We start from the raw sequence: 72,089 nt of genomic DNA on the forward strand, positions 1-72,089 counted from the left end.
TCTGTTCTTTTCTTATTAATTATGTTTATTTTTTTATTTTAGTTAAATTAATTCATATTATATATGTCATTATGTTTAGATTAGTTCACACACAAAGGAAACACAACAGGTAAATAAATCTCCAAACTGTGGACAATGATTAAAGTCCACTACTACGTGATAAGTAAGCCAGGAAGTTAGAAGCATGAAGAAGAGGAGGAAAAAAATGCAAGAAGAAGATGACGATTGGGTACCTCCTCAAAAAATGTAAAAAAAATCATCCAAATCTATTTAAAAAAAAGGTGCATCTTTGAAATCTATAAAAGAAACAAAGGAAGTAAAAGGTGCATCTTTGAAATCTATAAAAGAAACAAAGGAAGTAAAAGAGCTAGAAGAGGGTATTAAGAAAGAAGGCAAGAATGAAGAGCAGTTCATGGTTACACATGCAACTTGTCTTTAGCTTGAACTTCTACAAGATAGCCTAAATAGATTAAACGTATGTATTATCCACATTAAAATTAATCTTCAAAAGTTCTTGTTTTTAGTAGCAAGCACAAACTCTTTATGTACATTACAAGTGAAAAGAAAACTCATCAATTCAGGTAGACTTTCATAGTGGTGCCTACAAAAAACAAGTTCTATTTCTTGCTTGAATTTAAAGTTTGTGAAGTAAAATTTACGTGGCCCAAAACCTTAAACATAATTTTTATGCAAGGGTGTTAAATAGCTTATGTCTACGTACACCCTTAATTCCTTTGTGAAAGCATGAGCCATGACCTTCTACAAACCAAAAGATGGTGGAACAATTGGGATAATTTTCCATCATGAGAGCACAACTTATTAGAGACTTTTTTTAAGCTTATATGATAATTGGGGAATATGGCCAAAAGGTTGCCTTCCTCAAGTTTGAGGGACACCTGTTATAAATATCTTTTGAAGATATTTGTACAAGCTTAAATGAAATTCATGCCATCCATTGCTAGAAAGAAAAATGTGTACTTGAGTTTATTTCATTTGGTCTACTTTGAATTACAGACTCTAGAAGATGCAATAGAAATTTTATCATATTCTCTTTGTGAACATGTGAGTTCTCATGGAACTCCATTAACACAAGTGCGTGATCACAATTATTTCTTTGAAAGGTTGTACAAACCTTAACTCCTATTTAGTTTAGAGACCTTCTTTATGACCTTAAGAGATCACATATGACCTATCCCTCCCAAGTAATGTCTTTTGACATTAACTCATTTTTGACTTGAACTTTGTTATTTTAATTCATAAGAGAGAGTTAAAATGAAATAGTTAAATTCATGTTTTCATTTTTATCAATCAAGATTGTTAGAATTGATACTAGTCATTCATTATATTCATGTTTAAATTTTGCTTAAATTTTGAATATATTGAAAGCCTCTAGAAGATGCGATAGAAATTTTATCATATTCTCTTTGTGAACATGTGAGTTCTCATGGAACGTTAACACAAGTGCGTGATCACAATTATTTCTTTGAAAGGTTGTACAAACCTTAACTCCTATTTAGTTTAGAGACCTTCTTTATGACCTTAAGAGATCACATATGACCTATCCCCCAAGTAATGTCTTTTGACATTAACTCATTTATGACTTGAACTTTGTTATTTTAATTCATAAGAGAGAGTTAAAATGAAATAGTTAAATTCATGTTTTCATTTTTATCAATCAAGATTGTTAGAATTGATACTAGTCATTCATTATATTCATGTTTAAATTTTGCTTAAATTTTGAATATATTGAAAGCCAATTCTCAACTCAAGGTAAGTTTCTCCAACTTTGATACCAATAATAATTTTATTTTTTATTTTTATGATGTCAAGTTTCTCATGAATTGTGTTAAAGTACTATTACAATAGCAAGCCTTTAAATTCTAACTTTATTTGTTATTTCTCTCCTTCTTTAATATTTTATTTTAAATGAAAAACTTTATATTTCATATGCATAGAAAGAATAAAGATTCACATGTTTTTGGAGTGTTAAATTGTTATTTTATGAGATAATTTCAACTACACTATCAACCATGGAGGTATGTGTTGACTTTATTTCGTAGAGATGGTTCACATTTGTTTTTGCATTTATTTTATCATTTCTACTATCTACAGACCTAAACAGTAAAAACTAGCAAACCCTACTAAAGAAATATTTAAAAACCATCTTTACTTTTACAATAAGATTTTTAGAATAAATTCTTTAGATTATCATTCATTTCTCAAGTAAGAATAGATTTTAGCATGTATACTTCAAATATTTTCCACACTTTAGCTAATAATTAAAAAAATTAAGATAAAGAAAATTTGTGTCAAAATTTAAGTTTCAAAGGGAACTGGCTACTCCGTCTCAAACTTCTATTCTAAAAGAGTGATATGTGGAGTTAATTTGGTGGTATGGGACATCAGATTCATTTCATGTACTTACACCAGACACATTTATGTCTTCTATCTCTTACCATCTTGTGTGTGTATGTGGAATGCACCTTTGTGGTATAGGACACTTATACTCAATTCACATATACTCCTTTGATTGGTTCGTTGCATATATGCATTATTTTGTTGATCAATTTTTTTATGGGATGTTTCACGTTCACGCTTCACAAATTAAGCATTTCACGCTCACGGCTTAAGCGTTTCACATTCAAGAATTAAGCATTTCATGCTCACAGCTTAAGCATTTCACATTCATGGCTTAAGCGTTTCACGTTCACACCACGGCTTAAGGGAATTTCATATGTTAAGCATGTTTCATGGATTAAGCCTATTTCACAGATTACGGGTGTTTCAAGGGGTAAGGTTGTCAAGCTACGCCTGCATCTCCTAAACCGTGAAGCCAATGAACGCGTTCCAATGCTCATCGAAAGTCTTGCATTGAGCTCTTCAAATTTGGTCTTGAGCGTTCGAGGGCAAAATCACTCAAAAAAGACCACGTACCATATTTGAGCTACTTTTTTAGTGTATAAACGACAAAAACACGAAAAAATTAGAGAGACAAAGTTGTAGTACTCCCAAAATACTATAGCTCTCTCATACATTGTTTTTCTAAATTCCTTTTAAACACATTAAAAAACGAGCTACGAAACAAGAAAAATCTTTCCAGGAAAAAAAATCATCTTGAGACAGTGTGATGGAAAATAGATTTTGAAACCTCTTCCATCTGGGATGCTACCGACATGCACTTTTCAGGAAAAGTCCATCCTAAGAGTGTATTCACATGCACTTTTGAGATCTCGGCTTCCATCTGGGATACCAGTGTCACACACTTTTTTCGAAAAAATATCTATAAGAGGTCGTTCACGTGCGCTTAGTGTCTAAGCAAATTAAGGCAAACGGATCCTCGTTTGACCCAGCGAAGGGTGTGCCACGCCTCCTAAGGCTGTAAACGGGCTGTAAGAAAATCTAAAAAGCAAAAGAAAAACACATGTGCTTACTTATTAAGGAACAATTGACAACGTCAAGATATGGCAGCAATAAAGGGATCACCCAAACTAAACCCAATGGCTGAAATCTTTGAGCCATTGAGATCCATGCCCCAAATGCACCTCCCAATACATTTGCCATGCTGACAACAAGTGTCGTCGGGTTTTACATCAATCCCTCCATCATTTGGTCGTTGGCTTAGCACTACCCCAAGTCCTAAACCTTTAGAAGGGCTAGGTGCCAACCCTTTGCAACCCCTAAATGCCCAAACCTTGGATATATTGAATAATCTAGGAAGGGGGATTTCCCAAGGACTAAATGAAGTCCTAACCACAAGAGCACCCACACATGGCCTCAGTGACCCATCCAAAAACACGGCCATACAAATTTCCAAAATCATGGGCAAGTACGATGGAACAATTCATGCAAATGTTTGAACAGAGATGTGAGGCCCTTGGAAATCCAAACCGCCCCACCAAGGTACATGCGTTGAATCTTTGCCTAGTGGAAAAGGCTAGTCAATGGTTCATCACATTGCTACCTGCGATTAAGATGAACTTAAGGACCCTGAAAACAACCTTTATCCACAACTTTTCAAGACAAGGTAATCGGTGGAGTGCAACAAGAGAACTCTATTCGATTGAGCAAAAACAAAATGAAACTATTAGAGATTTTATCCTTCGGATAAATATCTTGGACTCACGATGTGAGCCATGGAAGAAACTAAACGATGCTCAATTGAAGAGATGTTTCATAATGGGCATAAAGAAAAACAGCTTACACAACTTGATCATTATATCCAATCTGGAAACATTCGATCAATGTTGTAAAGAAGCAATACGTTTAGATGACAACATGATCATTGTATCCAATCTGGAAACATTCGATCAATGTTGTAAAGAAGCAATACGTTTAGATGACAACATGATGGGGAGGATGATCACGATATGAAATGTTCTTGATCTAAACCAAGTGAAGCACGGGCTAAAGAAACATTGATCTCAAAATTTTCATTCCTTGAATTCTATACAGCCTTGCTTCAAAGCCTTGAGCCAAACTGTCATAGAGAGAATGATCTCTCTCAAAACCAAGCATCCTTAATGCCTTTCCAAGTGATGGGTGAAATGCCTTGTGTTCATTGCCATACGTCCATCCAAATCCCCAATCTGCATACCCCCTAGGCCTATCTATTTGTACTGCATACATAGCAAAATCTTTGGTCACAACACACCCCAATGTCCCTATTCACCTACAATTACCTCAAAACCTCAACCTCTTGTGCCCCAAACATAAACAATCCAAAGGGTCGAAACTACTCAAGAAGCAGTTCAACGAACACTACAGTGTTTCTATTGTCGTGGACCACACAAAGTGTTAGACTGCACACTTTAGAATACTTCCATGCACCCACAGTCACTGACACTTTGCAACCAATATGTGAACGATGTGGCATCGATCACATATTTTAAGATTGCCAAAGGCGAGTTACTTCAATGCAACTTGTCTCGCAGAATACAACTCTTAACATCTTGAGTGTGCAAAATGGGCAATTATCCATGGTACCCTTGAATGTGCTTACACACTTGCAAGCCAAGGAACAAGAAACAATAAAAAAGAATGCAAAAGAAAACACTTCAAAATGGGTAGAAGAGCATGTTTTAAAATAGAAACCAAAAGAGGATGCAAAGCCTTCTAAGCCCAAGAAAAACAAGGGCCAACAAACTGTAGAAACCAAGGTTGAAATAGAGGACAAGAGAAAGGAGCACGTGGAGGATATAACCCCAAAGAGCCAAAAGCTACACATGATGCAAATGCATCCACCTCAAAGGCTAGCCCTAAAAACACAAAACCCACATGTGCGACACATGATAAAAAAATCCCAAAAGAAAGTTCGTTCTCGTTGCATAGGCGCAAACGTAATGAAAACCTGACGATCTAAAGAAAGAAGATGAAACAAGTTCTACTACGTCACTTAGTGAGGACGAAACAAGTTCTGACTCGTCACTTAGTGCACCTCCCAATCCAATCAAGAAACTAGACCTTGCCCAACCACCCCATATTGAAAATCATGATCCCATGACATATGAGGAACATAAAAAGCAAGCTCAGGAGAGCATGCTTAGCATTGTTGAGTGTCATACAGGATCACTGATTGTGATTGAACCTCATAATGTCAAACCTAAAAAAGCAACCAAAATACAAAAACCGGTGGAGTATCGCTTCCCCTTTCAAGAGGAGATCGTACTCTCTATAGAAATGAACCCATCAAGCCAAGAAGAGTCATTAGAGGGTAGATTGCATGAATGACGCAGTTGAAAAAGCACGTGAGGAATTTGATGAATCCTTTACGAAATTAAAGGAGTCTCTCAAATCCTCATTTGGAGGAGTGCTCTTCTCTCAAATCCTCATTTGGAGGAGTGCTCTTCTCTCGTGTGGTGAAGCCAGCATAGCTTCAGCCCTTGCACCTTTAAAGGCTAACCATGAGTTATACCAAGATATCCAGAGCTACATAGAACAAGACTGTAAGGATTCACAAGTTTCCAAATAGACCTCACTTAAAGTGGTTAGTGGACCCAAGGTACCATTGTACACATTGGGAACTCTTGAAAAAGCTAAGAGCCAAGAAGAGGATAAAAGTGAATGGAAAAATGAAACTAAAATGGGAATTAAAACTGAATCGGATACGAGAACATCCAAGGTTCCACTTGAAGATTATATCATGGTATGGTTAGATTTCCCTATGGGCAATGATGTTAAGCGTAAACGCACATTGATTAGTCCTTGAGCTAGTCATAGCATCATGCCAATATACACTTGGGTGTCATTAGGACAACCTAAAATCATCCCTAAAGACAATGGTCTTGCAAGAGGTGCCAATGGATAAAACATTGAAGTTCCAGGTTGCTTTAGGTATGCCACTCAAACAATTAGTGGAAATGTGGAATTTAGATTCCATGTTACCCTAGATCCCCTTGAGTATGATGTCATCTTGGGTGGCACTTGGGTACATGACTCGTGGTATTCAATTGGCGAATCCATGCAAATAATCACCTTGAACACTCCTACAAGCATTGTAAAATTGCTCTTATAGGAGAAAGAGACCTTGGAGGAGCTAAACCTCCAACATATCTTACTCAGAATATCCCAAGAGTTATGGTTAGATTTGAACTTTACAATAAAATCATCACACTACTCCAAACACAGCTTTATCCACAACGAGAACACAATCTCATGACCCTTTAGTTATGGGATTTGTTAAATCAACCAACACTAATCGCTCATCCAAAGAAAATTCCATTCACAAAAGACATCAACATGCCATGTTTGGGGTACTTTGAACAAACAATGGATATAGAATCTAACCCCCTTACTTTGCAAGTTTTTTGTGGGTTGGAAGCATATTTGACCTTGGGGCATAAATGGACTATTGTTGCCTAAGCACCACTGTGCTTTGCTAGCGATAGGGTCATCATGATGATCAACGACACAAAGTTGAGAGTACCATACTTCAAGGAAGAGGATCCAGCCCTAATGGATTTCTATGATGCACAAAAAGCTACAAGCCTCTTCCTCACCCACAATCCCCTCTACACAAAGACCTGCCATCTACATCAATGACCGACTCGAACAAAGCATCTACCCCTTCAACTCCATCCTCACCACAACAAAGTCCAATGCCAACACCTCGAATCAACAGCTATTCCTGGAGAAGTCCCCCAAGTATAACCATCAATCTCTAAACAGGAACTCAAAGGAAAAGCCCGAATCCAATGCCTCTTTATCAACCAACCTCACCAAAAGAGCGGGCTGCCTCAACCCCTTAGCACCAACCAATGTGAAGGAGGGCCCCAAACCTTCATCTTTATCTAAAAAGAAAACTCCACCATGAGATAGCCAAAATGGTATCAAAATGTGGGTGGCGAAGCAGCTACTTGTAGCTCAAGGCTACTACGAAGGTGCCAATCCAATTTGGGTGCCTCGATCAATCAAAGCCTCTTCCTCAATGCAAAACTAAAAGGCCAAGAATGAATAAAAGTACTCCACAACATCGTTCACAAGTGCCTATCCGAGTTCCTCAAAGAACTCCAACGACTCAACAAGTGTGGGTACCAAAAAGATTACTGCAAGCTCAAGGGTACTACCAAGGCAATGAAGGAACAACAAAGCTATAGCTAGACTAGAAAGCAGGAGCAACTAAACTAAGACAAAGCTATGGAGGAAAGAACTCAAAGACAAACATAATGAAGGAGCTAACTACTCAGCATATACTCAAGTTCAGTTAGGTTACAAGATTGAGACTTGTACTCATGAAAAGACTTGAGAGCTTGCTGGTTGATCTATTCATGATAGAGACCTCACTTATATAGAAGTGAGGTACACAAGGTACAACGTCAGCCCTCTATATGGGACAATATGAAATGATGGCAACACCCTCAAACTCCTACAATACTAGCACTCCTAGGTGCATACATAAAAGAGGCGATTCCTTGATATTCCCAGCAAACCCCCCCTCAAGAAAATGCCTCATACTATATCAAGGATAAATCATAGGCTCATGGTTTCTCATGCCAGTTTTTATGGACAAGGATAAATCCAAGGCCCTAGTTTTTCATGTCAGTTATGGGCTTCCCTAGGGTAGAGACAAAATGTGGGATATACCAAGACAAACACATGAGAGATAACCATGTGGCCTAAGATATTGGTTATCTCTCCTACATGTACAAGGATAAATCGTAGGCCATATATCCCACATGGTTTGATGTGAAAACAATCCTTTGATTGTTTTTGCCACAATGTTTGCAAGCCTTAAAAGTAATCCTTTTGAACTTGGTTGCTAAAGCTTGTTCTTCTACCATATTGTCATCCTTTCTTTTCTCCTTCTTCCTTTCTTCTTCCTGCAATGCACTGATGATGCTTTCAAATGTTGGATCTGAACTATATTTAAGAGTAGTGAACAAGTTGTCATATTCCTCTAGCATGCTTTTGAGAATCACAGCCATAGCATCATCTTCTATCATGGGTGAGTGAATTGAAACCAATTGATTCATTAGGCTTCTCATCTTATTGATGTGAACAGCAAGAGATTCTCCAGATTTTAATTCCAACTCAAAGATTTGAATTTTCAATGATAACTTTGATTTTTTGCTACTTGCACCAAATAAATGGTCGAGTTTGGCACATGCTTCAGCAGGACATTTGAGATCCGAGATATGATGGAGATAATTATCTCCAAGACCTAGTGCAATGATTGCATAAGCCTGCTCAAGTCGATGAGGTTCTGGAGCAACCGTCTTTGATGTTGAGAAAGAGGTATCACTTTGCTTGACCAAGCTCCATAGGTTGTGTTTCATTAAATGAAACTTGATTTTCATTTGCCAGGTGTGGAAACCTTGGCCATTGAATTTGTCGATGACCGTTTGGGTATTTATGGTTGGAGAAGGTCTTACCACTTGATGTTTTTTTTTAAATTCAAGGGCAGTGTCTATTCTCGTACAACAATATCGTGAATGATCAAGGCTATAAATATCATCAAAGATAACCCCAATCATCAACAATAGTACACAGATTTGTGAAGGTAATTTCCAGCCATACAATCGATGCAAGCAGTAGCAAAAAAACGTGGGTACTGCTGGGCGAACTTCCATGAGAAAATAGTGTGGGCAGAAAGTGGCGCACAGATTCAGCATAACATGGCGCAAATTTTTAGCACGTAATGGCGGCCAGATTTGGACCAAAAGAGCGGAAGATCTAAGTCAGAATGTCGGGCAAAACTAGGAGCAGAATGGTGGGGTAAAACTGTAGCAATGGCGGGCAGATTCAGAGGAGAATGATGAGCAGAGCTTGCAGAAAATGACGGGTAGCAAGAGGGGATAAATGGCGAACAATAGCACAAAAAGATGATGGAAGGTAAGGGAAGGGCATTACTAGCTATCTCTGATACCACATGAAGGAACAACATAGCTACAGCTAGACTAGAAAGCAGGAGCAACTAAACTAAGACAAAGCTATGGAGGAAAGGACTCAAAGACAAACATAATGAAGGAGCTAACTACTCAGCATAGACTCAAGTCAGTTAGGTTACAAGATTGAGACTTGTACTCATGAAAAAGACTTGAGAACTTGCTGGTTGATCTATTCATGATAGAGACCTCACTTATATAGAAGTGAGGTACACAAGGTACAACATCAGCCCTCTATATGGGAAAATATGAAATGCCACATGGCAACACCCTCAAACTCCTACAATACTAACACTCCTAGGTGCATACATAAAAGAGGCAATTCCTTGATATTCCCAAAACAGGCAATACCAAAGCTTGGATTCCCAAGCGCATCAAGAAGTGCCCCAAGCGTGCTCAAAGAAAGCAGCCTCAAAGAAGGTAACTCCTAATGTTCATCAAAGATGGGTGCCTACGAACATGCTTCAACAACAAGGGTATTATGATGGAAATCCCATCATATGGTTGCTAAGATCGAACAAAGTGAAGAAATCCTCACCCCCACCAACTTCAATTCCAAAAACTTTACCTAAAGTTTGACAAAAATGGAGACCCAAGTAACACCAAGCAAGCCACTCAACCCATCTCGTGCATTCAACACATATATAAGAGCTTGCATGTTCAATCACAACACCAATGGAAACGAGCCAAAAGCTGTACCTACTCCCTTGATAACACTTGAGCCACAAATTCAAGAATCAACTCCCATGTCTGCAAAACAGAGACTTATGAGTGCATCAAGGACAAACTCACAATGCTCTTTTCACCCCTATGGATGAAAAGCATGAGTGCAGAAGCTATACGGTAGAAATAGGAACCTATTCTCTCAAAAAGGAGAGTAGCCACAAGAACCTGTTGCTTACAAGGTGGTAGAAAGAAAAAAAAAGAGAGAAAAGAACAAGATAAAAAACACAAGGCACACAAATAGCTAATACATTTTTGTTAAACTTATAGCTTACTATTCTTTTGGCTAAGGTAATGTAGTCACTACTTCATGAGTACATATCCATACTTCATGGCTAAGGTAATGTAGCTTACTATTCTTTTGGCTAAGGTAATGTAGTCACTACTTCATGAGTACATATCCATACTTCATGGCTAAGGTAATGTAGTCATGAGTACATATCCATACTCATGCACTAGAGAACATTTGCACCAGAGCCTCACTATCGACAACTTTCCAGGTACATCTCTGGATAGGAGGGCTATGATGAACGAAAACCTGGTCAATGGTACAACCCATCACCTGGAATTTTTCTTCAAATTAGAAACCTCTCCAAACGAAAACTTAAATCTTTACAACACATTGATCTCTAATCCTTAGTGAAGATGACTATATTAGCCTTGCAAGTCGATGTAATTCTTTCATGCCTCACTAACAAATGGCAACTTCAACAAGCAGCAGCTCCATAAGAGGCCATTTGACTCATTTAATGTACTTTATGTATATCTGCTTCTTCATAGAGTACTTAAATATACACAAAACAATAAAAAGAACATGTGAAGAAGCATGCAGGAATAGGTCCTACTCAACAACAAGAATCCTGCCAAAAAAGGGACATCATCAAAGGCCAAATTCTTCAAAGGATGAATGTCACTTTAATGAATCAGATGAGGAACTAAAAATCACAATCTCGTTCTGATGATTTTGTCTACGTTTCTCCATATCCTTCCTTCTCTTCTCCCCCATTATTAACATCTCTTAGATTCCCCACTAACACCATATAGCATGTAACTATGCTTATGATTGCCAAAAACAAAGTGAACAAAAAATATACGCAAAAAAAGCTCACAAAAATATAAAAATGCAATCACTCGTAAAAAAAACCCTACCACCCCCACCCCGTTAGGAATTCCCACTAATATCTAACCTTTTCATTTACTAACTCGCCTTTCTTATTCCTTCCGGAGAAACAAGGACCATTGAACATCACTCAACATCAAAAGCCATCAACAAAGCTTGTCAATTCTCCCCTTACCAACACGATCATGAGGAAGCAGTCGACATTAGGAAAGGGGGAATGTTAACCCATTCCTAGGGTTAACAAGAGCTATTACCATCATCTTATATCAAAGAGCCAAGGTAGACACACCAAAACATCATACACTCAAGATATAAAGCAATAGTGTCCAAATCTACAACTTGGACGCGCTCCCATAATGGTCCGACGGAATACTTATGGCAATTTCCACCTCAAGAGCGTGTGGTAGCAAGTTAGGATGAAGTCTCAAGTGATGTACTTCATGACTATATCATGAGAGTAGTCATTGTAATAGAATTAGGCCACTTATGCCTAAAGTGCCGGCCGACCACAATTAAGTGAGTGTGAACACTTATGGCCATGTATATAAGTGAATATCTCTCATAATATAAAAGACTCTCCCATTGTGCAATAGAGTTTTGCTCTTGCTAAATCTCTCTCTGTAATCCATGCTAGTGAGTGTATAATTGAAGTGAGGTGAGAGGAGGGATGAGAGAAGAGAAGAGGGAAATAGAAGAAGAATGAGAGAGAGAGAGAAGAGAAGAGAAGAGGGAAGAAGAAGAAGAAGAAGAAGAAGAAGAAGTATATTTAAAAAAAAAACAAACAAATATATATATATATATATCTTTTGAAGGGGTATATTTTTCCAATCCTTGTTTTCCTCTACATCCCCGATTTCTACCAAGCATCTACAGTCATGGATTCTGATGATGGCACTCAACCACCAACCATTTCAAATGTGTCACCTCTTCCCGCTCCTACTTTGGAGGAGCGCATTCTTCTACTCGAGATGCAAGTTGAAGAACAACGCAAACACTAGCACGTTCACAAAGAATCTCTTAATGTCATGCCTCCTGAAGATGATCGCTTAAGAAGGATTCTCAAATCCGTTTTCGACTCGCCAACGGACTCATAAAGGACTCCAAGATCAGTCGTCGCGCATTCACGTTCTCCAAATTTGACGGTAAAAAAGATGGTCGTTTAGTTCTTTCTTGGTTGACTCAATTTGATGGTTATTTTGCTGGTGAACTATTCTCCGAGGAAGATAAAATAAAGTGTGTTGCTAATCATTTGAGTGATCGAGCTTCCTTGTGGTGGAACACACTTCGCATGGGTCCTACCAAGTCTCTCACATGAGATCAATTCCAAGATAAATTCAAGTCTGCTTTTCTTCCTCCACAATTCCATCTCAACACTCGTCAAGCATGGAATCTTCTCTGCATGGCAAATCATGATACTATTTCTCAATACACGAAGAGATTTTGGTGGCAATCTCTTCTTATGCTTCCTATGCTCGAGGATGTTCCTGAAGAGTCACTCCAACAAAAGTATAAAGATGGTCATGAGACAACTATTCAAGTGGATGTGAACATGTTCAAGCCAACTTCTCTTGATGACACAATCTTTCTTGCCATGATTCTGAGCGCAAGAAAGGTTTGCCTTATTAATTACCTCACAGTGGTCAGTATGCTTCTCCACCCAATCAACAATCTTCTTTTGTGGGGAATCAAGGTTTCAAATCTTCTTTTAGACGCCCTCAATTTTATCAATCTTTTCATCACAACAACAACATCCATGGAATGGTAATAATGGTAATGGTAGTAGCAATGCACACACTTTTTCCAATTCAAATGTAAAAAACAATTTTAATACTACCAACCTAAGCAATATACACCCCAAACCAATTCTAGTTACAATAGTCATGCACCCACTCCTTGCCCTACCCAACCTCGTCAAGGCAATAATGTGCCTATATGCTTCAACTGTCATCGAGTGTGGAACATCAAGCCGACAAGAGTACCTTTTGTCCTACTCAAGTGGCACAACTTCACAATATCGAAGACGACACATACTATGATGGTGATGGTGATACAGCTCCGGATTGAATGGAAGAAAACTCAACAATGAAGAAGTGGGTACACAAAGCAAATCGACGTACTTCAATCACTCCTCACTCTTTGCTTCATATGAAAGGATCTATTAATGGAAATGATATCACTATTTTGCATGATGATGGTAGTATGCATGATTTCATTTCTGAAAAGGCAATTCATAGGTTGCATTTGGAGACTCCTCCTTCGTGTTATAAGGTTAAATCTGCATTTTACTTAAGGCACACGCTACAAAGGAACTCGTGAAGTACGTGACCTTGAGATACAAATTGGACCTTATAAACAAAAATAAAACTTTGTCATTACACCTTTGCATTCTAGTGATGTCATACTTGGTATGCCATTTAGACATGAATTCAATCCACATATTGATTATTCCATGCATACTATGGATTTCACACATAATGGTACTCATGCAATTAGTTGGTGAATGTTCTCTTGAGATGTATCCATTATTATCCCATACCCAAGCTAAACGTGCACTTCGGAAGCAATCACGTGCATACATGATTTTAGTTAATGAAGTGCAAGCATATGAAAATAATCTCACTCCTTCTCAGCAACAAGCATTCATGGCTAACTTTCAGGATTGTTTTGTAGATGATTTACCTCTTACCCTACCTCTTTCACGTCTTGAAGGCCATACTATAAAGATTATTCTGGGTAGCCAACCACCTCATAAAGCTCTTTATCGTACAAATCCTCTTTAACAAAAAGAAATAGAATGCCAAATTAGAGAATTATTAGACAAGAAACTTATTCGACCTAATAGTTATCCTTTTGGTGCACCTGTTCTTCTTGTTAAAAAGAAAAATAAGACTTACTGAAGAATCATGCAAAACATGAAGAGCATCTTGCATTAGTGTTTAATCTTCTTAAAGAAAATAAACTTTATGCTAATCCAGATAAGTCTCTTTTTCCAAGATGAAATTGAGTACTTAGGCCACATTGTGGTGAAGGTATCAAAGTTGATCTCCAAAAAAGGTAAAAGTCATTGAGACTTGGCCTACTCCAACATGTGTTAAAGAAGTTAGATCTTTTCTTGGTTTGGCTGGTTTTTATAGGAAGTTTGTTTGTAATTTCTCATCGATAGCACTTCCTTTGACAATGTTGCTTAAGAAAGGTCTAGTTTTTTGATGGGGTAAAAACCAACAAAAATCATTTGACAGAGTAAAATATTTGTTGACTCATGCCCCTATCCTCCAACTTCCAGACTTTACTCGACGGTTCTTCCTCGTAGTCACTGATACTAGTGGCTCAGGAATCGGTGCAGTCCTCATGCAGGATGGACATCATGGATTACCTAAAGTCATTATTTCAGATCGTGATTCTCGTTTTTGTAATCATTTTTGGATGGCATTGTTTTCCAACTTAGGCATAAAGATTGATTTTAGTTCTGCATATCATCTAGAAAATAATGGACAAACTGAGGCCACAAACAACACTATTTTAGATCTTTTAAGGTCTTGCACTATCTCATCTCTTGCAAATTGGGATCAATATTTGTATCTTTTGCAATTTGCATATAATAACACACCTCGTACAACCATTGGCAAACCTGTTGAGATATCGAGCTCGTCTAGTGAGGCGGTGGACACTGATGACCCGCCTGGGGATAGGCCCCACACTTACACCACTGGCATGGTTGGTGAGATCTTGGGTGATATGCGGCCAGTGGGATGACAGGCTGTGTGATAGCCATTCTAGAGACTGGCATAGTTATAGCGCCAGCTCATTTAGTTGGGTTCACACTATAGAGAACCCGTGTATGTATTTGGTTGAGTACCTTTCATATTATGTGTACTCTTATCTTTGTATATGGTGTTGTTGTTGAGTGAAGTAGAAGAAGATTTTCAGCCTCTCACCTTGTGTGTTCTCTATTAGGGTTTTGTGAGTGTGTGTGTGTGCTTGCAAGAGCTCAAGCTCTCTTCCCCCCTGTATCTTTTCATGGTATCAGAGCCTGGTTCATGCTAAGGGCTGAGTTGCAAGCAAGAGAACCACAGGAAGCGGTACAAGGGTAAGAGCTTCAACTACTCTTCCCTATTTGTGTTGGTGACTACACCCTTATATCGGGAGCTCTACGGGAGGCACCGGCAAAAGATCTCTGATTTTGAGGAGCTTTCTTCGCGGAAGTAAAGCTATAGGGCAACTATAATGTCCTATCGGACAAATTTTTTTGGGCCGAAAACGCGTTTCGGGCACGTCTGGACCTCCGTTTTCCAGAAAGCAGGCGATTTCGAACACTGCGGGTAAGTCATCGATTCTCTACAGAACTCTGTTTTAAGAACTGCAGGAAGTCGGATTGGCTGTGCAGACACTGTGGGTGCTGCAAAGAGGTCAACAGTTGCCATTGGGTGTATGTATGCATATTGAGGTCACTGGTTGTGACATTTGAGAGTACTACAGTACCGCTGTGCAGAAATATAGCAGTTTGTGCAGGACAAACCAGAGTGCTGTTTCTGGTAAAATTGTGTGTCTGGCAAGATATCAAATGATGGCATAACCCAGATTGTGGCTGAGAAGCTTGATAAGAATAACTTCCATGCTTGGAGGTTCAGGTTGACGAATTTCCTGATGGATAAGGACTATTGGGACTACAGAGAAGGTGAGCATGAAGAGGCACCGGAGATACCAGACATAAATCCGACTGCTGTGCAGATGTGAAAGAGTTTAAAGACTGAAACCAAGGAGCCAGGAAAGTTATGTATTGGCTCTCCATTAGTATACAGGACACCATGATTGGGCACATTCAGGATGCCAAGTCCCCCAAGGAGGCGTAGGACACCTTGGTAAAACTCTATGAAACAAATACCAAGGCACGTAAAATACAGTTGAAGAATGAACTTCATACTGTGGAGAAAAGAGCATGTCTGTGAATGACTATGCATTGAAGATAAAGGGTATTGTGGAATCCCTTGCATCTATTGGTGTGTCAGTAGATGATGATGATAAGGTGGAAGTTTGTCTACGTGGTCTCGGGCCACAATACAAGGCGTTCAAGACGTCTATTCAGACTCGGGAAAGCATTCCCAACTTTACAGATTTGGTGTCTATGCTGATTATAGAAGAGAAGAGCTTGGGTGAAGACCAACAGTCTTCACAAAACAAAAACAGTTCAGAGCAACAGGCCTTCTACACAAGTTCAGATAGAGGACGAGGTAGAGGAGGCCGTGGACGTGGTCAAGGAGGTGGCCGAACAGGTAATCAGAATTATGGCCAGCAGCAGCAGCAACAACAGTCCCATAATACACAACAACAACATCAACAACAACACAGGTGGAAGAGGCAAATTTAGAGGCAGGGGGAGTCAAAAAGGACGTGGAAATTGGCAAAGGCAATATAATGATGCACGTGAATGCTTTTATTGTGGTAAGCCTGGACATGTGCAGGCAAAATGTTATAAGAAGCAGGCTGACATGCAAAATGGGAAAGTGCAGCAGAACAACTATGCATCCGCAAGCAGAAACAATGAGGATAATGAAAGGTTGTTTGTTATGCAGCATGTCGTGAATGCCATGTCTGAAAATGTTGAAGCAGCACAAAAAGATGATGTATGGTATGTGGATTCAGGTGCTTCGAACCACATGACAAGTCATGGGGAGTGGTTCAAGGAAATGAAAAACCTTGAATGACCAGGTTTTGTGGAAACAGGGGATGACACTGCTCATCCAATTGCCCATGTTGGAGATGTGCCATTGTCTGCAGGATGGCAAAGTGAAGTACCTTGCAAATGTACTTCATGTTTCGAACATAACAAAGAATCTGGTTTCAGTTGGCCAGATGATTGAGCAGGGTTTGCAGGTTCGGTTTAACCCTGATGGTTGTTATGTTGATAAAGACTTTAAAGACAAGTGCAGGTTGGTTGCAAAAGGCAACAGAGTGGGCAGAATGTTTACGTTGAATGTAGACATGCCTGAAATGAGTGCTGCGATGTTTGCAAATGGTTCAGGAATTGTTGCAGACATAGACATTTGGCATAAAAGAATTGGACATGTGAATGTGCAGAGAATGAAGTCTATGCAGACTAAAGAAATTGCGACAGGGCTGCCAAAGTTTAAAGTGGAAGGTATGCAGAGAATATGTGAAGCATGCCAATTTGGAAAGCAAACAAAGCATGTATTTCCACGTAACAGATATGTGAGCAGAAATGCACTAGATGTTGTGCATTCAGATGTATGGGGTCCTACGAAGACCATGTCTATGGGAGGCTGCAGGTATTATGTGACATTCATTGATGACCACACAAGGAAAGTGTGGGTATATTTCATGAAGGAGAAGAGTGAGGTGTTCACTCACTTTCAAAATTTTAGAGTTTTGGTTGAAAAGCAAACAGGGAAATATGTAAAGTGCCTAAGGTCAGATGGAGGGGGAGAGTACTTCTCCAATGAGTTCTCTGAATTTTTGAAGAAGAATGGTACTCGGAGACAGTTTACATGCAGATACACTCCGTAGCAAAATGGAGTTGTTGAGCGGAAAAACAGACACATTGCTGAGATTGTGCGAGCATTGATGGAAGAGGAGAATATGCCGCATAGCTATTGGGCTGAGGCTGTTTCTACAGCAGTATACATCATGAACAGGACTCCAATTGCAGCCATACATGATGTAACTCCAGAGGAGAGGTTTACTGGCAGAAAACCTGATTTGTCTCATCTGAAAGTCTTTGGATGCATTGCATATGTGCATGTGCCAGATGAGTTGAGAACTAAGCTGGATCCAAAGCTGAAAAATGTGTGTTTATTGGATATTCCCTTGAGCAAAAGGGATACAGGTGTTATAACCCTGCTACACGTGAGTTGAGGGTAAGCAGGGATGTTGTTTTTGATGAGATAAGCAGCTGGTATGCTGCTGAAAAAGAAGCTGTTGGGGCTGATGTGAGTGGAAGTGTGGTTGCACAGAATGCAGGTCAGCAATCATAGTCTTTGAGTGGACCAGGAGAGTCCTCATCTAGTGGGTCTGTTGATAGACCATGGAATGGCAGGCTGCGTCATAATACCAGTCCTGCAAATGTGATTAGTACATCACGTAAAGGAAAAGAGAAAGTGGTTGAGCCCCTTGGTATGCCTGACATTTCTACAGGGCATTCTCATGTTGAGTCTAGTGGCTCAGATATGAGCCTTGATGAGGAGCTTGGGATCCCAGCTATGAGAACACCTGGTGTAAAGAAGGCTATGGAAGCCATGAATGAAAAGCTACGACCCTGTGCAAAGGTTTACCTATGATGGTTATGTGGCACATCACTATGCATATATGGCAAAGGTTGTGCAGGTTGTAGAGTCCACATGCATTGATGAGGCTGTTGGAAATGTGTGTTGGGAGAAAGCTATGGATGAGGAGATGGATGCACTATATGGAAATGAAACTTGGGATTTAGTGCAATTGCCTGAAGGCAAGAAAGCCATTGGATGCAAGTGGGTGTACAAAGTAAAACATAACAGTGATGGAAGCATAAACAGGTATAAGGCTAGATTGTAGCCAAAGGGTATGCGCAGACATATGGCATTGATTATGAGAAAACTTTCAGCCCAGTTGCCAAGATGGCAACAGTGAGAGTTGTGATAGCAGTGGCTGCGTCAAAGCAATGGTCTTTACATCAGATGGATGTAAAGAATGCATTCTTGCATGGGGATTTGCAAGAAGAGGTGTATGTGTTGCAACCACCTAGTTATGAGGATGTGAGTCACCCCGAGCATGTTTGCAGGTTGAAGAAAGCCTTGTATGGCTTAAAACAAGCACCAAGAGCATGGTCTGACAAGATTTCTGAATATCTTGTCACTATTGGCTTTCATGTAGCCAATGCAGATTTCTCGCTGTATGTGAGACACGGTGATAGAGGGGTTGTGCTTGTTGTCATCTATGTAGATGACTTGATCATTATGGGGGACCATGATGCAGAGATCTTTGATGTAAAGATCTTGCTTAGACAGAAGTTCGAGATGAAGTATCTGGGGGAGCTCAGATATTTCTTGGGCATTGAGGTGATTAGGTCACCTCATGGTATTGGATTACTGCAGAGACAGTAAGGCCTGGACATGTTGTCCAAGTATGGTATGACAGGCTGTAAGCCTATTTCCGTGCCATTGGATCAGAATGGCAAGTTGAGTGTAGATTCAAGAGAGATCTTGGAGGATCCTACTATGTATAGGTGCATAGTAGGAAGCTTGATCTACATGACGATCACCAGACCAGATTTGAGCTATGCTGTTAGGTTGGTGAGTCAGTTTATGCAGGTTCCACGAAAACCGCATTTGGATGCATTGAGACGCATACTGAGGTATGTGAGGTCTACTTTGCATTGTGGACTATTCTATGAGACTGGGACAAAGATATGTGTACATGGGTACACAGATGCTGATTGGGCTGGTAGTATCTCAGATAGAAGATCTACCAGTGGCTTCATGTTTTCTTTGGGGAGTGCTGCTGTGACTTGGAGCAGCAAGAAGTAGCCTACGGTTGTTCTATCCAGTACAGAGGCCGAGTACAGAGGAGCTGCTATGGCAGTATGTGAGGTAGCTTGGTTGAGAAAGCTACTTGCAGATTTGGGTCTATCAGTGGATAGACAAGTTGTCATTTTCTGTGACAACATTAGCAGTATACAGTTGGCCAGGAACCCAGTTTTTCATGCTCGCATGAAGCATATAGAGGTCCACTATCATTTTGTCAGAGAGAAGTTCTTGGCAGGAGACCTTGACCTTGTTTATGTCAGCACACAGGATCAGGTAGCTGACATCTTCACCAAAGCATTGGGTACAGAGAAGCTCCACAGATTCAGAGCTTCACTTGGTGTACATGAGATGGAGTTGAGCTCGAGGGGGAGTGTTGAGATATCGAGCTCGTCTAGTGAGGCGGTGGACACTGATGACCCGCCTGGGGATAGGCCCCACACTTACACCACTGGCATGGTTGGTGAGATCTTGGGTGATATGCGGCCAGTGGGATGACAGGCTGTGTGGCAGCCATTCTAGAGACTGGCATAGTTATAGCGCCAGCTCATTTAGTTGGGTTCACACTATAGAGAACCCTTGTATGTATTTGGTTGAGTACCTCTCATATTATGTGTACTCTTATCTTTGTATACGGTGTGTTGAGTGTTGAGTGAAGTAGAAGAAGATTTTCAGCCTCTCACCTTGTGTGTTCTCTATTAGGGTTTTATGAGTGTGTGTGTGTGCTTGCAAGAGCTCAAGCTCTCTTCCCCCCTGCATCTTTTCAAAACCTCCTTTTGAGATTATCTATGGTAAGAAACTTCCAACTCCAATTACTAGACTTTCTCATGAAGTTCTAGCGGCCAATGATTTTGCCGCCCGTGACTGTCTATTCGTAAGGCTCAACAAGTTTACACTAGACGGGCTAACAAGCATAGAAGACCAATGACTTTTGAAGAAAATGATTTAATTTGGCTTCGCATAGAAAAGCGCAAACTAAAGTCTATTGAGAAATATCCAGCCATTAAATTATCTCCACGATTTTATGGGTTTTTTAGAATAACTGCTAAGATTGATGATAATGCTTATCGTTTGTCCCTTCTTGACCATTGGAATATTCATAATTCTTTTCATATTAGTCTACTTCAACCCTTTAAAGGTACACCACCTTCTACCCCTGTTTATGATGACCCACCTCTCCTAGAAGTTGATCTAGAAATTTTAGTTTTTGAAGTAATTCTTGATCGTGAACAAACTACAACTCGCAATGGCAATGTTTATGTCAGATATTTGGTTAAGTACAAGAATCATCTTATAGAAGAATCTCAGTGGATTCCAGACCATGCCCTTGCTACACACTCTGCCGCCCTGATCAACTCCTTTCACAGAGAGTTGCTGTGAATTTTACACTTGGTATTGAGACCGGTGTAATTGTGTGAAGGTCACCGATTTGAGGTATCACATGATTGGCAGTTTATTTTGGTATTTGATATTGATGATATGTGTGAATGTCACCGATTTGAGGTATCACACAATTGGAAATTTATTTTGGTATTTGGCATTGGTATGTGTGAAGGTCACCAATTTGAGGTATCACACATGGTTATTTTTTCCATCCAAAGGTCATCGAATTGAGGTATTACACGAGGTTTTAATATTGTGGATTTCTGTGATGGATATTTTGAACTTGGTATTTTCTTTCGTGCAAAGGTCACCTAATTGAGGTATTGCACATAGTTGTTTGAATATGTAAAGGTACTGACTTTGAGGTATTGCATGTTTAGCAACTGAAAACAGTTGCTTTTCACCAGGGAGGAATGTTGGAATTATTTAAATTATTTAGAATTTATGGATTTATTTGATGGATATTTATTCTATGTGCAAGCGAGACTGATCACCTCTAACTTGTCACATATTTTGAGCTTATATTGTGAATGTCAATGCACATCAGTGTGGCAGGGTTAGTGTGCAGGATGTGCATGGATCCATTGGGCTTGCTTTGACGGAAATTTATAGAGCATGGTGCGTGGTGATTATTTATTTGGCAGTGGTAGTGATATTTTATGTGCACGTTAGTGTGCAACATTTTGATATACATTAGTTCTATTTCATGAGTGAACCTTAGACTGTTCACATTTTTGTATTTAGGCTTATGCAAGCCCAATGTGGAGATTCATATTTTTGGCTACATGTATTTTTGGCTCTTGCTTTTTGTACAAGGAAATATATTTAAATACACCATGAGGAGGACGTGAGCCACTCTCATGGTGGGGGAGATTTAACCCATTCTTGCGTCGCGTGCATAAGTTTTTATCTATTTTTTATCTTGAGTATTTCTTTCAAGTTGATTTTTATAGAGGGCCAACCGTGAGCTTCCAATAAGGAGAGTTATTTATGGGACTTTTGATCTATTGCAATTTGTAGTCCTCTTATTGTGTCTTTAACCCACAACAAACCAAGTCTCCACTCATACAAATGTCTAAGGGACTCTGGGCTTCGCTAATCTTAATAGTAAGTTAAAGATATTACAAGAGAATGGCTACAGATTGCAACAAGTCATGTGTCTAAGAGAAAAATCCCATGATTACCTCTCCTCCCTCATTTTGTAGTTCATGTAAAGTAACATGCTTTTGACATGTAATGCAATTTTCATGTTATGCATTTTGTATGATGTTAAATGGGTGTAAAACCTGTTAATAATTCTCTACACAATCCTTGTTGAGGATTAATGAACCATTAATCCTTGTTGAGGATTAATAATTCTCTACATTAATCCTTGTTGAGGATTAATGAACCATTATCTATTAGCCCAAAGAAAGTGTGACCTTCCAGCTTCTTCTAGAACTCCAAAGTCTCCTCCATAAGAAAACACTTTGGAGACATGATGGTTCTCCCAATGAGGCCACGGATATCTAAACTATATGATGTGACCTCTATTTTGACATCAATGTCAAAAAGTGGAATGATTTGTAGGGTCCTATCCATCCCCACTCTCTTTTGTGTCTCATTGAAAATATCTAAGAGGGCACTCACCAAAAACAACTAAAGTCTTTAATGCAGACTAGTGACAATGTGGAGCAATTTTCCTAGCCAATTTGATCCACTCCTTCTCAAATTGAAAATAAAAAAGTGGAAGCCAATAATATATGGAGGTGCTTCAATCCTCGAGAATACTCTGAGTTAAGGTAAGGGAGTATCATATGTGGAGCCAGGAAGGCTCATGTGTATGGCCAATATAATCTTTAGAATGCTCTTGTGAGCACCTGTAATGCTCATGTGTATGGACAATATAATCTTTAGATTGCTCTTGTGAGCACCTCTAAGGCTCACGTGTATGGTCATCTGTATGGACAATACAATCTTTAGATTGCTCTTGTTGTGAGCACCTCCCTCTAAGGCATAAAATGCCTTTACTGGCATTACTAACCCAGGAACGACAAAACATTTCTAGCTAGTTATCAAAGTTCAATCTACTTTATCCAATGAGATATTGAATCAATGAAACAAATTTTTGAGTCTTACATCAATCCTTCTCTCCATGGATTGAAGAGAAAATTGTAATGTTGTAGACTTAATTTCTTCACACTTTAATGGAAATTTTATATTCTTACATGAATCCATGGTGAACTTTTCACCATGGATTAAAGATAAAATTGTAATATTGAAGACTCAATTTCAAAATATAACTAAATCTTGAAAATTTTATCTGAGTGAAATTGAACAGTCTAGGCATTTGCACTACCCCTCTTAAACCCTTGTGGTAATGTCATTTGCCTCGGCAGGAGAAGCAGTAAACCTTTGCTGACTATGGCCTCCTTTGCTCGGCTAGTAGGTCGTGATTGTCGCCATGGCTCCCGATGAAGTAGTAGCTCCCTTAGAAGAATGCAGCAGCCCCAGCGCAGTCTCCTTCTCCTGGTTCGCATAGCCCGAAATCGCAGCAGAGCCTTTTCCATCCTTAAGTTCCATCCTTACCCTAATTTTACCTTCTCTGGCTGCAATGTGCAGATTGAACCTTCTCCGCCCTCCTGGTCTTTTACCCGCTTTAGCAGCAGCAGTAGCCTTCAAAGCAGACCAAGGCCAGGTTTTGGCTATGGACGGAGACTCGATGGCATGAAGATCTGCACAGACTGGTGGATAAGTTGCTTCAAGAACAAAAGCAAGTGTTTTGAGAGCTTGTCGTCTCTGCTTAAGAAGCAGGAGCTGTGGTTTGCAGCATATCAGAAGGTATGCATGGAGGTTGTAGGGTCATATTCACATGAAAGTGCTCACGACAGGACACTGCTGTTCAACCTGCAGACACTGAGCGAGGCTGTGATAGAGAAAGAGTTTGTATGGGGTGGCTATGGCAAGATTTACATCATATCTCCAACAGAGAAGGATTTGTTGGATGAGATGGGGTCAACCAGAAGGAAGAAATACCTGTCTCGCATCCATGCTTCACCCATCTTCCAAGACAGAATTGTTCAAGAGGTACTCCTCATGATCCTGGACCCCATCTATGAAGCTCGTTTTTCACCTAAATCACATGCATTTCGACCTGGGCGCGACCCACATACCGCCCTACGTGTCATCCGGCGCTCATTTGCAGGCTATGTATGGTATTTCAAAGGAGATGTGAGTGAATCATTGGATACAGTCAAGCCTGGCCTCCTTATGCAAGCCATGTTTCATGCTATTAAGGATAAGAAGATCTTAAGTGTGATTAAGTCGGGGGTTATGACTGACCCCCCGCCACCAATCCCAAAGCCGCCTAAACCAAAGAGCAAAAAAGAATGGAAAAAAAGGATTGATGATGGGGGGCCTAAGCCTGATCCCTACTGGATGGAGAGTTTCTTTGGATTTGCACCCAAAGAGGTACAAAGGATACCAAGCTGGGGTGCCTGTGGTGTCCTGAGCTCCCTTCTCTTGAATATATATTTTGACCAGCTAGATAGATGGGTGGACAAAAGGATCAAAGAGTATCTGAAACCGTCTGCTGCAGATTCCATATGGAACAATGAGGAAGAGGTAATGGCAGAAGGGGATGCTTTTGTGCAGTTTGTTCCGGCCGCACCGGGTGTTGTGAAAACCCGCCGAATGGACTATATCAGGTATGGCACACAGTTCCTTGTTGGGTTTAGAGGACCGAGGGCAGATGCCGTTGCAATGCGCAAACAGATCATAGATTTCTGTCAAAACGACCTTAAGTTGACACTCAATGAGGAGGCTTCTAAGCTTGTCCATGTCAAGAAGGGGATTGTGTTTCTGGATCATGTGATTTCTCGCAGAATTAAGCAGACTTTGATTCGCCGCACTACACCGGAAGGGAAGTTCATAAGGACAAAGGTGTTGGGAAGTGTGCTTTCGATGACCGTGAGCTTGGAGTCTTGCATGGCACATCTTCGCAAGATTGGGTTTCTAAAGGGCAAGATGGATGCCCAACCTTGCTTCCGCCTTTTCCATGCTCCACAGTCTATAACCAATGCTCAGATCAACAACATTCTAGAGCACTTAGCTGAATGGTTTCGGTATGCTGACAATAGGAAAAAGGCCACAAATTTCTGTCAATATATCCTACGGTCATCTGTGGCCAAATTGTATGCTGCAAAGTACAAGCTACGCTCAAGGGCCCAGGTGTACAAGGTTGGTAGTGGGGATTTGAGTTTACCAATCAAGGATAAGAAAGGTCTTTCAGAACATTTCAAAAGGATGTTAAAGAAAGGATTTGTGGAGGGAGAAATACCAGGGATTGAGTATCACAAAATCTCTCAGTCTCCGGATGTAGACTTAACGCCGCTACCCCGGAATTGGATGCCAGAACATGAGGTTCTCTTGAGAGAGCTAGCATTTATGTTGCAACCAGGGTGCGAGGAGGACTTAACAAAGCAGCTTGAAGAGAGTCCCACTATTACTCCACAAGAGAACATGTCACGAATATTGTGGTCCTTTTTCAAGGGTTCTTATTACATCAAAGGTGACATGTTTGGTGTTGGATGTGCAGAGGACAATAATGTAAAAAATCTTCTGATTGAAGCTATGGATGTGCATAACCCGGAAAAGGAGGAGCTTGCAGCTGAAAAGGAAGGTCTTGCTGAGGTTGCTGGCGTGTAAGCTCCAGAGTGCAGAAATCTCTTGGGGGCTCAAGCTCAAGGGTATGCCGGCAAAGTTTCGAAGCTCTTCTACCAACACCAGGTTATTGGTTATGGGTGAGTTCTGAGCATCTTACTGTCTGGAAGTTTTGCTAGTTATGGCCAGCTACAACTTGAACTTCTTTGCTTCCAGTATACCATATCGCCATGTGAGTTTTGGTACTGAAGGAGATATTATCATGGAAACATGCTCTATAACCTTGTTGTTTCGTCACAGGTTCCTGGAAGCTTTGCATGTGTGCCCTTTTTTGAATATGCGGGTTTGTTAGTCAGACAAGAAAAATGGATAAGTTTCAAAAAAAATGATACTTGAACAAAAAAATGGTACTTGAACATAAGAAAATGTGTTGTCTTTGCCCAAAGATACTGCAGTGGGCAGCTGAGAGTGTGGGAGATAAGCATAGGAGAGAGACTGGAAGAAAAAAGACATTGCATTAGGGGTAAAGTAGTATATGCCCTTTGAAGGAGGAGGTGCATTCGTACCGGTTCAGCCGCCAGCCTTTATCTTGCAGACAGAGGTTTTAGGAATGACTTGTGTTGTCTTAGGAGCAGTTGTATGGTAATTTTCTTTTAGCGCATCCTTGGCCACCTTTGGCAGTCTTGTACGCCTTAAGGCATTTACATAGAGCTATTGCTCTGAGTTTGATGCATTGCAATAACAATAGTAGATTAGGTATCTGTGTGAGTAAGTGGTTTCTTGTAGGTCTTCTGTTGCTTTCTTTTCTCAGTTAATCACCCGCACTGTAGACAGATAATCCTTACAGGGTAGCCTTCTATTGCTGATGTGGAAGGGTCTGGCACATTGCGAAGAGAGGGGATTTGTGTTGGATAGTTATGTTCAAGATGTGTCCTAAACCTTATGTATTGTTTAGGACATATTGTACCAAACTGGACAAATGCTACACATTTTGAACTTTGAACTTCCTGAAAGATGGAAACCTACTGAAGAATGGCCATATTGAAGAACGGGTGAGAATCCCCTTTCCATTCTTGCCCTGTCCCTGAACACTGTCTTTGGTCTTTTTTTTTGAGTATTGAGTCTGGCACTCTCACTCCACCCTTGGAGGATCATCCTCCCTTGGAACCATTGCCTGAAAGTCTTTCCTTGTGTGTCCCAAGTGGTGCCCAACTCACTCGACTGACATTCCCCTTGGGTCTTGAGGAACACCACCAATCAACCTCTTGGGAATTTCTTCCATGTCTTGTGTTCCTTTCCTTGGGCCTCGTACCTGTGGATTTTCCTGTACCAATGTTACATGTGGAAGCTCTGGGAGTCTTCTTTCAGCCCTAAACACCATCTTCAAACATGCTGATGCGAAATGCATACAGAAGAGAGAGAGAGAGAGAGAGAGCTGAGTATTCTTCTAATGTACAAAAAGGTAGTACAAATCTTGGAGCCCTTGGTTGCCTTCTTGAAACGGTGTAAAACCTAATCTAAATCCTAGTTTTTGATCCAATCCAAGGTTGGACTGAATGGTCCAAACGATGAGCAACTAATGCTTTTTATAGGCCTTGGGAAGTCCTAGTGGATTGGTCGACTGCTGGTCAGCTAGGTCCTGGACAACATATTGCTCAAATGCTGCAGTCGACTGGTCTTGTCCTCTTTCATGCGTTGGTTGACAGCATCCCATTGTCCTCCACCAATCCTTACTTGCCCATATCAGAAACATATGCTCCAAAATTAGATTCTGATTTGTGTCTTTATCTTGTTGCCTCTTTAGGATTAGCCTTGGGATTAGCTAGTGCATGTCTTGCACTTGACATTCTTTTACTAGGGTTAGATTCCAAGGATTCTCACTTTTACAGAGGGTTTTACATTGTTTGAGTTACACTAAGGTTTTGGGCTTTATATCTTTGGCTCTTAGGCTCCTCCTAAGGTGGATATTACTTGATTATCCTATCTATCTCCCCCTCAAGTGATATCCATCCCTCTAGCATGGATTTAATCTATTTTACTTTTACATAGATTTTCACCATTTTCCTTCGGGTGATGTTTTTACAAGATCGAGTGGAGTATGCCTTTTAGCCTTTGATGATTAGAATGCCCATTCATCATGGGCCAAGTTAGCCTCTTCTCCTTGAGTTGGAGGCTTCCTCACATTCTTCTTTGTCATCTGCAAAGTTGGCTTGTACTTTCTTCTTGAAATAGCTGTCTTTCTTTACAAGGGTTGTTCAGAGTTGCACTTCATTTTACTTTCTGCTTTAGGTGGTGCTATGTAGAACCTTGTGTTGATGGAGTTTCGTTTGGAGTAGTAAGCCATATTGTAGTCTCCTCCTTCTTGCTTTGCTTTGAACTTCCTTTCTTCTTCTTGAAGTGAAGTGATTGCTCCCTCCAAGGTTGGACCGGGAAGATTTATGAGAGTAACAAAATGGCCATTCTCTTCATTTGGCATGCTCTTCAACAGAACTGCCATTGAGATTGGTGCTCCAATAGTTGCGAGTTGAATCATGAGACTCTTCATGTGATTGACATGGATGGCAAATAAGTCATGAGACTTTATTTAAGCTCGAAGAACTCTTTATCTTTAGTGCAATTTTGGATTTTTTCTCTTTAGCCCCAAATATTTGCTCAAGTTTTCCCATGCCTCTATAGACGATTCTAGGTGAGAGATATGATGAATGTAATTATCACTACGTGCCAATGCAATAATTGAAAGTGCTTTATCATCTTTAGTGATCCATGCAAGCTCTCCCTCTCTTGTGGCTTCTTCTCTTTTCCATTAATCACACTCCAAATGCTATCTTTCATTAGATGATATTTAATCTTCATTTGCCAAATATGTAAGCCTTGACCATCAAATTTATTTAAGTCAAAAGAGTTGGATGTCATTATGATGGGAAGGAAGGTCTTACCACTCGAGTGTGTCAAGGGCAGTGCCTAATCGTTTTACAAGTATGCTTAGATCCCTTCACCGTAAAGATGCATGTGTGTGCTTAATAATTTAGAGAAACCCAAAGCTTTGACATATGAGTAATAGTGAGGTTAGCTTTGATGGGAAGGAAGGTCTTACCACTTGAGTGTATCAAGAATCCTTTTACAAGTATGCTTGGTGTCATGTGCATAGAGTGTATCTACCGTGTGCAGCATGCACCCAAGACTAGCTTCGAGGCTTGGGGTAGCTTGGAGCTAGGCAGGTAGATTGGCGAGCTGGGTTGGGGATGGACTGACGGGCGGGCATCCATGTGTGGATGCCCGGTGACTGGCCCAAGAGCTTGTAAAAGGGTGGCCAAGGTCAGTCAGCCAGTCAGAGTCTCGTGAGGCTATGCGAGAGCTTTGCGGTCAGGAGCTTGGATCTAGTGCAGATGTGCACTTGCTTCATGCAGCCGAGGCCGGTAGCCACTCATCCAAAAGCTTGTAATGTGGGCATAACACAATCATTTAATTTTTAAAGCAGAGGACATAGGGAATGCATTGGCTATGTTCATTAAATTTTGAGAGGAGGCTAGCCTCATGGGCCTCGAGACTGTTGCCGGCCTCAGCTACATGAAGCAGGTGCATGTCTGCACTAGATCCAGGCTTCTGACCGCAGAGCTCTCGCATAGCCTCGTGAGACTTTGACTGATTGATTGACCCTGGCCACCCTTTTATAGGCTCTTGGCCAGTCATTGGACGTCCACACATGGGTGCCCGCCCGTTAGTCCATCCCCAACCCAGCTCCCCAATCTGCTTGCCTAGCTCCAAGCTACCCCAAGCCTCGAAGGTAGTCTTGTGTGCGTGCTGCACACGGCAGATACACTATGTGCACATGACACTTGGATCACTTCACCATAAAGATGCATGTGTGTGCTAAGAATTCAAAGAAACCCAAAGCTTTGGCATATGAGCAATAGTGAGGTTTAGGCCTAGCTATGATGGGAAGGAAGGTCTTACCACTTGATTGTATCAAGGGTAGTGTCTAATCCTTTTACAGTATGCTTAGATCCCTTCACCATAAAGATGCATGTGTGTACTTTGAGAATTTAGAGAAACCCAAAGCTTTGACATATGAGTAATAGTGAGGTTTAGGCTTAGCTTTGATGGTTTTCTTCTTAAGTTTAAGCTTAACCTTCTCTTGAGTATGTGCTTTAGGAGAAGAAGAACTTAGGAGAAGTCTAAAAGCCAAAGATGTAAAGCCCAAAACCTTAGTGTAAATCAAGCAATGTAAAAGCCTCTGTAAAAGTGAATACAACCTTGGTAAAAGAACCTCTACAAATGCAAGTGGGAAGAGAAGATGCCTAGCATTTATGTAGCCCATGATCCATCATTGTTGACTCTAAACCCATTAGAAGCCAAGCTAGCCTCCATTCAAGCTAGAGAATAGTGGGTCAATGTAGAGAATGTAAGATATGATCTAGGGGGAATCACTTAGCTCCTAGTGCTTTGTATCTTGCCTCTATATAAGAGGCATCAGATCATCAATAAAATTGCTCTTATCAAAACTCGTGTGCATTAGTGTGTGATTATCCTCTAATCATCATCATTATCATTAATCTCTACACTTAATCATACCTACACTACGCTTTGATCCCCCCTAATCACTCCATCAGCATCAACATTCTCTGTCTCTCATTGAACCTCACAATTGGTATCAGAGTGTTGATAATCTCTAGCCATCTAGCTTGCATTATGCATCCCATTTAGTGTAGGTAATTAGAGCTTAATCCTCTTCTTAATTAATTTTTTGCTCCCTTAACAAGATCAGCTCAAATATGCAAACCTAGAGCTTTCTACTTTGAACCAATCATATGGGAGTCTTCCCCAGCATGTGAAGGTTCGAATCAACACAACAAAACACTGGATTTGTGGAGAAAGGTGACAAAATCAGCTCTACAAACAGGTGCTGTTGGGAGTGACAGAACACAGTGGTTTTTTGCTCATTTTGATGCTTTTGAGAGCTTAGCACAAGTACGAACTTCATGCTTATCACTTCAATTGCTTCTTAAAGCCTCTGGAATCTCCATTTCATCAAGTTCTGTGTTTTTTGTTCACTATCATTAAGACAATGATTAGCACTAATCCAAGTGCTGACATTGGACAATTAGGAGTTCAAAGCCTCGATTGGGGAGTTATTCCATTAGCATCAACATTATCTCTAGCATTGAACCTCACAAGCATCCATATGAACTCAAGCGTGTGCGTGGCCAAGAAGCAGGAGACTGATGTAGCCAAGGACGCAGATGTAGAATAGGAGTGTTGAGGCATGTCGTATGCTCAAAATGTGGGAAAATGCTTTGCTTTGATTACATTTTTATTGGACATCAATTAAAGTGGTGTCATCTTCCAGGCGCATGGACCACCTCTTCACAGGCACTCGACAATGATTGGCCAAGAGCAAATGGGCACAACCAATAGTCTTGTAGAATGCAGTAGAATGGTCGGTCGATTGGAGCATATGGAGAGTATATATTGTTATAAATATTGCATCTCATATGGGAATATTTATTTTGTCTTTTTGACATTTTATTTGTTTGCCCTCCAAACTTTGTGGAGTCAGGCAATTCCCATTGGTGTGTATATAAGTGACCTCTGTCCACCATTGTAACCCCACCTATTCATTGCTAATAGAGTCAAGCATTGTTCATCTATCTCTCTCTCTCACTCTTGTCTCTCTTCCATCGTGTACTTTGTGCTTCCGCTCATGCAAATCTGACATGGTATCAGAGCTTTTGGCTCAATGATCTTCAAGCGCACGTAGGAGAAGTTGAGAGCAAGAGTTGGAGAAGGTGACATCCATGCAAGGTGGCGAGGCGGCCTGTGTGACATGACCCCAAGACACAAAAACGGGAGATGAAGCTTGCGTTTCTGCTTGCGGCTGTATTGGTGGCTGGAACATCAAGGCAAAGCACAAGTGGCAAAGCAGCACAAAGCTTTGCAGCCATTGTGGGGGCCTTGTAGGCAGCAGAACTGAGAGTCGGCGGCCACAAAAAGGTGTGTAGCAGGCAGTACAGCAGTAAGAGCAAGAGCGCAAGAGCCAAGCGCAAAGCAGTACAGGTAAGAGCAAGGAGGCGACAACCTAGCAAAGCAGGCAAAAGCAGGTGGTGTGGGCATATTGCTGAGCAAGGAGGAACAAAGAGGGCAGGAAAGTGAGCTTGATTGGCTTGTGTTTTTTTACAGCAGCGCGTGCTTGAAGGAGAGCCAGGCAGCCAATGTGGGCAGCAAAGAAAGCGGGCAACCAACAGTGCAGGTGGCCAATACGTCGTCCACGGGCAGCACAGAATGCTGTGAGGGCGATTTTGTAGGTGGTGGCAGCGAGGAGAAGGCTTGCGTTTTTCCCTTTACAGAGAAAACAATTGATTTTCTTCATTTTTTGAAAGTCAAAGGTTTATTTCAAGAGACCCCGTTCCCACGAAGGTAGCTTTGCTCCCAGCCAACTCCGTTACCCGTTGCCGCTTGTGTCCTTGGTCGGTGTGTCCGAGCCGAGAATTTCTCAAAATGGGACCTCCATGTATGAGTCGAGGGTTTGAATCCCGATAAATATTCTTAACCTTGCTACTAGCCATGCATGTTGGACTTGACCTTACAAAGTGAATCTTGTTGGAGAATTCACATGGAGAGCGTGCATGAGGCTCGGGCAATGAAAGGTGGCAGATCATCTCGGCACGGGTAAAGAGGGGGCTAGTTGGTCTATACCAACGGACAGGATGACACAACCTAGGTGTTTGCACATTGGTCCTAAGTTTTGGATCTCGAGATCACGTGGGCAAATCCTATTCTATGGAGGACAGTGCTTACGATTCACGCTTGGTCATTGCAGAGATCATGCATGCGTTTTGTGTTGACGATATGCGACAAGCCATCTGGGTTGAGGTCTCCATTTTTGAGGTCCAGTGACACCCCTAATCTACTTTGGGCTAGTGCAGCAGAGGGGGATCGGGAGGTGTTGATCCCAGCATAGCCATAAAGATGATAATCCCCTCACATGCTTTAGCCAGACAGAGGCACGTGAGTGGGAGAGGGAGCTAATCGAAGCTCCAATCAGGTGCGTTGGACCGGTACGTCGGAGTTCAAAGCACATCATCTGGCAAGATACAGCTCGACAAATCTATGGACGTGATGCGTTCACAGTTCATTGTTAGCAGACTATGGACAGGATGTGTTCCTAGTTCATTGTTCAAAGGTTTTTGGACGTGATATGTTCGCAATCCACTGAATGGGGAATCATGGACGTGGAGGTGTCTACAATTTATTGTTCTATGTGGCAGCAGAAGCTCAAGATGGCATTTTCTTGTGGAGACAAGTTGATTGGTGCATTTTTCAAGGTGTACCTAGTAAAGGCCATGCTGGGGTGTCCATGGTTGCATCTTCATCGACTTGGATTACTCATCTATGCCCACTATGAGTTGCAGAGGGGGTGTTAGAAATATTGCATCTCATATGGGAATATTTATTGTCTTTTTGACATTTTATTTTTTTGTCCTCCAAACTTTGTGGAGTCGGGCAATTCCCATTTGTGTGTATATAAGTGACCCCTATCCACCATTGTAACCTCACCTATTCGTTGCTAATAGAGTCAAGCATTGTTCGTCTCTCTCTTTCTCTCTCTCTCTCACTCTTGTCTCTCTTCCATCGTGTACTTTGTGCTTCCGCTCATGCAAATCTGACATATATTTAGCCCTCCTATGTCCAGTCCATACATCATCTCATATTTCTGCAAGTGCCAAGGGTTCAAGGGCCTAGACAGCCCAGTAGGAGCCAAGGGCAAGGTGGAAGGTGAAGACCAAGGAATCATCTTCAGGCTGAGAGTTACCTCAGCCAAGTGAAGATCTCTAGGGTCAGTTCAGTCCTGGCTATTTACAACCCCTTCAGAGGGTATTTGGGACCCAACATTGTGTATTGTCTCTCTTTCTCTCTGCATTCTTATTTCATTACATTGTGCTATACATCGTCAAGAACAAAGGTGCTGAAAATTGTTTATCGAAGTATAATTCTCGTCTATAAGCTTTCACATGCTAGTGTGGTATCAGAGCTTTGCCTTTTGGTGAAGATGTGGCAACTTGCTAGCACTCCCCATCCTAGTGTGTTAAGTACGCAAGATGCTCTCCATGATGCTTTTTGTAACTCGCGGCGGGTGCCCGGGGGACTAGGGCCTTTGACACACTTGTTGATACCATCAATGCATGTTAAAACACTTAAACATGGCCACAGCCTTAACACATATCCATCATCACTTTGCATAAAACATAAAGCTGGACAAAACATCCACAAATGCTGAAAATGGAGCTTGCACGTGTGACACCACATAGAGGCCGGAATGGGCCGACCCCCCCCCCCCCCCTTGGAGTATTTTATTACCCAAGGAGAATAATATCATGTACAAGCTTTGAGGGCCTTACTGTCCCCACGGGAGATGCCGGATTATCCCTATACAAATGCCATAACACAGCCCAACACAAGGCTACCAAGCCGGAACATAGGCTGTAGAAATGCTGAGCCAACAATATAATCCATATACCTCCGTGTGGGTACTGATTCTTCCCCAAAAACCACGGGTCTTCATGCAATAGAGCTGGTACAGCAAGTACAACTCTCCATTCAGCCGGTACAGCAGGTACAATGGCTGGTACATCAAGTATAGTGGTTGGTACAGCAGGTACAAAGGCTGGTACAGCAGGTACAACAAGTACAAATGCTGATACAGCAGGTACAATGACTTGTACAGCAGGTACAGTGGCTGGTACAGCCGGTACGGTGGTTGGTACAGTAGGTACAGAGGCTGGTACAGCCGGTACGGTGGCTGGTACAGCAGGTACAGCAAGTACAAATGCTGGTGCAACAAGTACAATGGCTAGAAATCATAATAAATGATTAAATACCCTTGCCTTCAGTATTTCTTCGCGATGGAAGCCTCCAAAACAGTCCCCAACAGCCGGTATTCTTCATGGGCAGCCTTCAAGAGAGAGAGAAAGAGAGTAGCCATCATTAGGGCAGCCTGTAACGGTGGTAGAGGCTAGTGTGCAGCAAGAGAGCCTCCATTAATGAAGAGAGAGGGCTCCAATTTATAGATTTGGGCCTCCCATGAGCTAAAATGGCAAGAGAAGGCTACAATGACAAGTGGAGAGCCACACAATAGCTGAAGTGACAAGTGTGAGGCCACTTGTCTCACTTTGGTCCACTTTCTTGCCACATGTCCCAATCTAAGAGATGGGTCCTTCCATAATCTTTACCTCTAAAAATATCCCAACTGGTAGACATTCTGTCATAGGCACTTTGCCAACTCTTGGTATCTGCTCAATTCCAGATGTAATGACGCGAACAGAATTTCCATCGGAGTCGGGCCAAAAATAGCAACTCTCCTAAATTTTAGGAGTGTGGTCCTTTGTATTCTAGGATAATCCCCCATTCCCGAAGCTTGTACTTTCCAAATATTTAAACATCCTGGAGTCCACCAGACCCCTTTCAGACTGGGAAATGTCCAGGTTGGTGACACTTTTATTGGAGATGTTACAGGTTGAGGTACACTAGATGAGGGTGAAAGCAGCCCAATCCACCACAGGCAGGAAGAGGGCACGTATTGCCGATGATGAGGACCTCCTGCCACAAGATGCAAGAGGTACAGGGGAGGCATCAAAGCAATCCACTCTGCGTTCTTGTATCTCATCACAAGCTTGGGTAAAGGAGCGTCAAAGGGTGACAGAAATGGAGATTTGTCGTACTCTTATTGAGTGTAATATATCCTTCAATGTGTTAAGGACAGACCAATGGAAAAGAATGGTGAAAGCAATTGCGCAGGTAGGGCCTACTGAGACGTGGACAGGTCTTGAGTATACGAAGATGCGTACATCCATGTTGGATGAGCAGAAGGCCTTGATAGACAAGGCACTCACTCCTGTGAAAGCAGGTTGGCAGGAGTTTGGATGCACTATTATTTCAGATGGGTGGGCAGACATTCGCAAAAGGCACATAATCAATATCCTTGTGTCATCTTGCTTGGGCACCTATTTCTTGTGTGCCGTGGATGCAGGGAGAGCAGGAGACAGGATCATAGGGGAGTTCATTTATGGCCACATTCGACAGGCTATCCTCGAGGTTGGGGAGGACGATGTTGTGCAGGTGGTGATCGACAACGCCTCTAACTGCAAGGCAATGGGTAAAATGGTGAGTTTCCACATATAGTGTGGACTCCATGTGCTGCCCATTGTCTTGATTTACTTATGGAAGACATTGGGAAGCTTGTTTGGGTGCAGTCCATTGTTGCAGATGCTGTAAAGATCACCACCTTCTTCCGCAAGAAGCATCAGGCTCTTGCCATCTTTCGGAGCCATAGCCCTTTGGATATGGTGAGACCCTCCAAGACCAGGTTTGCCTACATATTCTTGGTCTTGGATAGGCTCTACAAGATAAGAGATTCACTATCATCAACAGTTGTGGATCCAAGGTGGTGACAGATGCATCATTCAGAGGATGAGCGTACAAAATACTTGCAGAGGCGGATCCTGGATGATGATTTTTGGCAGCAAGTTCATAGCCTTTCAGTTGCACTTAAGCCCGTGTATGTCCTTCTCCGAATTACAGACATGGAGGGCTCAACTTTGGGGCTGGTCTTTCATTTGTTTATGCAAATGAAAGACCATGTTGCTCAGTGCTCCATGATGACTGCTCAACGGTAAGCAATAGTTCTAATTTCTTCCTCTTTCTTTGATTTTTATGACTTCTCGATTCTCGATTCTCATGACATGTCAGGACTGACATGTGTACACTTAGCACTATAACCTAAGACATGTATTTTCAATCTCTCATTTTCAGCCGAGGTGAGATCTTGGACATTGTAGACAAACGGTGGACATTCATGAGCCGTCCCATCCATGCGATGGCTGCCATGCTTCATCCTCTCTACAGGTCGCCAGAGCTATGGAATAATACTGCTTTGAGCATGAAGCAGTCAGAGTATGTTGGAAGGATGGAAGGAAGCCATGAAATTCCCTTTGACATGGTGGCACTCTTATGGAAGGGTTGGTCTTCCAAACCTTTCACGCTTTGCTCTTCGTGTTCTATCTCAGGTAACTTGTAATTAATCTCTAAAGTATAGTCTTCGGAAGTGAAGCTTGATGTTTTAGCATTAAAAGATTTACAAATTTGCTCGCATTGCACTCATTTTTGCACAGGATTGCTCAGCTGGAGCATGTGAGCGGAACTGGAGCTCATACTCTCTTATACACACCAAGATTCGGACGAACACAAGAACCACCAACATCAGTACTGGAAAGTTCCTGCCAACTGTTGCCATCAACTGGCAAGCTATCCTCCATCTGGTCTCGGAAAGCCTGCACTTGTAGCGTATCCACACTTAAGTGGCCATTACCAGACTGCCACTCATCACAAACGTGAGGACCTGGGAGAGAGTGTTGAAAGCTTGTACACTCCATTCTCCACTTCGCCTCCCCAAACTACGTGGCCAGTGGCAAACGATGACTTGCAATAGGAGGTGGATGTTGAGCAGCCTTGAGGCTTTGAGGTTCCTGGTTTAGAGGGGGTGGTTTATAGGTTCCGGAAGGCCTTGTATGGTCTTAAGTAGGTTCCCAGGACTTGGCATACCAAAGTTACAGTTGATGATCCTTGTGAGTAGGTTGATGCCTTCTTGTTTTGGAAGCGGTTTGGTTCATTGATTTGGTTGCTGAACACCAGATTGGACTTGAGCTTCTGTTGAGCTATTTCTGCAGACGCCTTTGAAGACTCATTGGGATGCAGGATTGCGGATCTTGCGGTTTCTGCAGTGTACGAAGGATCTTGGACTCTTCTATGATATTAGAGGGGGAACGACGGATGGAGTCAGACTCCATGGTTGGAGTGACTCAGATTGGGGAGGAGATCCAGACACGAGGAGATCTACATTAAGCTACAGTTCTACCCTTGGCGTAGGAGCTGTTTCATGGAGCAGCAAGAGGCAGCCAGCTATTGCCTTGTCGTCTATAGAGGCAGAGTACCGGGCTGCTTGTGGTGTTGCTTGCGAGGTGATGAAGTTGCGGAGGTTACTTGGCGAGATTGGGTTTCCACTAGTGGAACCCACGGTCATCCAGAGTCACTTTGTTTGTGAGAAGTTTTTTGTTGATGACATCTTGCTAGAGTTTTGTTCGACGGAGGACAATGCAACAGACCTCTTCACAAAGGCTTTATCTCAAGCGATGCTCCGGCAGCACTCCAGCTCATTGGGGTTGGTTCCACATCCAGGAACTGAGAGGGGGTGTTAGCAATCATCTCCTATTTGTGCCATAGTTCTCACAGAGGGCCTTTGTTGTGGGTGTGCCGGCCCTATACCTTTTCTCATTTTTCCCCATCTCCCCATATTTTCCCTATTTTACTGGTCGTGGGGGGACTGTCAGTTTTGGCCGCCTGGATGTGTCCTAGCTGACTTGGTATGCTGGCCGAGTGGAGGACTTTTCCTAGTCATGAACTCTTGGCTTCTCTTGGCTGGTTTATAGCTGGCCGACCAGCATAGGGGGTGATATAAATACCACCACCTTGCCCCCACTCCATTGTGTCATTGGGTATCACATTTCGGGATTTTCTAGTGTATATAGCAGAGTTTATATAGCTTCTCTCTCCCTCTCTCATCTGTGTTTTGCTCTACAGCAGTTGTCTTCATTTCCGTTGTGCATTTTGACAAGAATTTGGGTGCCCAAAATCAGCCTATGAATGAGCTCATTACACCTCAAAGTGTGGAGGATGCAGTGGAGCAAGAGCAGACAACAACGAAAGAGGCTAGAGTTGTGCCTTGTTGGCTGCTATGGACTTTACAGGAGAGCAAACTCTCAGCCCCACTTGGTAGCAAGACACGGGTTGGTTCACGTAATGCAAGAGAATAGGCAGATGTTGCTTGCATGAGTATACTTTGTGATGGAGATGAGCCAGATTCATTTGAAGAGGCTCATGAGAATGAGCATTGGATTCAACCCATGCAAAATGAGATGGATTCTATCCATAAAAACAGTACATGGGATTTGGTAGACTTGCCTGTTGGCAAGAAGCCCATTGGCACAAAGTGGGTTTACAAGTTGAAAAGAAAGTTTGATGGTACGCTTGACAGGTACAAGCGTAGGCTAGTAGCCAAAGGATATGCCCAACAAGGCATTGATTATGATGAGACTTTCACACCTACTTCTCGCATGGCCACAGTTAGATGTGTTATTGCATTGGCTGCCCATAATGGATGGAATGTGCATCAATTGGACATAAAATCAGCTTTTCTCAATGGGGAAAGAAGTGTACGTAAATCAGTCCATTGGTTTTGTGATGCATGGTCATTAAAATAAAGTATGGAAGCTTCGAAAAGCACTTTATGGTCTCAAACAAGCTCCCCGAGCTTGGTATGAGAAGATACATACTTATTTGACCATGTAGGGATTTTGCAATAGTCCAATGGAGAGCATCCTCTATGTGAAAGAGGATCATGGCACTTTGATTATGCTCGTTCTTTATGTGGATGACATGTTGCTAACTGGGAATAATATGGAAAAAATTTCAGCATTCAAAGCTGAATTGCAAACGTTATTTGAGATGACAGATGTGGGATTATTGCATTATTATTTGGGCATACAATTTGTGCACCCAGATGTGGGGATTTATGTACACCAATCAAAGTACATTCAAAATCTGTTGCACAAATTTGGGTTTCAAGATTGTAAGCCCATCTCTACTCCGATGGAGCCATTGAAATTGACTATGTACGATGTTGGAGAGCCTTTTGATATACGAGTGTTTATAGCCAAGCAGTGGGTTGCCTCATATATTTATGCAACACATGCCCAGATATTCAGTTTGAGGTTTCCCAGTGTAGTAAATTTATTTATGTACAGCCCAAGTACAAAGCATTGGCAAGCAGTGAAGCGGATCTTTTGCTATCTTCAGGGTTCCTTGGATCTTGTGATGGATCTTGGTATATCTCGGGGGGCAACTTGCAGTCACATGGTTACAATGATTTAGACTGGACTGGTGACTATGAAATACGGCAATCCACGAGTGAGAATTGTTTCTTTTTGGGACATTCATGCATATCATGGCTGAGCAAAAAGCAGCCCACTGTTGTTGCCACATCTACTTGTGAGGCTGAGTACAGGGTAGCCTTTACAGCCACAATAGATTGTGTATGGCTGAGAAGATTGATGACTGATCTTCGTGAGTGTCAGCCAACACCCACCACCATATTCACTAACAATCAAAGTGCTATAGCGTGGCACGAAACCGAGTGTTTCATGCACGGACTAAGCTCATAGAGATTCATTATCACTATGTTAGGGAGAGGATTCATGTAGGGGAGATCTCATTATCTTACTGCTCTACACAGGACAATGTTGCAGATCTGTTTATGAAGGCGTTCCTCGAGAGAAGTTTGAAGCTTTCCGTAAAGCTTTAGGCTTACTCTTCTACAGAGAGTGATCTGTTGCCGACCTTGTATAGGTTCACATTGCCACTACAGGGGGGATTTATTGGCATATATGCTATGAGTTATGCCACATATGCTATGAGTAGTGTCACATGTGAACATGGGCTAACCAAGGGCACTTTGGCACTTTTCTCTCTTTGGGTTTTTCCCCTTGGATATTAGGTGTGAAAGGACACCACATTTATTGTATTTTGATATTGTGAAGTCAACCCTCTTGCTCCACACATTCTATGCCATCTTCTTTGTGTGAGCATCAATCACCATCTCTCTCTTGAGTGTGCTTACGGTTGTACTTCTCTGTGCGCCTCAATTTGTGTGCAACCCTAACCTAACAATCTCTTTGTGTTCCACCACATGAGAAATATATGTCAGCACCATGTAGAAACCTATTTCATTGCTCCATCTCTCCCAAATCAAGAGCTCTTCATACATACTTTCCACTCGACACTTGAGCTCCAAAGCCCATTTCTGTGTCCAAGAAACCGTCTCGAGTGCCTGGACCATGCTACGAACACTTAGTCCTCTATACTGGATAATCCCCCATTCCCAAAGCTTGTACATTCTTGATCTTTTGGGCATCCAAAGCCCATCCACACACATGAATTCTGGAGATGCCCAAATTGGTGACACATCCTTAACTCTAGTGTGAAGTTGGACTCTCCCCTTGCCTTTGGCTTGGGCGGTTGTATTGTTTTCTTTGATTCTTGAAACTTGGAGTTTGGTGCGTGCACCCAGTACCTTGTATCACTCTTTTGGAATATAGTTATTCTTAAAGAGGGGGTTAGGGGGAGGTTTTCCGGTCCTAGTGTGGAGTACCGTGTCATTTATGTGTTGAGAGAGAGTGTTGATTTGTTGTCTAATGTTATTCTCACAATGTAATGTGGTGGATAAATGAGTCCTAATCTTGTGATTAAATAACCATTCATGAGAATATTTTTATGCCAACAAATCAACACTCTCTCAATACATAAATGCCATGGTACTCCACACTAGCCCCCTTCTAGCTATTTCCATAACCCTAGATGCACCCATGGAGCTATCCATGGTCTTCAAATAGAAAAACTTCCGTGTGAAAATTTGAAATTTCAGCAAAAGAGTAATTTATGAGGCACCAAGCACCTCCCGGGGAACACTTTACGTGATCAAATTACCCAAAATAGTTCCCATGACACCTGGGGAGCTTGTAAAGCAATTATGGTTTCTGAAAATCAGGGTTTCTCGTGTGAAAACAGCCCTAACAGCATGTAGAGGCAATGGGGAGGCTTCAAAATGGTCTTGGCAGCATGTAGATAGAAAGGGGTCATTCAAAAACCCTAGTTTGGTGAATGGAGGGGCTGAAAATCAGAAAAATCAGCATGTAGAGAAGGTAGAGCATGTGTTAGGGGTGAGAGAGAGAGAGAGAGAGAGAGAGAGAGAGAGAGAGAGAGAGAGAAGCAAAAAAGAGTTTCTCCTTGACTAGAAGGAGAGGTGTCAAAACATGCATGCTTTGCTTGCCAAGTGTCTAAACGTGCATGCATACTTGACAAGTATCCAAAGTGTTCACATACACTTAAAAATGGGGTTGAGCACTCTCTAATGTCCAAAAGAAGGTGCCTCGTAAAAATACAAAGGTTTGGGAGTCCATATGCCTTAAGCATGCCTGGTGACCGGGTTATGTGTTCACACCCGTGACCCTATAATAAGTGGATGTGAACACACAAAACTTATAATCTTCTCAAAGTGAACAAAAAATTGAGTTTTTGGCCCAACTTCAGAGCCATGCAACCACGACAACCACTCGTTAGAATACGATGCTATGTGCACGGTCTAGCCAGTAGTTCGGGCGTCCTCGGCACCACAAGACTGACACACGGCATCTCATGCAAGACACGAAAACAAGGCACACATCTAGCATGTTATCTAACTAGCTAAGGAGTTGTGAGATGCGGCAAGCTAATAGACCTAGATGAGATCACAAAGCATAGTGTGATCGTGTGCCTAGCCAAGCTGTACTTTCTGTGTGCGAGCAAAGCTGGACTTTCCGTGCCAGTCATGCTGGGCTTTATTGTTAACCTGTCCATAGGCGAATTGGATACACATCATGTGACCCGTGCCTGCACATATGCAAACTAGATACAGAGCTTGTGATTATCTTTGTGCTTAAACATGTATTTAATTATGTATTAGGGGCTAAGTTATGACATTCGCTCATGTAAGTCTACCAAATATGCTTGGGATGCACTTGTAGCATTGTACCATGTACGTAATGAGGCATGACTTACTTACGCAGGCAGCTTGAGTTTGAACACATTAGCGACCTTACCAAGATCAAGGATTTCAGAGATCAGTTTGTTAGTGTTGATGAGGCCTATTCAGACAGTTCTTTGGTGCCTATTGTCCTCGATGCTTTGCCGGACTCATACTAGAGTTTTGCATCTACCATCAGGCTCATGATGAAGGGTGATTTAGATGCTCTCACTTTTGATGAGTTGGTTTGTGTGCTCTTCCAAGAAGAGTAATCTTGGCAAAACCGGCCCCTTGCGTGTTGGGGATGAGGCATTTGCTACCAGTCAAAGAGGCAAAGGCAAAGCCCACACCTCAGATCAGTGCTCAGCTTCAAACAGTTGTTGGTAAAGTGTGTGGCCTCTCCTGACACAAGCACGTAGGCTCTCCTCCTCCATCTGTGATGTCAACTAGCGCAAATCATAGTTGGGAAGCGAATTGAATAAAGAATCCTTTGTACTATCTGAACTGTTATGTATTCAGTAGAGGTAACAAGCGATCAATCTTGAAGGTCAAGTTAGGGTTTCTGCGCTGCATAGCTGTGTATTAGGCCAAGATATGATTGGTTATGCAATACTGTTTTGCTGTTATCCTCAGTTTAGATGAAGCCCCTTAGTCTGCATTTGTCCTACTATGATCCCTAATCAAGATGCTTTGTCAACGTTAGCAGCATTTCTTCCACCCCTCCCGTGGTGCTTGAGATGCTTTCCTTGCAGTTTGTTGCTTTTGCATGTCTTGACGTTTGAGCTATTTGAATTGGTGGCTAGAACAGAGGCAATTTGCTCATTTTTATTGGTAAAAAATGTAAGTCACTCCTAATAAAGCTGTTTGATTTCGTCCTGCTCAGGTCACCATATTGATGACGTTGCCAGAGGATCAACTAAAGACCTAATTTTGTGTTTGTCAAACAAGCTTGTTAGTGCGACGAAGAGCTGCTGAACAAAATTCTTGCACAACACTGATAAGGACAATCAGAGCTTCCCAAGGCCTTCTCGGTACACTCACATGAGGCTTTTTATTGGCACCTGTAAATAAATGTTGGTGGATGGGGAGAAATCATCCATATACAGCAGTGCTACTGTGATTGCCAGTGAATACAACACCATGCCGAAGTGTCGTATCTTCAGAGTGTTTATATAATGTCGTCAAAGCAAGATATGGCAGATTTTAGAGTATCGTTCTACACACCCAGTCTCCTCTATTGCTTTTTTTAAAGCTCGTCTCCAAGGTAAAAATGGGAACCACTCTTCTATTCAAACCTGAGATAGAGGAATCGGGGTTTAGAATTCCCAAATTGAATTATGAAAGTTTTTCCCCATCAACCAAGCCCTTCTTTGATTCCTTGCATGCTGAAATGAATGGCTGGACCTGCAAGGCTTCATTTTGGTACAATTCTGAATGATAAAATTGGTTGATCGGTTCTTCATATTTTTCCATGATGTTAAATGATCTTGATATTTATTTGCCTTGTGATGCAAAAGAATGGCTAGAACAACCAGACTGTGGCATAGCACCCTAGAGCCTTCAGATAAAATGTGCTTGTGTGTGGGGGGGGGGTGTGTGTGTGTGTGTGTGTGTGATGTGTTTATGGTAATTTATGTTATGGGATGGTATGCAATGTATGTAATGCATGGAATGTAATGTATGGCACCTATGTACGTCATGCATTTATGGTAAAAATGTGCCTACATGTGATTTGTGGTGTGGTATGTAGTGTATGGCATGTATCTATAGTAATTTATGTCATGGTATGGTATGCAATGTATGTAATGCATGGAATGTATTGTGTGCGTCTGTGTATGTTATTGGAGGCTCACGCTATTAATCATTAAATAATCTAAAGGTAGTTCGCTTGTAAATATTCTCTTGTAAATAATCTAAAGGTAAAATTTTATCAAGCCTTCTTTTTAGAATGATGATATGGTGGTGGTGGTATTCCTGGTACATAGTAATGTTTGTCCCAAGTAAACACCGGGATGGAGGCCAATGGAGACAAATGTTAGCTAATCATTTGGCTAGCATTAATAATTAGAATTCGAAGGTTTAATTCATGATTTGTTGATGTGCTAGAAGATAAATTAATTGAATTGTCTCCATCAATTCGGAAGGTCTCTTACTGGCTCTAGCTACACCTGTCTCATTGTAAGTAGTATCACAATGTAGGGAGTGCTCATGGAAGGATCCCACAACCAAAAGACAAATGCTTGAATTTCGGTTCACTTTGCATACAATTTACACAAGTGGCAAGAAGGAAACAAATGAAATGTTTTTTATAAGCCTCCCTTGGGATGTGAATATGCCTCTCCTCTCCCTTCTTTTGATGGGGATTGGCGAAGATGCTCCCTTTTTTCCCCTCGTTGATATTCGCATCCTTCTTTTGTTTTCTTTTTTTCGCTTGCTTGGCAAGGTCTTATTGTCATTAAAAACTCTATAGTTAAATTATGTTTAAAATTTTGTTTAATCAAAGGAATGAACCGAATGATCTTAGTAACATCTATAAGAAAATATAGTATGCGAAACTTCATCACAAGATAAAAGAACTTGAAGTAAGAGGTATGGAGAATAATACTAAATTATAGTTACAAACCGAAGTTATAAATTAATGGCGTCTATCCACCTGTGCGCTCTAGCAAGGAGCTTTGACGATAATTCGGGTAGACTTTAAACAAGTTATGCCATGCATATACAAGTGTGCACATCGTAGTAAAGATAGATCTAATGATGGTTATTTCGACACGAAATGAAGGTTAGGCTTGCCTATGTATAGTATCTTGGGTTAGTCGTTTCATAGGTTAGTCACGCACATACAAGGGCACACAACACAATGAAGATAGAGCTAAAGCTGTTCATTTCGATATGAAATGAAGGCCAAACTAGTCTATATATAGTATCCAAGGTTAGTCTTTTCGTAGGTCAATGTTGGCCACCCAACGACACGTTTAAATGGAATGAATTGACCACATCACCTGATTGGAGCCATATCAGATGACAATACAAACCTACGATTCTTTGTGGAGCTTCCAAATCCATCCGAGTTCGTTTGGGCATCCGAACACGTCTCAAAACTCAAGGAAAAAGTGTCCACGGAAGATCTCCTTCTATCCAAGAGTGTGGCCAATCAAACATGCATCCTACTTGGCATGGTGCTAACTTTATGTAAGTTGCCATGGCCACCATCTAGTGTCTAAGTTGGGGATCTATGGGTGCTCACCTTCAACACAACAACTACTCTTAATGTAAAGAGCCCTACAAAATAGAGCAATGTGACGAGGGTGGAGCATTGATTTCCAACCCCCCTCTTCATCGTAGGTGAACTACCTCTTTGGTCCAAGGCTGAGCAGATGTAGATCTTTCTTGAGAGCTTTCGTGAAGATATCTGCACGATTCTCTATTGTCGAGCTTGAGTTCTCAGTCCAAGATCAGCTTCTTGCACACAAAGTGACATTGTATCTCAATGTGCTTTGTGCGAGCATGGAACATTAGGCTCTTTGCAATTGCCATGCAACTTTGATTGTCACACAACTCCTCGATTGACTACTCTTGAGCCACACCCATGTCCCCAAAAATTCTCGACTCGACTATTTTACATGAAGCATAGCATGCTGCCTCAACCCTTGTAGAAGGAAGTGCCACCTTGACTTTGGGTGTTGGAACTGGCTCCACGACCCAAGGACAAGGTGCCTCCTTCTACCAAGTGTGCTGCCAATCTACCCACACTAACATGCATCCTATTTGGCATGATGCCAAGCTTACATAACTATCTCCTAATTATCCGGCCATACATGGCCAACATCTAGTGTCTAATATGGATGTTAGTTGGTGCCCGAGTGCTCAACACAACGGCTATTCCTCATACAGGGGACCTTACAAAATAGAGCAACCCATCACCTGCACAACGACAATGAGACGAGGGTGGAGCATTGATTTCCAAGATTAATATTTTCCTATGAGGGTTTTTTTGGTTGTTGGAAGAAATAGACAAGTAGCATCATATTCATGCTAGATAGCTAGATTTATCGAGTTAATGTCAAGAGAATTGTACAACCCTAAGAGGATCGGTATTATATACAATGGCATGCGTACAATTGTTTGAATTTCTCGACTTTATATATTACCAACAATTGCATCAAACATAATTGACTGTGACTGCAAATGCTTGAGCAACAACGATCTTCATCGAAGTAGCTTCAGCATCATCTCACGACCACAAGCTCCAACAAGAGGTGAAACATGCCATGTAGAGTGTTAATGCTAGCATGAGTAGTCCAACTAGATCATGCCTTGAATGAGGGGCTAGTGGTCTATCCATCATTTGATAGATAGTAAAGTATGCGAGAAGTATTATATCAAAAAAATGAGGAATATTCAGTGCTGAAGTTTGGATGAAGACCATTAGTTTAGTGGCTAAGGAAAGAAAATAATACCAATATCTTAATAAGACTAATGAACAACATATGAGGAAAAAAACAAGTCCAACTTCCAGAGATTCGGTTGACAACTTGGAACCTCCACTAGTATACTCACTTTCCCTTTCTTAGCTCAAGATAGCTACATTTCTATGTATTCACTCTAATCCTAGCTCTAGGCATCCTGTTGCTTTAGTCTTTGCAGAAGAGTTGTCTATTGTTGGAATTGGGGTTTGCATTGTGTGGAAGCTTGTTTACTTATATACATTTGGGGAGGCAAGAGCTCTCTCAAATATTTGCATATGGTTCTTGAGAACGAAATGTTGAAGGAAAAAAGCTGCAGAAGAGTCTTGAGAATTGTGCAAAAAGGTGTAAGCTAGATAAATAAGCTTTGGAGTTATTGTGGTCAACTTATTGATGTTGACAAAGCATATGTGGAAACATTCTAAGCCACTTGGCAGCAATGTGTGGTGCTTGTTGTAAGTTCACTTGAGTTATATTATGGTGTGTTAGGAATTGAGTTGTATTTCAGTTTCAGTTTTGGGCCCCCTTGGTTGTGACTTGGTGTCAGAGCCTTGTTAGGAGGTAACTAAGAAGTTAGTAGGAGTAGGATAACTTTTGCTCTTCTCTCCCATGTGCAATTAGGGTTTTCACTCTCAACTCAAAGTGAGAATAGTAGAAGATATTTTACACCAATTGGTGATCTGTTGCACAGTCCAACATCCATTAACAGCATTTACTCAAGGATCGAGAAGTAGCTTAGTAGCTTCCTTAAGCTTTGCTCGGCAGCAAAACATACTGGAGAGAGAGAGAGAGAGAGAGAGAGAGAGAGAGAGAGAGAGATGGATTTTAATTGGACACCAATAGAACTCTCTCAACCAAAGTGTAGAAATTGCAAAGCAGCTTAGTTGTATCAGATGCAAGGAGAGAAAGAAACATAAAATCTTAGCACCTCATTGAGCAAGCTTAGTTGTATAAAAATTCCTGTGGAGAGCAATAGAGAGAGTGCTGGGTAGAGAGAGAGAGAGAGAGAGAGAGAGAGAGAGAGAGAGAGAGAGAGAGAGAGAGAGCTTGGTGGAATCGCGGACCATTGGTGAAAGCCATCAATACATGTTTTCTTTGCTTTGTGGAGTGATTAGCAAGAAACTAATTATTTCTAATCCGCGCATGTGTTTTATGTTAATTTGTTAATAGAGACATAATCTTTAATTTTTTAGTGGATGCTAATGTTAATGGGTCCTCTAATCTTTCTAGTGGTGTTGAATTTTGCCTTTTTGGTTCAGGTATGGATATGTTACTCTAGATGATGTTGCCAGTCTACTGGATGAACATATTGGCAAGTGTCCCTAGCTTGGACATTTCCCAATATGAAAGGGGTCTGGTCTCCACGAAGTCGAAATATTTACAAAGTACAAGCTTTGGGAATGGGGGATTATCTTGGAATACAAAGGATCACACTCCTAAAATCTAAGAAGGTTATTATTTTTGGACAACCCCGATGGAAATTTTGTTAGCGTCATTGCGTCTGTAAGCTAAGCAAATGAGGGGACATGTCAAAGCACATTTGAAAGAAGGCCTACCAATTGGGATATTTTTAAAGGTGCGGTTTATGGGGAGAACCATCTCTTAAATTGGGACATGTGGCAAGAAAGTGATCAAAGTGGCCTCCAACTTGTCATCTTAGCTCTCCACTGGTCAGTGTAGCCTTCTCTTTCCCATTCTAGCTCATGAGGGTCCCATATCTATGAATTGGAGCCCTCTCTCTTCATTCAGGAGTCTCTCTCTGGCTGCAAGCTCTCTTCTACTTGGTTGGTTGCTTGCCTTCTTGTCTACATCACTCTATGGAGAGTCTACACCATTTCACTCTCCCCGAAAAAAGCCATTGTACTTGTTGTGCTAGCCATTGCACTTGCTATATCAACTCCTATATCAGGTGTATCAGCTATTATACTTATTATACCAACGCATGTACCTGTTGTATCAGTCCCTATATGAGCTGTACCGGCTACACCATCCCCTGTATCTACTGTACCAACCCATGTACTGTACCAAGTTAAATGGAGAGCTGTACCTGCTATAGCAGCTCTATTTCATGAAGACACATGGTTTTTGGGGAAGACTCAGTACCCACACGGAGGTATATGGATTATATTATTGGCTCGGCATTTCTACAGCCTGTGTACCAGCAATTGAATTTTATGGTTATCTTGTGTTGGGCTATGTTATAGCATTTGCATATGAATAATATGGTATCTCTCATGAGGAGAGTAAGACCCTTAAAGCTTGTACATCATATTTTTCTCCTTAGGTAATAAAATACTCCAAGGGGAGGGTCGGCCATTCTGGCCTCTATGTGGTGTTAGATGTGCACATCTCTCTTTTATATTTTTGTGAAATTAAGTGGCTCTTTAAGGCTATGGCCAATTTTAATGGGCAAGTATTTTGCGAAATCCCATGGGCTCTCTGGAAGTTACATTGGTATCAAAGCATTGGCTCTTTCACACTCTTGTGTGAAGACGATCTTGTTGGGGTATAAACACTGGCTATAAGTGTAGACGATCTTGTTGGGGTATAAACACTGGCTATAAGTGTAGTTAAATAAGGTTAGCCTATTCAATTATGGGAGTCATGCTTTAGGGCATGTGCAAAAGACAATCTGATTTGTGGATTCTTGTTGGATGAGGGAGAAGCTGCTCTGCATGCTTACACACACACACACACACACACACACACACAGAGTGACAAAGAAGCTCAGAGAGAGCGAGAGAGACGAAGCTCGATGCTGGAAAGTACTCGATGATAATGATATGAAATGAGTGGAGTACAAGAGTATAAATAGAAGCCCTAGCCATTGTTTCCACATCAGCTATTGTGCATGATACTGAGCTATGGCATGCTCGGTTTGGTCACCTAAATTTCCCTTCTCTTATGCGGTTATAGCGTCAGGCTATGGTTCATGAGTTGCCACCTATGCAGATTCCGCACAAGCATGTATGCGAGGGATGTATGCTACGCATCGACAATCCTTTCCAACAACAGATGGCACTATGTAAGCTACTCAGCCATTGCAACTCATACATAGTGATCTTTGTGGCCCTATGCGGGCACCATCTTTCTGTGGACATCTGTACTTCATGAATTTCATTGATGATTACACTCGTTTCTATTGAGTGTATGGTTTTATAAGCCAAGTCGGATGCGTTTTCCACTTTCCCGTTAGTTTGTTCCTCTGGCTGAAAATGCTTGTAATCATAAGCTCTTGACATTGCAGTAGTCCAATCGAGAGGGGGAATACTTGTCACACATGAGTTTATAGTTTTTTAACAAACCCGTGGCATTTTTCATTGGTGTACTATCTATACACCACAGCAAAATGGTGTGGTTGAACATCAGAATCGGAAACTTATGGAAATGGCTAGATACTGGGCAAGATGTTATGACACTAGTCCACCAGTGGTAATTGTTTCCTTCTTGTTAGTTCATGTATTTCATGGATCAGCAAGAAGCAGCCAAACAGCGGCCACTTCAAGTTGTGAAGCTGAGTACTGGGCAGCATTCACAGCTGCTGTGGAGTGTGTATAGCTCCGCCGTCTATTGGTAGATCTTAGGGTTAGACAGTTGTCTTCTACCACCATTTTCACTGACAGTCAGAGCGCATTAGTAGTCACGTGGAATCCGGTATTTCATGCGCGAACAAAGCACATTGAGGTGCATTATCATTATGTCAGGGACTTGGTAAACCCATCTACCACATTGGCCTGTGTGTTGAATCACTCATCGAGTTGAATCAACGGACTCAAAAGTTTAATGTCAAAAAATGAAAATCGGAACTCAGACAATAGCAAAGCGAGACGACTAAAGTAGCAAAACTAGGCGAATACTGAAATCCAATGGCAAAAGCTTCTAGAAGCTGAGTGTAGTGCAAGTGTGCGGGGTTGCCCTGAATGTACGATAGCAAAAAGCAACATTGACCAATGTACAGACGGAGGTAGAAACCCTAGAATTGTGTAATGTGCCAGATGTGGGGGCATACCTAGGATGTATGACTGACGAGGGGTAGTTTCAAATAGTTGAGAGTATGATAAAATTTTATCGTGAGTCTTGGCGTGATCACACACATGATTCTACAAGAATCTAGTAATTGTAGATTGAGTGATTCCAGTTGGTTACAAATTGAGTGATTCCAGTTGGTTACAAATTGATATTTTTTCTAGGTAAAGCCTTTTCATGCACTTCAGGTCGAGAAGGCTCGTTGTTGGTGACAACATTGCACCTGTGAGACAACAGTGCATCAAACCAATCCAACAATAATACCGGAGGAAGCAAAAGACCTGGAACGATTTGGAGCTAGCTTACAAGGTACCCTGATGCTAGATGAAGCGGTTCTAGCAGTCGAAGTTGAATGCAGAGATGATTATCCATTTATGGTACAATTGTGGAGAGAGGATCAAGAGTGAACATTATGAGTGAAAGTACCCAAAGGAAACCAAGGGAAAAACATTAACCTATCACTAAGCCCTGGTGCCTGAACCACCAGCCTAGTTTGAATTACAAAATCCACTAAGGACTTCTCCTAAAACATAGGTCAGCTTGTTCAACCACCAACACACAAAAGAGCGTGTTTTCTTTACAAAGACTGAGTTCTTTTGAATCAACAAGTAGTGAGGAAACCATGGAAACCCTCTTAATGGGGAATTCACCCGGGAAGAAGGACACTTCTTCTCCAATGCTATCTGACTGATTCAAATCTCTAAAAGTGAGCAAACACCTCACTTTTCTCCTTCATAAAATAAACCCACACTTTCCTAGTGTGATCATCAATGAATGTAACATTATACTTGCAACCTGCAATTGTTGTAGTCTACGTCAGTCCCCATACATCTGAATGTTTCACATCTAATGGCCTTGCACTGACATGCTTTCATGTGGGGAAGCATGTTTGGCCTGTTTACCAAGCTGGCATGCTTTACATACTTTATGCATACAACCAACCTTAAACTTTAGCAATAATATTTTGGGCGTGCATAGACATCAGTCATCACTGTATATTAACATGACCAATGCGCTTGTATCATATATCAATATATGTAATGACACCTATTCCATACGCAAACATGGTTGTATTTACGTCAAGCATGTTCACGTCCAAAGTAAACATCTTGCCATTTCTGTTACTCTTTGTAATTAAGCGATTACTGATATTTGAAGTCTTCCATAAAAGTCCTTTAGAATTAAACCTCACTTGCAGACCTTGCTCAACCATCTGTCCAATACCCTTCCGAAGATTGTACAATAAAACCAATTGAACATCTCTTGTAGATAGTTTGTACATGTTCCTCCTGCAGAAGCTCCACCTCCATGTCTTGTATTTTGAAATAAACCCCTCTTGCTTTATAATGTGATTTCTCCATCCCTTGGGTACTCCACATGTCGAGCGATCCATACTTGTTCATGAAATATGCACCATACGCATAAACTATGTGGTGCTGTACACATGACAATAAATTTTAATTAGAAAAAGTCCAGGTTAAAACACCAGTTTATTTTTTTTATTGTACAACTTACCATATAGTGTGTTACTTTACTCTCTCCCTAAGCACCTAGCACACGTTTGGTGAATTCTACGATATGTTGTTGGAATGATGCTCATTCTTGGGTAGTTGTGCTACTTTAATTCATAATGCGAACCATGTTATTGAAATTTATCCAAAGCTGTTTGCACATATTTACAAGAGCTGGCATTAGACAATCTACATTTGTGGTGATTGCACACAGGTCTCTCCAGAGTCCCCAAGTCTTCTTTGAATTCTCTATGTTTGCTGGCTTCTCCAAAAATCTCCTTGCCTTTGCTCCAGTCATGGAGACCTTTTGAGCAACCTCGTATGACATACCAGAGGCCTGCTTATTCACTTCAATTTTCACGTTTCCGCCATGGCAGCCTAGAGAATTCAAAAGATGCTCTAATTTACCAAGGGCTACAACTTTCCTCTCTTGTGTAGGCATTGTGAATGCATAATTGATATGGCACTTAAGCAATCGATCGAAGATTCTTATGAATGCATGAAGTGTGCAAAAGTGAATATTCTTTAGTGGAAAATTAATAATGGGACTCCAATTTGAATTCCTGTTTGGTTCTCCTAGCATATCAGGAGACATGACACCTTCCACCCATCTTGCATTTGGTTGTTCCTCATCTTCATCATCAGTTGACTCGGTTGGATCTACTGCATCTTCCTGTTGCTTCTTCCCTTTCTTGGGACCTTTCGCGGTATCCTTCCCAACAGAACCAACCTTCTGCATACCTTTTCCTTTTTTTTTTTGCATAGGAATATCAATCTGAGCATTGCAGTATGGACAAGACCATCTTGATGTCACGCCTTGAGCACAACCCATCATGTATGTCTTCAAATCTCCCCCAAGATGCCGATCCACCTTGAACTTTCCTATGTACATCTAAAAGTTGACCATCAATTTGCTTTTTGATTACATTTGTTATCTAGGGAGTCCTTTCAAACATCCATGTCAATACCTCTTGTGTCTCCTTCGGTACCTTAAATGCACCAAGCCACCAAACCTCTTTCTCAGATTGCATACTAAAACTTGGTTTGGTAGTCTTTTCCCATGCACATATCATGGCCTCATTCATGAGCGTAAAGCTCATACGTCCCAGCTTCCGACCTTTCACAATTTGGCACTCATCTAGCTTGAGCACAAATGAAAGTGTGCTCTCCAAAATTGCAAATAAACGGTAATTTACAATATTTAAAATAAAATAATCGTCTTCATTTTCTACTGAAAAACATGAATAGTAGCAATTGCAAGTTCTCACCTTCTGGTGAAAGACCATAGAACTTCACCATAGCTTGTTGTAGTCTCTTAATATGAACAAAGATGTTATTGTAAACATCATAGTGAAATTCTATACTTGTTGTCTTGATTTTCTTTCTGCTCGAGCGTGTGTCTAATGTTAGTGTGCCCTCAATGTGATAAAACTAGCTCGCTGCACATCATCATTATTGATATGCTTGACATTGTGAATCACCTTGAGTGTAGGAAATAAAGTGCCAGTGATTCCTTGTCTTAGAAATGCATCTTTTACAACCTGACGGATTGCTTGGTACCCTTTCATGCTGATTCCAGCCGCATCACAAGCGTGTTGAATTAATGAAGAATCGGTGGAGGTGGTAATCTTGCTCACCACATTGCTAACAATAGCTTGGCGTATTTTAGGACAATTAGGGTCAGTAATAATTGGGAGAATATCCTTGGTATTCAGAATGGCTTTGACCAAATCCTTCCATCCCTCTTTGTTAGAACCACACACCTCTTGCAGAAAATTCCTGGCAGAACACAAATCATGACTATTTTGTTTAAATCACTGAGAGCATAATGAAAGTTTATGTTACTTACTTTGTTGTATGAATCCTTTTCTTTCGTGCTCCACCTTTAAACGCAAGAGATTCTATACCAGCCAATGTCTTTTGCGTTCACGAGCACCATTTGGCGCGTTGCTTTGAGTCGTTTGATAAGTTCCTCTAGCCTTTGAATCTTTGCATCCTTCTCCACATTTTCTACGAGGATCTCTTTCATTTTATCTGATGATGTTTTAAGTCCTTCTTGACATTGTAAAAGGGTGAATTATGATGCTTGCAATTGAGATTGGAGAATATGGGTTTGCCAAGCTCCACTTGTAGTCAATCTTCTGTAGTATCCTAACAAGCCAAGCTCTCCTTCACCAACAAATTACATAAAAGATGATAAATCGCAGAAAGGAGGGTTTGCTCTGAGGGTCAATTGGATAGAGACGCCCATCAACCCAAAGATCTACATTTTTCTCCTTAGCTATCCTACGAGCTTGGACAGATTGTGCATCAGTAGAATGGGTTTTTTTAGAGCAAGGATACGAATGTGTAAATCAACCTTCCGTTTTCTAGCTTCACAAGGGGCTACACACACAGCTTGCAAAGGCTCCATAGCTAAGCAGAGGAAGAAGCTAAAGCAGAGATATCCTCAGAGGGAGGGAGGGAGAGAGAGAGACTGTTAAAACTTTGCTGTTGGAGGTTTGTTGTTGGAGGTTTAACACAAATCCGTTTTTCTAAGTAGAAAATGATATTTTTGATATACAAATATACTAACATGGAGTTTTTCATCAATAAATTACATTTATGAGAAAATTTAAAAAATAATAATTTTTGGGGTCCCCACAATTTCGGGATCTCATGGATGTAGTGGGTCCTGACAATTAGTTATGTTTATGGGGTTGTGGGGACTTGGACAGTTAGTTATGGATGTACTGGCTCCTGATAGGCTTCTGACGTGACCCTTGAATTACAAGCTTTTTGGAGGGGAAAAAATATTTTAATCATACATATTGGTTGGGTGGTGTTTTTTCCACCTCAAAATGTAAAAAAATAAAAAAAAAATAAAAATTTTCACTTTTTGGGGCCCACCTAAATAGGAGAATGTTTTGCTAATGTGGAAGGGAGATATGGTGGGAGTTAATGAGAAAGGAGATTTCAAACTGACAAAAAAGATTCAATTTGTAGAGAGTGAAGATAAAAAATTCAAAAAGTAAGAGAGAAAGTATGAGAAAAGTCAAAAAGTAAGAGAGAGAATGAGAATATTCCCTTTAAAAAGTGAAACTAGGGGGGTATGGCTGATGTGGCAAGGCAAAAAATAGGGGTCATCATAGCCTGTCTCCCTTAAGCCCAGTTTTTAAAGCTCTAATCCCTTAAAATTAGGTAGGAGGCCCTTTTTGGGTCCAAAAAATTCTTAGTGGGAGGCATTTGGAGAAAGGAGAACCTCATCTCCAACTAGATTTGCAACTTCTTTGAAATATCGAGAGGTATGCTTGGATTTCCAACTAGATTGCACTAGTTTAGCTGACATAGGTCAAGAAATGGGCATCGAGAGAGAGACACCTATAGCAAGGGCTAGTGTCCAACTAGAACCTCTACTGTGTAACATTTTAAGAGCGTTCAGGCTTGACATCCACCTCCCAACTCGCACCTAGGATCCCATAGAGATGCTATAAGTGCTCAGAGGGTGGGGAGGATGTTCTTCTTTGGCCATTGAAGAGATGAAGCTAGAGAATAGATTGCAAGAGCCCAACTATAGCTAGATTCCCTTGAGCGAGAGAGGTCACAATGGGATCTTAGGAGAGAATTGGCTAAGAGATGGGCCGGATTGACTCAGTGAGACAACACAAAAAGAGTGCGACCTAGTTTGGAAAGGGATAAAATAGCTGGCTTGATGCACAAGCATTGTCCCACATTATGAGGGAAGGGATTCCACCCTTGGGGCCCATTCTCAAAGAGTCTCGAGAGGGTATAGACATAGTCACCCATACGGCTACAACAACCCTAGATTATAGGTACCATGGGAATGAGTCTACATGAGGGCTGAAGTTGATGCCATGCTTAGAGACCCACCATTTGTGGACTTCATAAGAAATGTAATTTTACCTATTCATATATGACCATAAAGCCTGATATGGATGACAATAGGGAAGCTGGTGGGCCACACCCCCATTGTTGTAAACCTTACATTGTTGCCACATGAAACACCCCATGGTGGACATGGAAGGAGGAAGAGGTGCAACAGCTATAAGAAGGGTAGTGTCGGGAGTCTTATTAGGAGGAATTGTAAGACCACCCCCACGTTCACTATCGAGACATTTGTAAGACAAACCACAGAGTGTGGCAAAGCTCACATAAAAAATTATAGGTCATGGTGATGCCATTAGACACCTCAAAATTTTTGAATAAGTGTGAAAAACTTGTGGACCTTTGAGTGACCAAACGAAAATACATGCCTTTTCCTTAACTCTAGATGAAAAAGTGCACAAATGGTATATATCTCTAATGCTTGAGGATAAAGTTAACTTCACGACAAACTATGTTCATACCAAGTTTTGCAAGAAGCGGTGACAAATGGAGTCAAGAGTCGCTCAACTGCACACAACATAAAATAGGAAGAACATGAATCGATGAGGGATTATGTCTCTCAATTAAAGAATCCCAAATCTAGGTGTAAACCCAAAGAATGATTATTTGATTGAGCAGTTATTACCATGCTTTTGAGGAGGAGTACGAGATTCTAAGATGCATGATTACCTATTAATTGCCAACCTAACATCGCTTCATGAATTTTGTAAACTTTTCATGGATTTCAAGGACAACATGTTGGACAATTCTTGCCACCATCTCGATTGCTTTGTTGCAGGCTTTGAGCCAGCATAACAACTCAAATGATGATGGAAATATATTAAGAATCTAACTCTTAAGCTCAACACCGCATTGTTGGAAAAAATAAGGCTAAGTCACACTAGTGAAGGCTCGATTAGCACTAGCATCTCTATCCAAGTTGAGAACTGGTTTGGTGATGCAAAATTTTTGTAATTGGAACCATACAAGTGTAGCATGTCTGTATCTAAGGCCTTGACCTTTAATGTATTATACATGATTAGGAAACCATGATACTAGTATGTGTTGATACTTGCAGCCACAACAACAATCATAGTTCCTATAACTGCCTGTAGTAGCAAGACCGAATTTAGCATTACCAACACCCCCAGTCCATGGGAATGTTCAGGAAACTGTATCTAATGTGCAAAACTAGTCTAGGGGAATATAGGATACCTGATGTACCTGTACCACCGCCAATATTGTCACCACACCAATAGCACCTAAATTGACACACTGGTCAATAGAGTGGTTATTGAGGATTCTTCGAATGATAGAGAGTACTCTAGGGAGCTGACAATGAATGTTGATTACCTTGATGAAGCTTTAGAGATCACTCCTGAATATTACATCATTTAAGAAGGAACACCAGTGCCTTTGTTTCAAACCACGGCACAATGGAAGGGAAGGGACATGAATGCTATGGCAAAGAGACCCATTATAGTGCTACCACTGCCAAGGTCCTCATCATGTGGCCGAATGTCCCCCCCACAAGTTTGCTTCAACAACAATGAGCTGATAGCTTGCACAAAATGCAATGAACCCTAGTGCAAGCTATGTAAAATGTGGAATAGATCACCTCTTTAAACCATGTAAAATATGGAATAGAATAAATAATGAAGCATCCACTCCTACCAACCCTACCATACGACTGAGACTAATGAGTGTGCAGCTCGGATTGGTTGCTATACCTCTCAAGGTATTAACACAAACTTAGACATAAATGATACAAAGAGACCAATTTGAGAACCTTGTTTCTAACTCGGCACTCAAGGCTAGAAGAAGAAGAAAAGTGAGGAAGGTAGGAAGAGGTGAATCATAAGTTCCTAGATAGGATGGGTCTTATGAGGGAACTATCGAAACCATATCCACGTAGTCTAGCCAAGAGCCAGGAGGAATCACAATCTTAGGAAAATAAGGGTGAAGTTGCCATGGTGTGGAGAATAGAGTTGAAACGAGGTGGCTACTCCAAAGAGAGTTGGAGAATATCCCAATACGCAGCTAGAAATTAAAAAGTTAGAGGTTTCAAGAGCCTTGGTCTAGAATAGTTAGGAGAAACCTGACCAGAGATTAAGAGCCTTAGTCTAAGAGTCTTAGGAGAAACTTAACGAGATATAAAGAGCCTAAGTTTGAGAGTATCAAGAGAAACTTGACGAGATTAAGAGCCACTCGAGATAGAGATAATTTATTTGACTGTATAAAGGACAAAGGGAACCCAAAAGAACTTCGGGACCCTTGTTAGAACAAATTGTGAAAGGATATAACTTTGATTTCGAGATGGAGGACTTGTTCAATCATATGTTTGCTAAAGGGGGAGCACTTTCTCCCATGGAATCAACCATTCTTGAACAAGGATCCCTGGAATTTGATAATTACTTAAACCATTCAACATGAGTTGTAGTAGGACTTATGTCCTTCCTTTCTTTGGAAATCAAGATGCTGATAGGACCATTGCTAAGAGCAAACCAATACTTGTGGATGGATATGAAAGAATGAAGGGTAGAAGGAAGGCTCCGATCTAGACTAAGACAATCTACCAACACCCATTGAAGGATTTTAATATGATTAGAGATAAACCATCTGGGACATTACTATGAGAGTGATGACATAACAAATGCAACACTACTAGTATCGCATCAGGGTTACCAAGGTATAACTATACTAGATGGACGAGCAGGAGTAAGTATCGGTACCATTTTGCTAGGAAAATCGGGGTAGATCGACCTTAGAGAAAATAAACCTGATTGTAAAAATGGTAGATGGAATGATAGAAAAACCATTAGAGTTTTGTGGAACCTAAAGAATAAGATAGCAAAAATGGCTGATGGAATGATGGAAAAACCCATGGGAGTTTTGTGGAACCTGAAGATTTACATTTCGATTTTGCCATAATTTTATGGTTATACACTTTTCTAGCCAAACCAACTCATATGATGTTCACCAATTTGAGAACACTTGAGCCTTGTAAGAAGATAGAGAGAAGAAAAGCAAGAATGCAAGGGTCTTACTGGCTTGTACCTCTAGCCACTCTTAGCAGAGCAACCATCTCTTGTGGAGAGAAAAGGTCATCAACTTTGCCTCCCTTGTTATTACTACAAGGAAGAGCAAAGAGAGAGCTATGGAAAGCTCAACCTTTACTTCAGTGCCTTGATGAGTGACAACATGGGAGGGAATGGGAGAAAAGGAGAGGGAGAAGACACCTTGAATCACCATGCCATCACTTACCCATGCAATCCTCAAGATACATGCAACAAAGAAAAGATACAAGCATGCCATCAATTACCCATGCAATCCTCAATCACAAGAGCAAGAAACACAAACTCAATTGTGAGAATGGGATTATGTATTTTCTCATTACTCAAAATGTCTTATATACAAGACTCATATTCACAATGCTCGACCACCAAAGTAATGTCTAGGGGCCCAAAATCTAGTCTAGGCTAATTTTTGGTCTAAGTATACATTACCGGTATACACAAGTTGTAAGCTCAGTTTTGACTAGCATACATCACCCAAGTAATGTCTGAGGACCCTAAATCTAGTCTACGCTTATTTCCTAGTCTAAATATACATTACCAAGCTTACACAATCGGTTTTGACTATCTTCTAGCACAATTCGTAAGCTTAGAGATTTCCCATAGTTAATTCGTAAGCTTAGAGATTTCCCATAGTTAATTCGTAAGCTTAGAGATTTCCCATAGTTAATTCCAACACAATTCGTAAGCTCGAAGATTTCCCATAATTAATTACATGAAGCACATTGCATGGTACAAAAAATATGGCTCGAAAATGTTACTGTACATTTGGAATAATGTTAAATCTGGTTAACATACCCCTTTCCTCATCATGGGTTGTGTCCTCAGTAGAGCTTAAAGAGAGTTAGTCGTAGAAACCGCCTGCTGAAGTTCTAGTAACTTGGACTTTGTATATTAGGTGGTGCGGTGGAAAGATTTGTAGAGGATGTCTAAAAGGCAGTCTCTTAAACATGTCTTTGAAGGTAATCCTCAAACCTAATGAACTTGTTAGAGTATCTATCAAAGAGTGGGGCCTTTATTAATGTCGATGGCCATGTCTTGGAGACCTTCATCAAAGGCATGCCAAGACAATGATGAGGCAAAAAAAGCAAATAGTGATGACTATGTCAAGGTCAGGCACCTTGTCATAATCTTGAATGAACTTACACATTGTGGAAAGCATCTAGCCCTCGTTGTGAAAAAGAGAGGTGGCCAAGGTGGAAATGTCTAGGAAAAGTCGAATTGTAACTTTGGCTTCTTCTCTAGCTCTTTCTCGAAGAAGTCGAAGAAGTCCCAGGGCCATCTTCATTCAATTGGGAAATAGATTGGGCTGACTCTGAGGTATCTAGGAGCATAGCAATACTCTTTCTAAAATTTGGCATGAAGAAGGTAAGGACGCTGCCAAACAGGTTGTTTGCCCATGAGTTCATGCTGCATGATAGGGGAACCTTTGGCTTGTGATCTCTTATATCCCCCTCCATCTCCCTCCTATGAGATCTCCACCATTGGTTAAAATTTTCTTCCAGATAAACTTTGATTAAGCATATATCATGAGATCAATGATTGTGTTAATATTTGGTGTGGGGTCAAGGTGCTACTCTGTTCCAAGATCCTAATGGTGGCTATGTCAATGTCAATGATGTCTAGTGGATTATTGTCCAAGATGCTACTCTGTTCCAAGATCCTAATGGTGGCTATGTCAATGTCAATGATGTCTAGTGGATTATTGTCCAATGGATCATGCCAGTTAAATGGGTAGTTAGGAGGGAACATCTGTTCCTGCTCTCTGGGTGATAGCTTCCGTACCTATGCCAGTGGCATGGTTGATATGATGCCAGTGGTGGATGGCAGGTTACTAGAGCTAATGACATAGTTATAGTGCCAACTCATATAGTCGAGTTCACACTATGGACCTATATATATGTATATATGTATATATATATATATATATATATGTATACATATATATATATATGTATACATATATATATATGTATACATATATATATACATATATATATATATGGCTGGTAGAACACGTTGGGTCTCGCGGGCTCCATGCATAGTTGTCCTTGACCTATGTGGCATTTGATCGGCATTATTATCTATGAAGCATTGTATGATTGATTTTGCCATCTCAACATGTGTCATGCCCTTCCGTAATATCCCACTGTTGCCATCACTGACATTACATGCACCATTCAAGAACTTCTTTCTGAGCCTATAGAACGTTGACTTACCAATGCCATGCATTACATACCATGCTTTACTCTACAAACCTTCTTCCCATCAAATGTGAACTCAAAGCACTCGTCATCTTGACCTTGTCTACTATAGGCCATGCCCATGCAATCCAATACAAATGTGTATCGTGTACTATAGCTCTGTCCCCAAAAGTGTACCCTAGCTTGCATGATTTTGGATCTATCTCCAAATTGACAACATCGCTTCTCGCAAAACAATCAATGGTTGCGACATTGTGAATGTTTGCAACATCACATTTTTTGCTAGCTCCATGGGTTTTATCGTAATTTTTCATTACCCTTACCCTATGGACATAGCTCCTTTTCTTATTTTTCCCTTCAATGATATCATAGTGATCATGGCATCATGGTGTCTGTCATCAGAACTATCGCCATCATTGCCCTCTACATCATCATCCTCTTTTTCATCACTTGAATTGTTTAGGCTGTCAATATTTTTTTGCATAACCTGATCTTGAATACCCTCATCAATAGAAGAAGATTCTGTGTCCTTCACTAATGGTTCACCATTCTCAAATGTGAGTTGCCTGATCGGCCAACTAACCAAATTCAAACCTGAAACACAAGTTGAACTTGGATGCAAAGATCCTTCTATAATGACACCCAAGCTACTCTCTTCTAGTTCTCTACAATTTATAGCCTCGTATGGGTGGACCAGCAATACTACTCCATTGCCAAGTTTTGTAGATCTGTTGTCATCCCCCAGAGGATGACACTTTTCTCTTTCCAGCTCTCCCTATCTATAAAGTGATCTTCTTGATCAACAAGAAGTTCCGCAAAATTATCCTCTTTGGTATTAGTAATGTCTTTGTCCATAACAAGGTTGACCAATGGCCATTTGATGATACTTCCAACTGCTTGAGACATTGTTCTTGCATCCATTGTGGCAAATGGAATGAGAAATGTGTCATCAAAGCTTTGTTGAACATGTATTGCTGCACATGTCTCACCAATGAATTGAAAACCACATGTTTGAGAATGAATAACCCCGCATGCCTTTCTTGCAGAGAGAAACACTAAAGCACCTTGTTTTAGACCCTGCAATCCCTGAGAAAATCAAGATCTCAATAAGAAATATTGAAGCGATGTTTTTACGGTAGTACACAAAACTATAAATGTAATTCAATCTCAACATGAGTTCAGGCTCCAACCAAAGTTTGAATCTCACCTATAAATGCTAGTTTGCTAGGAGGCTAGGCTTCATCTAAAGCTTGAGCCTTGCCTACATATGCTAGCTTGTTAGTAGGAGGCTCCATGAGCCTCACCATCATATGTTAGTTTGCTAGGAGGCTCCAGTTAAAGTTATCATCCTCACTTGCATAATATATTAGTTTGCATATGTAGGGTAGGCTCCTCCAACAAAAGTTTGAGCCTCACCCGCGGATGCTAGTTCGCTTCTAGGAAGTTGAAAGTAAAGTTTGAACCTCACCCACAGATACTAGTTTGCTTGGAGGCTCCAATCAAAGTTTGAGCCTCACCTTCATATGCTAGTTTGAGCCTCACCTTCATATGCTAGTTTGCTATTAAGAGTTGCTATTAAGAGGTCCCAATTGAAGTGATAATCCTCACCTCATGTATATGCTAACCAAGAGGTAGGCTTCATCACCCTCTGCATCTGGCCACACCGTTTCATTGGGATATTGAGTCAAGGTATGGTGTCAATTAGCCATCAATGTTTCATAGCTACAAAAGGCAAAGGTAAGTGGTTACAACAGTAGCAAAGGCAAAGAGAAAGCAATAGAGAGACACAATATGCTAGTGAAGAGAATGTGACATGGAAATGAGCAAATGGACATTGGATTTGAGACTTCTCCTTCGTGAGGTTCAAACTCAAGTTTGAGTTATTGTGCATTATATAGATTTTAGTTGAATTTTTAATCGCATAGTTTATGAGTATATTTGGGTGTATGGAGAAAGAGGGAAGAAAAGAAGAAATCTCAAGCTCAAGCTCAAGCTCAAGGCTCAAACTTGAGTTTGAGCCTTGTCTATTAGGAATAGAGAGGGAAGCTAGGATAATCCCAGAGAACAAGTGGGGTGTGGTGAAGAAGGGTATATAAACAAAAGTGAAATTAACTATAATCAAAAGACCTGGGACCTGGGCCTAGGCTTGGGCTTGGGCTTGGGAGAAGAAACCGAAACCGAAACAAACTTTTTGCCTCCCTGCGCTCCTGCCTACCCCATCTCTGCCTCGCCGTGCGGCGCTCCCACCCTGGCTACCCCGTCTCTGCCTCGCCGTGCGGCACGCCTGCCCTGGCTACTGCCTGTCGTCGCTCGCCCGCCCCGTCTGCCTACCGTCGCCCGCTTGGCCCTGGCTGTTGCCGTCTGCCTGCCTCCTCGTCGTGCGCCGCCCGCCTTGGCTGCTGCCTCGCAGCAGTCGTGCACTGTTGCGGCGATCTCGCCCTGGCTGCTGTCGCCCACCCTCCTCGCGCACCGCCGTGCCCGCCCTCCTCGCAGCAGTCGTGCACTGCTGCGGCGCTCCTGCCCCGCCCTAGCTGCTGCCGCCCGCCCTCCTCACGCAGTGCTCCCGACCGCGTCCGCCCTTCTCGCGCACTGCTGCGGTGCTCCCGACCGCGTTTGAAATTCGAATTTCGAATTCCCCCCTTCCCCCCCAAATTCAAATTTTGAATTTTTCCCTTCCCCCAACCGGCAAAGTGTCCAACAACTGCGTTTGAAATTTGAAATTCGAATTTTTCGCTTCCCCCCCAAATTCGAATTTCCCCCTTCCCCCTTCCCCCAACCGACAAAGTGTCCGACGACCGCGTTTGAAATTTGAAATTCAAATTTCCCCCTTCCCCTAAACGCGATTCTGTGTGGTGAGTGTACAGTGCTTGTCATCGTAATTGCCATCGCCCATGCGATTCTGCACCCAAAGTGATTCTGTGTGGTGAGCGTACAGTGCTCATCATCGTAATCGCCATCGTATGCAATAATCATCTCTGTTTCCTGGCTCTGAAGTACTCGCTCAGCCCTGCGTCCTCCTACGTTTCGAACAGTTTCTTTTCCTCCCGCAATCGACACGTCTGCGTTGGTTTCGACCTCTATTTCCTACAAAACCATCACGCCCACATGCCACATTGGAGACTTCAAGCATCCGTCACGTCTGTGCGACATCGGAGACTTTCGTTCGCCCATCTGCATTTCGTGTGTTCTCTCATCTAATTGAATACTTTACGCAACAAGTAAGTCCTTCTTTAATTGATTACAATAATCAATATAAATGCTTACTTGATTGCATGCTAAGTGTGCCATTTGTCAATCGTTGCTTGTCGTAGATTGTTTGCACTTCTTGCTGCTCTCTTTTGTATCTTCACATATGTCGAGAACCTATAAAACTGATCTTTGTGCACATTATATAATCTAGATGACAAGCGTTCCCTATATAAACATGGTATATGTGTCACATATCTGAGTGCACAACTTGGATATAGACTCCACCTTAAGTTCGAGCCTCCCCTACATAGAACTTATGTGTTAACGCTCGACCTAGATTGAGTCTTTGTTCTCCATGTTAGTGTATCCCGGCCTTAAGGCTCGAACTTGAGTTTGAGCCTTTACTCTCCATGCTAGTGCACCCTGGCCTTAAGGCTCGAACTTGAGTTTGCTTCTTTGCTCTCCATGCTAGTGCACCCCGGCCTTAAGGCTCGAACTTGAGTTTGAGCCTTTGCTCTCCATGCTAGTGCACCCCGGCCTTAACACTCGAACTTCAGATTGAGCTTTCGTTCTCCATGCTAGTGCGCCCCGGCCTTAAGGCTCGAACTTGAGTTTGGCCTTTGCTCTCCATGCTAGTGCACCCCGGCCTTAAGGCTCGAACTTGAGTTTGAGCCTTTGCTCTCCATGCTAGTGCACCCCAGTCTTAAGGCTCGAACTTGAGTTTGAGCCTTTGCTCTCCATGCTAGTGCACCCCAGCCTTAAGGCTCAAACTTCAGATTGAGCCTTTGCTCTCCATGCTAGTGTACCCCGGTCTTAAGGCTCAAACTTGAGTTTGAGCCTTTGCTCTCCATGCTAGTGTACCCCGGTCTTAAGGCTCAAACTTCAGATTGAGCCTTCGTTCTCCATGCTAGTGTACCCCGGCCTTAAGGCTCGAACTTGAGTTTGAGCCTTTTGCTCTCCATGCTAGTGCACCCCAGTCTTAAGGCTCGAACTTGAGTTTGAGCCTTTGCTCTCCATGCTAGTGCACCCCGGCCTTAAGGCTCGAACTTCAGATTGAGCCTTCGTTCTCCATGCTAGTGTATCCCGGCCTTAAGGCTCGAACTTGAGTTTGAGCCGCCTTTGCTCTCCATGCTAGTGCACCCCGGCCTTAAGGCTCGAACTTCAGATCGAGCCTTTGTTCTCCATGCTAGTGTACCCCGGCCTTAAGGCTCGAACTTCAAATCGAGCCTTTGCTCTCCATGCTAGTGTACCCCGGTCTTAAGGCTCGATCTTCAGATTGAGCCTTTGTTCTCCATGCTAGTGTACCCCGGCCTTAAGGCTCGAACTTAAGTTTGAGCCTTTGCTCTCCATGCTAGTACACCCCGGTGTTAAGGCTCGACCTTCAGATTGAGCCTTTGCTCTCCATGCTAGTGTACACCGGCCTTAAGGCTCGAACTTGAGTTGGAGCCTTTGCTCTCGATGCTAGTGTACACCGGCCTTAAGACTCGAACTTCAGATTGAGCCTTTGTTCTCCATGCTAGTGTACTCCAGCCTCAAGGCTCGAACTTGAGTTTTAGCCTTTGCTCTCCATGCTAGTGCACCCCTAGCATCTGAGTGCACAACTTGGATATAGACCCCACCTTAAGATCGAACCTCCCCTACATGGAACTTATGTGTTAAGGCTCATTCTCCATGCTTAACTTTACATGGAACTTGGCCTTAAGGCTCCAACTTGAGTTCGAGCCTTGCCTATCTATGCTAGCGTATCCCTAGCATATGAGTGTACAACTTGGATCTAGGCTCCAGCTTAAGTTTGAGCCTCTCCTACATAAAAGTTGGCCTTAAGGCTCAAACTTGAGCTTGAGCCTTGTCTCTATATGCTGATGTATCCCTGTCATATGAGTGCACAACTTGGATTTAGGCTCTAGCTTAAGTTTGGGTTTCCCCTATATGGAACTTGGCCTTAAGGCTCCAATATACTAGTGTACCCCTAGCATATGAGTGCACAACTTGGATCTAGACTCCAGCTTAAGTTCAAGCCTCCCATACATGGAACTTCGCCTTAAGGCTCAAACTTGAGTTTGAGCCTTGCCTCTCTATGCTAGCGTACCCCTAGCATATGAGTGCACAACTTGGATCTAGGCTCCAGCTTAAGTCGAGCTTCTGTATGGATTAAGTAAATGCAAGTGAGGCCCCCGCTATTCAAGAAAACTAAGTGAAGCATCAATAATTGTAGCATGCATTAAGTTTCTTAAGTTTGATAGGTTTTGATTTGATAGGTTTTGATTTGCTATGTAGCATTTAAATCCATTTTTTTCTAAGGTTTTAAAACTTTTTTTGTGCTTCACAGGAATGGAAGCTAGCAAAGCGCCCGCTACCTCGCAACCACATGGTGCACCAATCTTTACTCTGGGATGCTCGTCTCGCGAAACAACAACTCAAGCTAAAAGTGTCACTCCTAGAATTAAGGTGGATAAAACCTTCGAATTGAGTAACAAAGGAGGAGCAAAATGGTTTGTGGATAGCTACGATGCTAGTGCAAACTTCAAAGGAGTCCTCCATTTGTTTCTGTCTTAAGGTGATACATCATATGGAGATATGGGGATTGTGGTGTGGATGCAAGAGCAAACCTATGCTTCACGTGCAATGTATTGCCAGAAGGAGAAACTACAAAAGCAAATAAGTTTTGCTTATCATTGGACACTTTTCACCCAGCAGACATGACTGGCAGTAAACTAGGAAAGGACAATTCTATTGTAAAGTTAGAATTGAAGATCATTGACTTTTCCATTCAAGAAGACTCAAGGGTGGATAATGTGGAGGACGTGGTGAAAGCGGTGAGGCATGCAAAGAAGGCTTTGGATTCATGAAAAAAGTCCATACCTGAAAAGGAGACAACAACCACTCAAGTTAGGAAAATTGTGGAGAAAAAAGGCAGGGCCATAGTGAAGAGTGCACTTGAAGCATCTAGAAATGCTGGTGCAACTCCTTCAAAACATAAAAAGGAGGGTGACAAAACAAAAGTCCTTGATGTAAGCACAATAGCATCCGAAGACATGGCAGGCTCTCAGGTGCAAGAAGAGGAGCAAGCACTTTGCAAAGAAGAGAAAGGCAAAGCACTCTACAAAGGTTCAAGAAATCTCTTCAAAGAGGCAAAGGACAAAACTAGCAAGTGGTTCAAAAAAGGAGATAGATGCGTCCGATGACGAGCTAATGGAGGTTGAGACTCCAAACAAGGACAACAAAGCAATGATCTCATTAGAAATAAAGAAGGGATATTATCCCTTTGGTCTAAATGAGGTCTTTAGCATTGATGTGATGAAATGTTATCCTGCTCTTTCAAACTATGTGTATAGAAGGTTAAATAAGGATTGGGTTCGTATTTTGACCCAAGACTTTATTGAGGACCCAAAGCAAGAGGAGATACTTGCAATTTTGATGCCCTGTAATCGTGCTACGAAACAACCCCTTGATAAACTCGCAAAAGAAGATATTCATAAAGTTGAATATTGGATTATCTCTGGTCACACTCCATTAGTGCTACAAAAAGCTTGCAAGCTCTAAATATGGCTAAAGTGATTCCTCAACTGCGTCAGCAATTTAGATTCAGGAGATCAAAGATAATTGTAAATTGCCCGCCCAAGATTTCTCGTAACATTTCCAAGGATGCAAATTTATATGTTGCAAAGTCAATGCAAAAGGAGCCATTCCTCGATCAACTTCTACAAGCTCGAGCACAATGGCATGCAAACAGTTATCCTAGTAAACCGTTGCCTGGTGTCAATCAACCCAAGATGGACGAGTCTTGGAAGGTACTCTTTTGATTCTTTGCTATATCTTGGTAAATCATAGACATACATTACTTCTTCTTTACTTTTCATAATATCTTTTACGGATCTATAGTTTCAAGTGTAGCAGTAGCATAAGAAAGATGCATGTGAGGCTTCTTCTCAAACTACATAAACATAATAGTTTGGTTTGAAATTGAACTTCAAGCCTCACCTCTTTGTGATGGTGTAGCACTTGCATATCTAATTGTGGCTCGAACTTAAGTTGGAGCCTCACTTGCAAGTGCTAGGTTTGCATACGGAGGTGACGCTCAAACCTAAGATCGAGCATCACCATTATATACTAGTTTAGCGCACTGGCAAGTGAGGCTCAAACTTAAGTTTGAGCATAAGCTCCAAATTATTGAAAACCCATAGATGCATGATTCCTCCTAATATTTTGTGATATCTATAGTAAGGGGGCTAACTTCTTACTTTGCAACTTTGCAGGCCTTTGTGGAGACCACGGAGCACACACTACATAAGAATTTTGTCAAAAATGATTTACACTTGCTTCTATGTGACGATGATGTATGGCAGAATTGGGTTAAGATCATGAGGCTATATGCAAAAGGCTTGCTACCAAATTCAAAGGGCGAAACTCAAACTAAAGGTCTTGATCAAAATCCCAAACTTCCAACTTTGAAGAGTGGGCAAATTCAGCAGAGCTGGCACCAGGAACAGTCACGCTAGGCCCAACGTTGTTTAGGTGCATTTTAGGCCTTCAAAAGAGTGAAGTTTTGGACATTCAAACAGCACTTCTTGACAAGAGAATATTGCTTAAGAAGGGAAAGTAAACCCATCAAAGAATGGATATGGAGGAGATGGCTTCGAAGCTAAAAATAGATCGAGTGCTCAAAAATGCAATAACTGCCTTCTATTTTGATCTGACAAGGGAAAAGATGACTTGGGAACAGGTTTGTGAGACATATAAGCTAGGGGAGTATGAGTATAATCAATTGAGGAGCTACAGCCAATCCTTTGTTAGGGACGCTCTCAATCGTTCAAAAAAAAATCATTCACTTCCAAAAAGTGTAGTAACTTTACTGAATCACCTATATAAAGCATCTATGGGTATTGTATCTCAACAAGAGTCTATTCCTTGGACAATTAGGGTGGGTTTTGATATGACAAAGATTATAGCCTTCTGTAGTGAAGAGCATGTACCATTTCAACTGGCAATCATGGACCTACATGGTACAAAGGAGCAACTCTCGTCAGAATTTTTCTCCAAGTTGGCACTTGCTTTGAACACACTAAACTCACAATATGAATATATTCTTGTGTGTTTTGTTGATTTCATCACCATTGGAATGCTTATCGAAGGGATTTGTAGCCAATCAACAAAGGTGCACTATGAATTTGGCATGACCCACACACAAAAAGATGATGCCTGGACATCTAGAACAGTTGAGATTGCAACTGTTATTCTTGTCATCAGCAAGGTTGACAAGTTTGAGGCCATTGATAAGGTTCTCACAAAAAATGTATTCATCTCAGGCTCTAGTGGCCAAAATAGAGAATTCATCGACAAAGGCTTTATTGATGGTCTCATCAATAAAGGCTTTATTGATGGTCTCATCACAGGGTTTTGTCCTGAACACAGCTATGTGTAGAGATATATTATGGTGGAGTTGTGCTAGAGGAGAGCTTGCTAAAGAAGAGACGATGTATTGCTTTATGCAAAGATGATTTGGAAGCGATGGCATTAGAATCAAAGTGCTCTGCTCTTTTAGACGGTCACCCGTCCTTGCAAGAGTGGTGTGGTGCAAGTGGTGGCACAAAAAAGCAAACACTAGATGATGCAGAAAAAGAGAACCTTCAAAATCTTCACATTGACGACCCGCCAAGTACAGAGGAGGAAGACGAAGGTGATGATATTGACAACAAAAATGACACAGATGATGATAAAGAAGTTGGAGATGCTATAGACTTTGAAGATGCAAGGCAAAGGAATGAAGAGGACCAAGGGAATGATGCTCTATTCAATGAGGATGCCGAAGACAATTTTGAAGATATTGGAAGGCATGAAAATGATGATGAAGGTGGGAATGGTGATGGTATATTAGATACTGCAAAAGCCATGGAAGCTTCAAATGTTGGGGTTGCTATGGCCGTTGAGAAGATTGGGGATACAGATGTCAACAAGGCTTTCCATGCTCATAGCCCATCAAGCTCTCAACCAAAGAAAGGTAGAAAAGTGCATTGATAGTGCTTATGAATGTACAACGGCGAATGGTGATCATTGAAAGGAGCTTATCAACAACTAATATTAACATAGGTCTTGTTCAAAGTGTGGATTTGCTGAAATAATTATTAGTCTTTTGATTAATACATTGGCTTTTTTGGATTCACTTTTAACATTTTTCTATTAAAGTGAATATTTCTATTTTAATTATCCTTTATTTCATGCCAACGTCTGGTACAAATGATGATGTACACTTACTATTAAGAAATTACTCCATATCCTAGAGTAGCAATGAACTTTGCCCTTGTAAGTGAGGCTCAAACTCAAGTTTGACCCTTATGTGAAAGTCTTGGCATGTAATATGGTTCCTAATTCATTATGGTACGTCACTCAATGCTGAGTAATCTAAGTTTGGATACAAAGTATATGTGTAGATATAAAAATGACTAGTGTTGTATTAGCCTTGGTGTATTATTTAAATCCTAAAAGTAATAGCATTTTATTTTAATCTTACAGATATATACAAAGAAGGGAAAGACGAAGATAACATTGCTCAACTAGAACATCATCATGAAAGCCCTACTAGAGAGATCAACTCTCATGATTCAAATGCTAGAAATAATGAAGATAACATGGTGGAGGTAGATCACATCGATGATTTAGCTTTGCAAACATCTTCAAGGCCTTCAAGTGATAGGACTAAACAGACTAAGGACATTCCTGATTTGCAAGTTAATGTTGAGGTTAGTGAGAATAAAGATAAAGTTAATGTTTGAAGAGCTTCAAGAGACTTTTGCAACCAAGGAGAGACAAGAAGAGATTGTCGAACAAATTGATGAGGCTACATATGCTACGAATAAAGGGAAAATAGTTGAAATCAAGGACTCTGTGGGGTGGCAAAGGGTGCCAGAAGAAATTGACGAGGCTACATATGCTACGAATAAAGAGAGAATAGTTGAAATCAAGGACTCTGCGGGCAAAGGGTGCCAAGAAAACTAAAGGTAGATCTTTTTCAATAGGATATTATTTAAGATGATTTATTCAGCAATTTTGTGTGTTAAAAAGTATGTTTCTCAGCGAGAGTTATTTTTGCAGGTACAGCTGCTTCTAACAATCACAAGTTAAGTGTGCAAGAAATAGAGCAACCTTCTACCCTACCTTTTAAATCTAAATAATACAAATGACATTAGGTCTATTATTTTGCTTAATTGGCTAGGTCAATCTCCTATCACACATGGTCATAATTTATTTATCGATTTTCAAGATGTACTGGAAGAATGGCTCCAATTCACCTCCCAATTTTTGCGAGAAGAGCTCAACGAATATTCAGATGAA

The 72,089-nt window shown here is 41.4% G+C and overlaps 1 protein-coding gene across 1 annotated transcript; it reads left to right on the forward strand.

Moving 5' to 3' along the window:
- The first annotated feature begins 23,443 nt into the window (after positions 1-23,443).
- LOC147624414 (nuclear intron maturase 2, mitochondrial-like) lies at positions 23,444-43,927 on the forward strand. The gene is made up of 2 exons (XM_086819407.1): positions 23,444-25,900; positions 43,310-43,927. Exon 1 carries the CDS (start codon positions 23,598-23,600, stop codon positions 25,803-25,805), a length of 2,208 nt encoding a protein of 735 aa, XP_086675533.1. The 5' UTR covers positions 23,444-23,597; the 3' UTR covers positions 25,806-25,900; positions 43,310-43,927.
- Positions 43,928-72,089: the final 28,162 nt, after the last annotated feature.

The sequence above is a fragment of the Cibotium barometz genome, chromosome 25 (genome assembly GCF_041138505.1).
Source record: "Cibotium barometz isolate CiBa-2024 chromosome 25, ASM4113850v1, whole genome shotgun sequence".
Classification (NCBI taxonomy): Eukaryota; Viridiplantae; Streptophyta; class Polypodiopsida; order Cyatheales; family Cibotiaceae; genus Cibotium; species Cibotium barometz.

What these genes read in the sequence shown, in the direction of transcription:
- LOC147624414 (XM_086819407.1), top strand. Translation starts at nt 23,598, where the DNA reads ATGCAGCAGCCCCAGCGCAGTCTCCTTCTCCTGGTTCGCATAGCCCGA.